This window comes from Indicator indicator, chromosome 21, assembly GCF_027791375.1.
Source record: "Indicator indicator isolate 239-I01 chromosome 21, UM_Iind_1.1, whole genome shotgun sequence".
In the NCBI taxonomy this organism is placed as follows: Eukaryota; Metazoa; Chordata; class Aves; order Piciformes; family Indicatoridae; genus Indicator; species Indicator indicator.
Genome location: NC_072030.1, coordinates 15866291 through 15936340, shown reverse-complemented (window position 1 = coordinate 15936340; position 70050 = coordinate 15866291). Strand labels below are relative to the sequence as shown.

Genomic DNA, 70050 nt, shown 5'->3' with positions numbered 1-70050 from the left:
CAAGATATCACTGTGGCCAAGGGGAGACCCCCCACGAACCTCTCCCTGCATAATCCAGCCCTGGATACACGCACCGGCAGCCACCTCCCGTGGTGGTGAGTTTGCTCCTGGTGAAGCTTGTGGGATGCAACCCCCTAATTCCTTGATCCATAGGACCTGAAGGTGGGTGCTCCATCCCTGGGAGGTTGCTTGTGTGCAGTTCAGGGGACTCCCTCAGGCTGCAGTGGATGCTCTGCCTTCATCTGAGCTAAGAGCGAGAACATCCTGCTCGTGCCAGGGCAGCCAGCGAGCAGTGAAAACACCTGCAGGGACAAATGGTCAACAAGACAACACAAAAATGAGTGGCAATAATGCTCTCAGCTTCAGCAGGCCCCAGTTTAGGTCACCTCTAGTGATGAGAGGTGGCTGTGGTGAGCCTCTGGAGCTATGCAAGTACCTGGACATGATTAATGACTAGCAAGTGTAATTACAGCAGTGGGAATTGCATCAACCCTAGCTCAACCCTGCCTGCCACTCTTCCCATTTGTTTTTCCAGGTGAGTCTCTTGCCGAGCCCTCTCAGTCCACCAGGTAGACCTTCAGACAGAGGAAGATATTCTGAACTTTATTTTTTTTTCTCCTGCCTGAAAGTCCCCTAAATTTCTGTTTAGATTTTTTTTCACATGAGGAGGGAACCATTTCAGCTATGTAGAGATCACCCGGGTGTTTTTTAGTCAAAACAAGCACAGTAACCACAAGAGGTGCCAGACTGGAACAACCTCTTCTCCACTAACCTAATCCAAAAGGGGAAAAAAAAAAAAAAAAAGGAAAAAAGATGTTTTCCAGAGATTTAGAATGAATTCCTTTGTCTCTGTGATATAAGGAGACAGAAAAATCTAGCAACAGATAGCAGGCAGCCCCTAAAAGGGATTTTTTAAGAGGAAAGTTGTTGTCCCTCCAGGAAATTGTGGAGCTGAAGAATGATTTCAGACCAGACCTGCTGGGTCCCACTCCATCATCAGGCTGTGAAAGGTGGGGCTGTTCAGTCTGCAGAAGGAGAAGGCTCCACCTTTGAGTACCTGAACAGGGCTACAAGAAAGCCAGGAAGGGACTGTTCTCAAGGGCTTGCAGTGATAGGATGAGGAGCAAGGGCTTTGAGCTGGAAGGGGAGAGATTTAGACTGGAGATTAGGAAGAAATTCCTTCCAGTGAGGGTGGGGAGACATTGGCACAGGTTGCCCAGGGAGGTTGTGGCTGCACCCTCCCTGGAGGCGTTCAAGGCCAGGTTGGATGAGACCTCGAGCAGCCTGGGCTGGTGGAAGGTGTCCCTGCCCACGGTGGGGGGGTTGTAATTGGATGATCTTTAAGGTCACTTCCAAGCCAAACCATTCTATGGTTCTCTGAGTACATGATCAGAGGTGAGGAGTCCCTGCAACTGCTGTTTCTCACCAAATGCTTCCATACCCCTTTCTGGGTGAACCTTGCTGCTTCCAGGGGCTCTGGGCTCGCTTGGGCAGGCTGAGTGCAGCCCTCACTCCTTAACTACCTACCTGCCACCAGCATCACCTCCTACTTGCCCTCATCACTGGGGCGTTTCAAGACCTCCCCACCCCAACACTTTGCAGAGACCCCACTCCTGCAGGGCAGCAAGTGTTGCCCTAAGCCAGAACCGTCTTGAGGAGGGAGATATTTCGGGGGAGAGGTAGGGGGTGGTGCCTCACTGGTCTTCCCCCCCGCCCCCGCCACACGCAGCAATGCAACGGGGGGCGCTAAGTCCCTGCGGTGACTGCTGCCTGCTTCCCGGCCGCTTTCTCCCACCCCCACCGCCGCCCTCGCCGTTCCCGGAGACCCACATGAAAGCAGTAATAGCACTGTCGGGGTAGACAACGTAAAAGATGACTCACTGCCAAGTCTTTGCTCCCACCTTCGGGATGCAACCAGATAGGGAGTGATCTCCCGGGGAAGGGGGGTGGAATTGAAGTCAGACTGATTTCTCTTCTCTTCTCTTCTCTTCTCTTCTCTTCTCTTCTCTTCTCTTCTCTTCTCTTCTCTTCTCTTCTCTTCTCTTCTCTTCTCTTCTCTTCTCTTCTCTTCTCTTCTCTTCTCTTCTCTTCTCTTCTCTTCTCTTCTCTTCTCTTCTCTTCTCTTCTCTTCTCTTCTCCTCCCCCCCCCGACCCCCTCTCCCAAAAAATCTTTTCTTTAGTCTAAACAACCAGCTCAGGATGTTGGCACTGGGCTTTTAAATGAAACGTGTTTTCTGGGTGTGATTCTGCCAGCATAGCAGTGCCCCGAGGAAGGTTCTGGTCCTGGGAGTTGAAAACAGACCCAGATCCCCACAATAAAATGGGAAATCAGCCCTTGAGCTTCTCTAATTGCTTTGGAATCATAGAATCATGGAATTGTTTGGGTTGGAAGAGACCTTTAAGATCATCTAGTCCATTTATCCAGCACTGCCAAGCCTACTGCTAAGCCATGTCCTTCAGCACCACATCTACACAGCTTTTAAATCCCTGCAGGGATGGGGACTCCACCACTGCCCTCAGCAGCCTGAAGGGTTTGCCCCAGCTGATGGGCAGCTCATGGGCAGGTGAGAGCCAGGGCATGGTGGTAGTTTGCAAGTGGGCTGCATGATTTGTGTGAGGCTGGGGCAGACAGAGTGATTCCCACCATGCTTGGAGGGTTTTGGTGGTGGTTCACACCTTCTGAGCTGCTGCTGGCACGTGGCTTCCCCAGCCCCTGTGACCTGCCCCTCTCTGCCCACCAGTCTCCAGCCCCACAACCCATCCTGTGATGCTTTTAAAAGACCACCTGCTGCGGGTGAGCTCCTGTGCAGGCAGCAGCATCCCTGCATCCCAAACCCACCTGCCCCAGGCACAGGGACCTCCCCAGCTGTGGGGTGGGAGGTGAAGGATACCTATGAGAGGGTGCAAGAGCCACCCAGACCAGAGACAACTGGCCAGGGGTGTGAGCATTTTTGCTCAGTATAAGCTGGCCATGCTCCAGCTGGCTTCAGTGCCTGGCACCACTGCCCCATGTCCATCCAAACAGCTTTAAAGCTGCCTGGACTGCTGGTGAGGTTCACTGCTACGTCTGAGGGGGTGTGGGCTGCACAGGAGGGTGGTTTTCTAGCAGAGATCTTTGCTGTCCATGGCTGATTTGCCTTGCACAGGAGTCCCTCACAGCAGCAGCATCACTCCCCAGTGGCTCCCACACCCCCTTTTTGTAGGGGTTAAACACTCACTGCCACCTCCACCTTCTTCTTAGCAGATGAAGCAGAAAGAGGGACAACAGGTCTGAGGCACCAGCAGCAGGCACATGAGAAGCTTCAAGCACAGGTTTTGAGTGAAGAAAGGGGAATTTTCTACATGTCATGGCCAGAAGATTGCACCCAGCTGTTCTGAGAGCAAGCACCTGATGCTGGGGTGAGCAACCAGGTGCCACTGATCTAGCTTCATCTTCCATTGAGTCAAGTGATGGAGATCTTTTGTGCTGACAGCTGAACCATGTCACTGAGTAGTGGTGTCTTGTCCACCAACCACTCCAGTCCAGACAGGCTTAACTTCACCTTCCAGACATTAAATCCCATGAGGTGTTTGGCTGCTGTGCTCCAGCAGGACCCTTCTCACACCCACTGTGTGGGTTGCAACCAGGAGTGGAGCCAACTTCCTTGCCCTCTAGCAGAAAGGCAGGTTTCAGGTGGGTCAGGTCATCCCAGGGGCTCCTTTCTGCCTCTTCCCCCAGCTCCCCTTTCATCCCTGATGCATTTAGTGGTGAAAATGTGGCCCATTGTCTTTTATCAGCCCTGCAACAAGCTTTTGCAAGGGGTGTTAATCAGTTGCTGGTTGTGCTCATCATAGTCATCATCTTCCTGACACTCAGCTCTGGCTTTCCCTCCCTAACCTCTCTCTGTTGGTGATTTAATGACATATTTATCTCATCCACATCAAGATCCCCTCACGGGCTTGTCCCAACTCAATCCCAGAAACACCTGACTTAGTTACTTAGCTCCTGATCTGCCTAGGGACAAATTGCAAAATTTGGCCACTTGTTAAAAACCTGGGGGATGCGGATGGTTAAGAGGGGACCAGGCACAAGCCTTTGCTGATGTGAATTTGAGCACCTAATTATGTTTCTATTATTGTATGTGGGTGGAGAGGTCCCCCCACCACTGAGGTGTTTCATAAAGGATAATTTAGGCCCTTTTCCTAAGACAAGAGGCTGTTACAGATGCTGCCAGGTGTTAAGTCTTTAATTCACTGAAGGAATTCAAATGAGCCTGCTGTTGTTCTCTTTGGCCTAAATTCAAATGAAGCCCAACCTAAAACCCGGAGCTGAGCCTGAGCTTCCCATAGCTCCCAGCCCCATCAAGTCCTTTGTAGCTCCAGCACCAACTTGAGGCACAAGGATGGAGCTGGACTTGGGATGGAGCTGGACTTGGGACCATAGAATCATAGAATCATAGAATCAGTCAGGTTTGGAAGGGACCACAAAGATCATCCATTTCCAACTCCCCTGCCATGCCCAGGGACACCTCACACTACATCAGGCTGGCCAGAGCCTCATCCAGCCTGGCTGCAAACACCTCCAGGGATGGGGCCTCAACCACCTCCCTGGACAACCCATTCCAGGCTCTCACCACTCTCATGGGGAAGAACTTCTTCCTCACATCCAGTCTGAATCTCCCCACTTCCAGCTTGTTCCATTCCCCCCAGTCCTGATAGCCTAAAAGTCCCTCCCCAGCATTGTAGCCCCCTTCAGATACTGGATGGAGCTATGAATTGCGTTGGAAATCAAACAGTTACAGGAGCAACTCTTTCATAATTGAGTGGCAGCAGTGACTCTGGTTGGAAAGCAACCACCAGAGCCCAAAGCCAGGGCTGAGTCAATGAGGGATTTTCACCTGCCAGCTTCACCAGGCTCTGCAAACTGACCTAAGCCTAAGAGGCTTGAGAGTCTCCCTTGCTGAGAATCCTCCTCTCTGCCTCACCTGGCACCCAAGGTCTCCAGAGGGGGTTGTGGCATATTCCTTTCCCTACTCTCTCACATCCGAGCAGCAGCAGGCTGGTGGCTGAGCCAGGCTCAATCCTCGTCTCAGCATCCTATGGCTGTGCTCAGGGTCTCACACATTTTCCGCGGTTCTTCCCAAGCCAGCCCGCGGCTGCAGCTCTGCGCGCTCCCTCTGCTGGCTTCAGCAGCAGCTCGTAACCCCTCCGCGGGGCCTCATTCCCACCGGGAAGAGATGCCAGCTGGGGTAACAGCTATCTCAACAACAGAACAGCTGATCAGAGCTGTGCCACAGCCAAGGAGAAGGACCATGGTGCCCTGAAATGCCTTGTGAGCCGGGTGGGAGTGAGGATGTGAGCAGCAGCCCGGTGCTGGTGCTGGGTGGGGAGGTGTCCCAGCTTTGTCTGAAACATCAATATTTATATTCAGGATGTGTGTCTGTGCTCTGGCAGTTCTTCAGTGCCACGGGAAGGAAGAAGAGCCCAGGATTTGTTGCTCTTTGGGGCAGGAGGTTATTTTGGACCCAGACCTAGGTGATTTTTGACTCAAAAGCATGTGCCCACCTGACCCAAAACATTCCATAGGTACCTGCATCAGAGGAAATATTGGGCAGGTGAAGTCTCCCCTGAACATGTGGCAGAGAGGTGCACTGTAAGGCTGGCAAGCAAACCAGTGGTGAGGGTGCCCTGGGGTGTGAGAGCCAGGCTGGTGGTACCACAGCCTGAGGGTTGAGGAGGGCAAGCAAAACCCTCCTAGGAGAAGTATCACCTTCAAACGAAGATCAGAGCAAGAGAATCATAGAATCACTGAATCATTTCAATTGGAAGAGACCTTTCAGATGATCAAGTCCAGCCACTAGCCCAGCCCTGCCATATCACCACTGAACCACAGCCCTCAGCACCACATCTGCACAGCTTTTAGAAGCAGCAACCCAGCTCAGCATCACTCCAGCTCCTTGGCCATGTCAGTGAGGTCTGGAATCACTGCCAGGCGCTGCTCCTGGATCAAGGGGCAGTTTGCTGCCATTGCTTCTCCAGCTGCCTCCCTGCTGCCCCAGCTCTGCTTGGTCCCACAGCCTTGGTCCAAAGCCTTAGTCCAGCATCACATCTCTAGAGAGTTTTACCCCAGCACTTTCCATGTTCTGTATTTATCTTTTCCCTCTATTTTGGGGGTCCCTGGTGCCCGTGCCACCCTGCCCTGCCCTGGATAGTTCTGCCAGACAAGGGTGCTGGATCCAGCTGTGGGCTACCCTGCACTCCACCCTGGCAGCAGCTGGGACTGCAGAAAGGAAAGCCATGGCAGGAACCCAGCTTTAGCAGATTCCCAGCATTTTTGTGGTGCCCTATTTTGGTGACAGGGCCCTGGATAACTGCTTTGCTCTGAAGAGATATGTGAAGCCTCAGAATCTTTTCCAGGTTGTGAGGACTGTGAAGCCCAACAGGAGAGGATGAATTCCTCAGGAAAGGTGCCAGAAACAAAAACTGCATAGAGGCTGAAGGAAGAGATCAGGATGCAAAAGACTTTATTTGGAGATGAGGAAGGCACAATGATGGGAGGTTAGCAGGGGCCAAGGTGCTTGAAAGCTGCTCCCAGACCTGTGTTCTTAGCTGGGATGTGCAGGGAAATGGGACAGTCAAAGCAACAGCTCCATGGGGTGAAGATGAAGAGCAAGCATCTCAAGAATGACATCAGGGCTCTGTAGTCAAAACTATAGAGGAGAACCAGGCCTGAGAGCAGTGCTCAGTGCTCTCCCCAGGGTGAGGTCAGTGATCTTGCAGGAGCAAAGGAGCTGCTGGAGGAGAGCTTTCCAAGAGGGGCTTCAGCCTTTGGTGATCCTCCTACCTCCTTGTTGTAAGCCAAGCTGAGCCAGGTGACCCTTCCCCACCTCAGATGCATGAGCCAAAGGGACCTGGTCTCCTCCCTGCCACCACTGCCTTGCTGGGCCAGCTAAAATGTGGGTGCACCACAGGGAGACATCTTGGACACCTGCACTGGGTCTAGGACTGAAAAAGAACCTGTCCTCTTTTCACCAGGATTTTGTAGGGGGAGTTTTTTGCCTCACTTGGGCTTGAAATTCATTCTTTCTGGACAAGCTGTGTCAGGACTGGGAAAAGCGTGGCCAGCTTTAGTTTGCAGACATTTTAAAAGTAACTAAAAAAAAAAAAAAAAAAGCTATTTCAGAGGCAGGAGAAAAACACACAGCAGTTTGCACCCTGGGTGTGCTCCTTCCAGACATGGATCAGGTCTCAAGCTGTTGCCCTGTGATTTTTTTTGAGTGCACCCTCAGCAAGTTTGCTGATGACAGCAAGCTGTGTGGTGCAGCAGACAGGCTGGAGGGAAGGGATCCATCCAGAGGGACCTTGACAGGCTGGAGAGGTGAGCCCATGACAACTTCATGAGGGTTCAACAAGACCAAATGTAAGGTCCTGCATCTGGGTGGAGGTAATCCCAAGCACAAATGCAGGCTGGGCAGGGACTGGCTGGAGAGCAGCCCTGAAGAAAGGGACTTGAGGGTGCTGGTGGATGAGAAGCTGAACATGAGCCAGCAGTGAGTACTTGCAGCCCAGAAAGCCAACCAGAGCCTGGGCTGCATCAAGAGAAGTGTGGCCAGCAGGGCAAGGGAGGTGATTCTCCCCCTCTGCTCAGCTCTGGTGAGACCCCACCTGGAGTACTACATCCAGTTCTATTACAAGAAGGATCTGGAGGTGCTGGAAGGTGTCCAGAGAAGGGCCACCAGGATGATCAGAGGGCTGGAGCACCTCTCCTATGAGGACAGACTGAGAGAGTTGGGGCTGTTCAGTCTGGAGAAGAGAAGGCTCCGAGATGACCTCATTGTGGCCTTCCAGGATCTGAAGAGGGCTCCAAGAAAGCTGGGGAGGGACTTTTTAGGGTGTCAGGGAGTGATAGGACTGGGGGGAATGGAGCAAAACGAGAAGTGGGTAGATTGAGATTGGATGTTAGCAAGAAATTCTTTACCATGAGGGTGATGAGACACTCAAACAGGTTGCCCAGGGAGGTGGTGGAAGCCTCATCCCTGGAGGTTTTTGCAGCCAGGCTGGATGTGGCTGTGAGCAACCTGATGTGGTGTGAGGTGTCCCTGCCCATGGCAGGGGGCTTGGAACTGGCTGATCCCTGAGGTCCCTTCCAACCCTAACAATTCTATGATTGATTCTCTCCCACCACTGAAACCAGCAGAAGCCCAGGGGGCCGAGACAGAGTTTACTGGGGATGATTTTTTTTTAAATACCCTAGAACATTCCCATATCAGGTAGGAAAAAGCTGGAAACTTGGGTGGGCAAGATCAGTAGAGCCAGGACCCTGCCAGGTCCCAGGGTCCAACATGGGGGAGGTTCCTGATAAGTGGAGTAAAGGGCAGAGATTTTTTTTTTCCATTGAAACTGAAGGGTTTATCGTGAGTGGAGGGTGGGTGGTGTCATTCCTATTGGATTTTCCGTTTTCTGATTAGAAAAGAGGAAGCTGTGTTATTTTCTGACAAAAAAAGGGGGGGAAAAAATTTACATTTCAGAAGTTGGCAACTCTGTAAAACATTCCTCCCACCCCCCCCCCCCCCCCCTCCAACCCAACCTTCCCCCCCAAAAAAAATAATCCAAACGACAACAGCCTGGAAATCAGAAGCCAAATTTATTTCTGCATTCCCTTTTCTCCCCAAATATGCAAAAAAAAAAAAATTCTTGGGGTATTTCAGAGTAAACAGCAATGTGCATCCTGGAAATCCTGCTATTTACCAGGCAGGAAAAAGAAAAAAAAAAATCAACAAAATAAAAGGCAAATTTTGGCTGAATCTTGGCAGTAAGAGAAGGAAGATTGAAGGAACCCAAATGGTTCATCCAGCACCTCCTGCTGCTGCTCCTGCAGCCGGCTGGGGATGGAGGGAAAGGATTGAGGCTCAGATCATTTCCTACAGGCTTGCCTTGCTTCCCGTTATTGTCCTGGATCTGCTCCTGCCTGCTTTGCCCAGAGGGATAGGGGGGATGCAAGGGCCAGCCTGGCATTTGGGTTGGAAAAACCTGACCTCCTTCCTCCCCACGGCATGCAGGGGTAATTCACCCCGAGACAATGCCCTGGCAGTGCTGGTCCAGATCAGTTTATAGCCTGACCTGGAGCTCTCTTCCTGCCCAGGGTGAAAGGAGAAGGAGGAAGGGCTGTTTCTTTTCTTCTTTTTTCTTTTTTTTTTTTTTTTTTTTGGCTTTGGTGAGGTCAGGCTAAATCAGAGGGAATTTGGGGTGTTAACACTCGGTCTGCTCACTCTCTGCTTTCCACTCTCTGTTGATGGCTTGGAGTGGGTCCAGAGGAGGACAACAAAGCTGGTGAAAGGTCTGGAAGGTCTTGTGAGGAGCAGCTGGGGAAACTGGGGTGGTTTAGTCTGGAGAAAAAGGAGGCTGAGGAGAGACCTCATTGCTCTCTACAAGACTCTGAAAGGAGGTTGGGGTGAGATGGGGTCAGTTTCTTCTCCCAAGAAACAAGTGATAGGATGAGAGGAAATGGCCTCAAGTTGCACCATGGGAGGTTTAGCTTGGATATTGGAAGAAGTTTCTTCCCTGAAAGGGTTCTCACAGACTGGAAAAGGCTGCCCAGGGAGGTAGTTGAATCCCCATCCCTGGAGATGTTTGGAAGAGGTTGCCCAGGGAGGTAGTTGAATCCCCATCCCTGGAGATGTTTGGAAGAGGCTGCCCAGGGAGGTGGTTGAATCCCCATCCCTGGAGGTATTTAAAAGAGGCAGAGATGTGGTGCTGAGGGACGTGGTTTAGCACCAGCCTTGGTGGAGTTAGAGAATGGTTGGACTGGATGACCTTAAAGACCTTTTCCAACCAACACAGTTCTAGGATTCTGTGGTTCATCACAGCAAGATCACACTGCAGGTAAAGAGATAGGCTTTAGGTTCAACATTTCTGAGAAAGTTGTTAAAATAGCTATAAATAAATAAATAAATAAATCAGTCAGTCTCAGGCTATACCCTGAGATTTCTTCTATCAAGTGAATCCACAAGTTCCCAGTGTGATAGAAAGGAAATCGTAAAGCTGGATTAGCTCTGGGAAAGTGGCAGCCTTCCCTTCTTCTCCAGATCAAATGGAGAAGCTCAGCCCACCCAGCCACCATGAGGACAGCCAGCCTGTCACTCAGTCACCCTGGGGGCCCCACTGGAATGAGCTGTGCAGGGCAGTTGTGGATGCCTTACCCCTGGAAGTGTTTAAGACCAGGTTGCTGGAGGCTTTGAGCAACCTGGGCTAGTGGAAGGTGTCCCTGCCCATGGCAGGGAGGTTGGAACTAGATGATCTTTAAGCTCCTTTCCAATCAAGACATTCTATGATTCTCTCTCCCCTCTGTTGCCATTTCCATGCCCATCAGTCCCCTTCCCACCAAACAAGAGTGGAGCTGGGAAGGGGACACATGGCAGACAGGGGCAACTTTGGTTCTTTCCTCTCTAGGCAGCGTTAACAACTCGGCAGCCCAAAGAATTTGTCTTGCAATCCCCTCTGTGGCTCAGCTTTCCATTCTCTATTCAAGCAGCATGAATGAACTGAAGCCTTTATTTGCATTCTCTTCAAATTGCCCTCCACCACTAGCAGGAGACCTTTGGAAGTTTGTTGGGAGAGCAGCAGAGCCAAGATATTTTAGCCGGGCATGATGCCCCACTGCTACCACAGAAATCACTTCAAAGCAGCTGCTGAGTCAGACTAAAGGGGGCTGAATGCATTTGCTTCCCAAAGATCACAATGCAAAGCCTGGCAGGAGGAGGAGTGGGGAGGGAGGTCGATGGATGCAGCATTCCCTGTCCCTGAGTCATTTCTCCTGCAGAGATTCATAAGATGAGACATCTCCCAAGAACATCTGAGAGCAGGGAGGGTGAGGGTATAGGAGTCTGAGGGCAGCTTTATAATGAAATCTCATCCTGGAGCACAGTAAAGGACACTTGGGGCTGTTGCCCACCCTCAGGTTTGGATGGGGCAGGGGTGCTGCAGCACAGGGTTGGTGAGGTGGCAGCATCCCATTGGCAAGACAAGGAGCCCTGTGCTCCAGTGTGAAATGTGCATAGTGTTGCCTTCAGGCTTCCTTTCCTGGAGTCCCAGGAAAAGTGGGGGAAGCACCTTTGTTCTCCTTTGGCCTTCCCCTTGCTGCAGCTTTGAGAAAGTGAAGAGCTGGCTCTTTGTGTTATTTCAGTTCTGGAAAGCAAGGTGTACCCATGAGGACTTCTTTATATTTGCTGCAGCTTTGAAACTTATGCAGCAGTTTCTCCTTCAGCTCCTGGGGAGTGATGGAGCTCAAGCTGTACCATACACCTCCAGGACAGCTCCTGCTTTGGGGAGGAAGGGAGTGACAGCAGCTGCATGTGCTCTGGAGAGAGCTCAGACTGCTTGGGTCCTCTGAGCAGACTTGGAGCATCCCTCCCTCCTCAGCCCTAGGTGGTCATCTTCCTCTTCACTTCTCCACCAAGGGACCTGCTGACTCCTTTTCCCACAAAGCACAATGTCAGAGGAATGGCAGAGAGGTCCTTCCACTCCATCATGGCCTCTTTCTGCTCTTCATCCTTCTGTCTTCTGCTCCAACCCCCAGAGAATCACCATCTGGACTCCTATCTCGCCTAACATCCAAACCCTCTGAGGAAATATTGGCCTGCATCTTGAGCTGAGGAAGAGGAGATGGTCCTGCCCCATCTGAACATTTCAAAACAATTCCCACTCTGTGTTTGATGAATTTTTCAGCAGAAGCAGTCAAGTCCACCCTGGGGTGGCCCAGAGCCTGACAGTGAGCATGTGGCCTTGGGCAATGGGGCACAAGAATGAAATCCCTGCTCTGATGCTTGCAGAGCTGGCACCTGAACCTCCTGTGTCCCCTTATCCTTTTGAATCCTGCCTTGTTAAAACCAGCCTGGTCCTGTGGGAAGTGCTGATTTTGATGAATCAACATTTTCCAGCAAGAAACGTGGCATCTGCAATTTCCCAACTAGTCCTAATTGAGAGCATTCAGAAAAGGGAAAAAAAAAAAGAGAAAAAAAAAAAAAGGCAAGCAAGCAAACAAACAAACCAGCAAACCAAACAATGGCAGAGAGCAGGAAACCAGCTGGGCAGCTCCAAAGAGCTGTCCTTGCCCAAGCATCACTGCCAGGGCAGGAGTGCCAGCAGATAAACTGCTCTGGGGTGGAGGCAGGAACCACCATGCTCCTTTGGAGGAATTCAGCCTAGATGAAGGTGGCTGCTGGTCTCTTTGGTGCTGAACACTTGCAGGCTCTAATCTGTCATGCAAGATGCAGCTCTGATGTTTTAGAATCACAGAATTGTGGAATTGTTGTGGTGGGAAAACACCTCCAAGATCATCCAGTCCAACCTTCAACCCACCACCACCATGGCCACTAAACCATGCCCCAAAGTGCCATGGTCATGTTTCTTGAACACCCCCAGGGATGGGGATTCCACCCCCTCCCTAGGCAGCCTGTGCCAATGCCTGACTACTCTTTTAGTAAAGAAATTGCTCCTGATTTCCAACCTAAACCTCCCCTGGCACAGCTTCAGGCCAATTCCTCTCATTCTGTCACCTGGATGTGAGGGAGAAGTGACCAACCCCCACCTCACTGCTACCTCCTGCCAGGGAGTTGTAGAGAGCAACATTATGAATGAGGGCTTTAGGCTGCTTCAGTCTGCCCCTGTCCCATCACTCATGGGGCCCACTCCTAGAGAAGCCAGAGGTATCTCCACAGCCTTTGTCATATCCCTCTTCCTTCCATCACCACCGTGCAGCACTCAGAGAAGTGGTAGTGCCAGGCTGGCAGTCAGGCACTCAAGGCTGCTCCATCACCAACTCTTTTCTCTCCCACTGTTCATACTTCCAACCTTTCCCATCATCAGACCTGTACAGATGGAAGCTTCAGATCAGCACTGGAAAGTCTTCTCTCAGCAGAGCCTCTCTGCTTGCTAGCTTTCCCTGGACCTCTGGTGCTGAGCACAGGATCTCCAGGACAAGGTGATCCAGGTGACTCCAACAAGTGTTGAGTTTTCAGCTGTGCAGTGATGTGAGCACAGAGCCACCCAAGATCACTTCTTTGGGATGTGCTTTTCCCTCCAGACCAGGCAAACAGAAGTAATGCTCTGCCTTTGGGATCAGGATGGCATTTTCTTGGGGTGGGTGGGTGGATGGATGGATGGATGGATGGATGGATGGATGGATGGATGGATGGATGGATGGAGGCATGGCATTGCTGGAACTCTGTTGCATGCTTGGACATGGTGATGTTCTTACCATGAACAACAGCTCTGCTATTTTTTTCTTCAGTAAGACCAGTCCTGATCTCCTGTGGTACCAGGGCAGGTAGAAGATTTGCTTTAGAAACCACCAGAGCTGTATGCTGTGAGGTTTGGTGGGAGCCTAGCAGCTCAGGAACAGCAAACCTCTTGCCATGCTTTCACAACCACAAGATTTTGGCCCAAGGCTGCCTGTCACAGGGCTCTGCTGCTGGGGATCTTCAGTGTGGCCCAAAGGAAGGGGTGGTGGAGAAGGATGGAAGGGTGGTTTAGGAGAGCAGCTCTAGCAGGGCAGTGGTGGCTTGGCAGCTGGAAAAGGAGCCCTGTCACAGGGTCTTGGATGCATCAAGGAAGAGGGTCACCATGGGCCATCCCTGCTGCTTTCTGATTTCCAGTTTTGTAGCTGTGTGTTCCTCTCAGAAGCTCCTCTGGCTGCTCTTGCAGCCCTGCAGTTTGCACTGGTTTTGCCCAGTTGTGCTCATGACAGGAGCAGGAGCAGGGAGCAGGAGCAGCACATCCTGGCAGGGAGAGGATGGCAGCTTCCAGCTGCACAGCTCTGATGGAGGCAGAAGGATCTGCTTTGGCAAGAGGCTGTTAAAGCCCCAACCTCCTTTCAGACCAGCCTTCAAAATGCCAAGTGTAGCCATCACTGCCCCCTCTGCCAGGCTGTGCCTATCCCACAGGGACCTCCTGCATGGCTTCCACTACACTGCCATGGGGATAAGCCCTGTGCCTGTGCTCTGTGACACCTTGGCCAGCTGGCATTGCCCTGGCAGCTTTTCCTCCCACAAAGTGGCAATTCTGGGGCCAGATACTTGAAAGAGCAGGAGCAGGGATGCTGCCCTGAGTGCCCAGATCTTGGCCAACAGACTCAAAACTCCTTTTGGATGAAACCCACATCCTGCATGTGACTTCTCAAATACTTGTGACCAACAAGCAAATCCCAGAGCAGGGAGTCTCCCTGGGCCTCCCACGAGCAGAAGGGGGAACTGAGCACACTTTCTAAATTGGTCATGGTGGTCATCCATTATGTTCTGGGTACAATTAATAGGTGACTTAATTCTGTACTTAATCTCAACTGTTTCCTTTATGCAGCTGAGGAAGTTCAGTCTCCCAGCTGCCTGGCTGTGTTTGGGCTGGGAACTGCAGGAAATTGGTCAGCATGGCATTGCCACATTTCCCTACAAAAAGGAATCTCATTCAAACCTCTCTGCCCTCTCCTTCTCCTCCCCCTGGCACCAGGCATACTGCCTGCTCTGTGTGCATGCTTTGGTGCTGTGTAATCCATCTCCTTCCCTCCCAGGGAGTTACTTTGGGTGGCAGGAGAGGAGGATGAGGTGATGGGTGGCTCCTGGACCTTCTAAAACTGACTTAGAATCACAGAATCCCAGCATGGGGGGGGTTGGAAGGGACCTTTGCAGATCATCTAGTCCAACTCCCCTGCTAAAGCAGGGCACCCACAGCAGCTTGCCCAGGATCACAATGTCCAGGTGGGTTTGGAATCCCTCCAGAGAAGGAGGCTTCACAACCTCTCTGGGCAGCCTGCTCCAGGCCTCCAGTGACCTTAAAGTAAAGAAGTTTCTCCTTAAGTTCAAGTGAAACCTCCTGTGTCCTATTTTGCCCTATCACTGGCCACCACTGAGAAGAGCCTTGCCCCAGCCTCATGACCTCCACCCTTTAGATATTGATATGCATTTGCAAGATTCCCTCTCAGTCTCCTCTTCTCCAGGCTAAACAGCCCCAGGTGTCTCAGCCTCTCCTCATGAGAGAGATGTTGCAGTCCCCTCAGCATCCTCATGGCCCTCTGCTGGGCCCTCTCCAGTAGTTCCTTGTCCCTCTTGAAACAGGGACACAAATTCCAGGTGTGGCCTCACCAGGGCAAAGCAGAGAGGATAGAGAACCTCCCTTGACCTGCTGGCCACACTCTTCCTCATGCTCCCCAGTGCTTGCCTTACCCAAGCACAGACACTGGCACCTCACAGCCAGCATCCCTCCCCAAGACACAGAGGCAGGAACCAGCACAGCCCTTCAAACAGATCCACAGCATTTATTCAGTTGCTTTTAAGGTGCAGTAGCATAAGTGCATGTTTCTCCCCATGGCCCATGAGCTGCCCACCTGGCTGCTAGTTGCAGTAGTTCTCCAGCTGGTAGAGGGAGCAGGTGTTGTGGCAGCACTGCTCCACGATCCCTCGCTTCACTTTCTCAAACTCTTCCTGCTGGAAGGGCAGCTCTCCTGCCTCCCCAGGCAAGGGACCACTCACTGCCAAGGAGGAAAAAGAACAGAATCAGAGAATTGTTAGGCTTGGAAGGGACCTCAAGGATCATCTAGTTCCAGCCACCCTGCCGTGGGCAGGGACACCTCACACTGGTTTGTTGGCGGGCACCCGAAAGCTTGTGGACAGAAGTGTTGAGGGTTTTAGTTGTCCAGGGGAAACACAGCAAATGGCAAACCAAACAGGGAGGGAAGGAGGGAGGGAAGGAGGGAGGGAAGGAGGGAGGGAAGGAGGGAGGGAAGGAGGGAGGGAAGGAGGGAGGGAAGGAGGGAGGGAGGGAAGGAGGGAAGGAGGGAGGGAAGAGAGAAGGGAAGGGGAGAAGGGAAGAGAGAAGGGAAGGGGAGAAAGGAAGGGGAGAAAGGAAGGGGAGAAAGGAAGGGGAGAAAGGAAGGGGAGAACGGAAGGGGAGAAGGGAAGGGGTGAAGGGAAGAGAGAAAGAGAGAAAGAAAGAAAGAGAGAAATAAGGAAAGAAAGAGAGAAAGAGGCAGGCCCCTAATAACAAAAAGAAAATGCCTGGAGATGTAGTTTCTAGGGCAATATCAAAGTACAGCACAAGATGCAAGATCCCCAAGCCCCCAAAGTGTGATGCAATGAATGAGGCACCAGAGTAACAAGAAATCATTATGCTGGTGTGCTAGGAGGAAAACTTAGGAGAGGTTTAGTCCAGCATTAAGTGGAAGAGGAAATAGCTAGTCAATGTTTGGTGATTTACTTGTCTTCATCCTGTGAGCCAGCTGTGAGCAGGCTGTAAACACAACCAGCTTGTTACACAAAGAGATGGTGGCTCAGGCAAAAGCCCCAGAAAAAAAAAATAAAGAGGTAGAAAGTCCTCAAATACTTTCCAAGTGCTTTGCCCTGATGAAATTTTCCACACAGGATTTAGGGAATTTGGTTAATGAAATATCCTGTCCAGTCATGGTGGTCTTTAGAGACAAATAGTCAGAGAAGGGAGCAGCTAGCAGCCCAGCTGGCCACTCCAAACAAGTCATGGCAAGCCCTCTGCTATCACATCACCTTGCTTCACCTTCTGAAGCCCTAGTCTAAGGCTATTTCACAGGATGGTTACATACAGAACCATCACAGAATCATAGAATTGTTAGGGTTGGAAGGGACCTCGAGGACCATCCAGTTCCAACCCCCCTGCCATGGGCAGGGACACCTCACACCACAGCAGGTTGCTCACAGCCACATCCAGCCTGGCTGCAAAAACCTCCAGGGATGAGGCTTCCACCACCTCCCTGGGCAACCTGCTGCAGTGTCTCACCACCCTCAGGGTGAACCATAGATCATTTCTGTGTCCACTATGGGACAAGGGAGGTTTAGGTTAGATATTGGGTAGAAATATTCAAGAAGAAGGTGAACTAAGCATGGGAACAGGCAGAGGACGTTTTCTCATTGGAGGTTTTTATGAACATACTAGACAAGCATGGGTCAGGGATAGGATGGGGACAACTGAGCCTCTCTTGGGGCAGAAGGAGGCTTCCTGGGCTCCTTCCACCTTTATTTCCTATGTACCTTCTCAGCCTGGTGTGAAGAAACAGACAAGTTGGAGCTTTCAGGCACAATTCCTTTTGCCTCATAAATCCTCTTCTCCTGCCAGCCCTCCCACCTGCCTATCTAACCTGAGGAGCTTCTCGTGGCCACTGTGATGCTGCTGGTGTGTCAAAGGTGTTCTTGGCATTGCCCACCAGGGCCACTCCAGGTGGCACTGTCAGCTATGGGTGGTGGTCCCCATCCTGCATCACACAGGGCTGCGTTCACGCTCAGCCCAACTCACCTAAAGGCTGCTCGATGTCCCGTCGGGCTTTGGGGTAGTAGAAGAACCCCCTCTCTCCACACACCAGGTAGAGAGCTTCCACCAAGTGGGAGCCACAGAGGTGCTGGTTGGCAGCTGCCTGGCTGGTCCTGGGGCTGGAAAGGGCGAGAAGGGCCAGGAGAGGCAGCGATCGGATCCAGAGAGCCATGGTGGGCAGGAGGAGGCCTTGAGTTAAGAGGCAGAGGAGACACAGGAAGGTCTAAGAAGGAGAAATAGGTTGGTTGTCATCAAGCATCTGATGTCATAGAATCATAGAATCAAGAAAGTTGGAAGAGACCTCAAAGATCATCGACTCCAACCTGTCACCCTACACCTCATGCCTATCTAAACCATGGCACCAAGTGCCACGTCCAATCCCCTCTTGAACACCTCCAGGGATGCTGACTCCACCACCTCCCTGGGCAGCCCATTCCAATGGCCAACCACTCTCTCTGTGAAGAACTTTCTCCTCACCTCCAGCCTAAACCTCCCCTGGCACAGCTTGAGACTGTGTCCTCTTGTTCTGGTCCTTCAGCTTATTTGGCATAGAAATGAGAGCAGAGTAGCAGGTGGACCTTCTAAAGATGCCCTAGCTTGAGAAGGAAGTAGACCTCTCTACATCAGGCATAGCAAACTACAGTAAATGACTAAAGTTTATAAACAGAAGTCCATTTCCATTTTCAAGCTCATTTCAGTCCTCCTCTCCCTGTTGTCTTCCCCCAAAGGGCCAAACTAGACTGGAAAAGTCATCCCACCGAGCTCTGCAGCATATATGCCCAGGAGAGCCAAGATCAGCAGACACCTTCAGAGGAGAAACTCTCTCTGCCAAGCCAGAAGGAGCAGTTATTTATGATGATGGCCCAAAACCAGCACAATGTGCTCAAGGACCTGAGAAGACCTCGTTTTCTTGGACTGGCAAGCCAGCCCTTGTCACCACCAGCTACATCAACTGAAGAAAGGAGCTCTGCAAAACAGGGAGAAGCTGAAAGAGCAGCAATCAGACTTACCCAAAGAAGTGGCAGCAAGAGGTGGTGAGAGGTTTGCTCTGAGAGGTGAAGACTGGTTGGTTGGCTGGTTGGAATATCCCCCTTCTCTCTCCCCCATATTTATATGCTTTACATGAGCCCAAGTGACACCAGAGCTAGCACAGACCCCACCTCCTCGATGACACTCTAGCCCAAATTTTTGCTGCTCATGCACATTAATTTCCCTCCGTGCAGCAGCCCTGGGGCCTTCTGCAGGTCAAGACAGGAGCAATAGTTTGCAGTTTCCATCTCATTTCATCCCACCTGTTTTTGCTTCCCCGAAGAAGCTCCTGGCCTGAGCCATCAGCGACCCTTTTAGCAGGAGATAATGAGGCTGTTACAGCTGCGATGACCGCTAATGACACTAATGGTGGCAATAGGCACTGGTGGCATTGAGGCGGCTCGGCAGCCGTTTCTGGAGTGTCAAATTAAAGGCAAACACCTTAATCTGTTTGATTAACATCACCTTGGAAAGTGTGCAGCCAGGGGGCCAACTTCTAGGTGAGACCATGCTACTGTCAGGTGCTCAAGGAAGGAAAACACATTACTGAGCTGAGGCTGTGACCCCACTCGCTGGCCACACGCAGCCCACGGCGAGGTACACGTGTCTGCAGCTTGGGCTGGGGGAGGAGTAACCTCTGCATCTCTCAGGAGACCTTGGGTGGTCGTTTTAGCTCAGCACAGGGCCAGAGTTAGAGCATCTGATGTTTTGTAGCGGAAAAATTCTTTGCTGGGCATTGGAGCAGTGTCCAGAGCAGTGGTGGAGTCCCCATCCCCAGAGGGATTTAAGAGTGGTGTAGATGTGCTTAAGGACGTGGGTTAGTCAAGGACTTGGCAGTGTTATGTTGATGATTGGGCTCAATGATCTTAAAGGTCTTTTGCAATCTCAGAAATTCTGTGATTCTGTAGGAAAAAAAAAACAAAAAACCCAACAAAAAAAGGCTTTGCCCACTGGAAGCAGGTCCTCTCCTTCATCTGCCAGGTGCCCCTTCAAAGTCCTCTTTGGGACCAAGCATAGCAGAGACTCAGACTCTGCCATTTGCAGGTCACAGCTCTGAGCACCTCAGTTCTTCTCTCTCTGCTGCTCTGCCTGAGGTTGTGTCTTTGACACCAAGAAACATTTCTGGTAAGCCCCAGTGAAAAGCAGGAGATGGCTGATAGCCAAACTCTTTTCAGTGGTGCCCAGGACAAGGGGCAATGGGCACAAAGTGGAACCCAGGAGGTCCTATCTGAACAGAAGGCACCTCTTTGGTGTGAGGATGCTGAAGGTCTGGAGCAGGCTGCCCAGAGAGGTTGTGGAGTCTTCTTCTCTGGAGATATTCCAAACCCACCAGGATATTGTGATCTTGGGCAAGCTGTTGTGAGTGTCCCTGCTTTAGCAGGAAGATTTGGACTGGATGATCTCCAGAGGTCTCTTCCAACCCCCACCATGCTGCAATTCTGTGATCATCTCCATTCTGGATGGTAAGTTTGCTTTTAATAGGAGATGATGGGCCAGGGCTGGTCCACTGGCCTTCCTGGGTCTGACTTTGGCAGCAGACCTAGTTCATTCTCTTTTTCACAACTTCACACCATTCTTTGGATATCTCTGTGCTCAACTTTTCTGCTTACACCTTTTTCTACTTAAAATAGACTTCTTTTCTTCTGCCTGAGAGGGCCCATTTGAAATGCTGAGGATGAAGTCATCCTCAAGCTTCCCATGGCTCTAAATCCTGAGAGTGCAAGTGCTCAGCAGCACTTGAAAGGAGGCATCTTTGTCTGTTTGAACTCTGCTTCTGGTTTGACTTAGGGCAAGCTTGATTCTCCATAGAGTGTAAATCAGAATGAAGTTCACCGAAATCAGCAGAATGCCTTGAGACTCAATCCAGACCCTCAATTTTTTCAGTATCCCAAGCAATTCCATCCATCAGCAGCATCTAGGAAGTCCCATGTGCCCCTGTCATGGCTTTGAGTGTGAAGTATCATATGCTTGCTAAATGACTGTGGTTGCAAAAAGGCTCCTGAGAAGTGCTAAATTTCTGATGAGCATCCAGGGAGGGGACTCAAAGGGATGTGAGACAAGGTTATCAGTGACATCCCCCCCCTCCACCTAGGTCTTTCAGCCTGCTGCTAATAAATCCAAGTTGTGATGCTCAAGTGGAGTTAACAGCATTTCTGCACAGTGTGTAACACTATCTCTGCTTCCCTTCCCCTCAAAAAAGAGATTGGATGTACTCAATGACCTCCTGATATCCCCACGGAGAGGGGCTCAGGTTTCAGCAAGATAGGAGTGCAGGGAATGCACTTACTCAGACCTTCTTTCCACCAGGAGAAGATGGGGAATTAGCAGCACCACAGGATAAAACCTGGCATTTTACCCCATTTGAAGTAGGTAGGCTGTCAAAGCCAGGGGCAGAAGCCCTGTGCCTCTCTTTCTCCAGAGCAGGGAGTTCCCTCCTGGTATCCCCCATGAAGAGGACAACCTGCAGAATTAGCCTACAGCTCCCCTTAGCAGTCGTTTTCCTGTGGTCACCACACAATGGGAGGGCTGATGGACCTCATTCCAGTGGTCCCCTTGGACAGGCCTCTGAGCAGGGTGTTCCCCAGGTTAATCACACACTGAGATTTGCCATTTGGGGATTTCCTCCCTTCAGAGGAAGGTTATCTGAGCTCACCTCAACTCCTGTTGTATTGACAATCCTCTGTCTGCTATCTCCTGCCTCTTGGGAAAACTCCTTGCTGGGCTTCCCCCAGTGATGTAGCTGAAAAAAACCCACAGCAAACAACAAACAAACAAAAAAAAAAAAGCTGTTTTATTTTGTGCTGGAAATGCCAGGTTATGAGGCTGTTGCTGCCTTTACTCTTAGCCAACCAGATCTTGGAGGTAGCTCCTACAAGCTTGTCTAGAGGGAGTTTTCACAAGGGCCTGTGGTGACAGGACAAGGGGCAATGGTTTGAAGCTAGAGCAGGGTAGATTTAGATTGGACATTAGGAAGAAGTTCTTCACTGTGAGGGTGGTGAGACACTGGAATGGCTGGCCCAGAGAAGCTGTGGATGCCTCATCCCTGGAAGTGTTTAAGGTAGAGCAACTTGGTCTAGTAGGAGGTGTCCCTGCCTGTGACAGGGGGATTGGAACTAGAGGATCTTTGAGGTCCCTTCTAACCCAAACCATTCTATGGTTCTAGGATTCTATGATCTCTGTCATGCGCCCCAGGAGGGGAAGGGCTGCCCATACCCAAGTGTTCAGGAATCCCTCTTGGCTCTCTGTAGCTTGGGTGCAGAAAAAATCCAGAAGATTTATGGGAAGGAAAGAAGATCTCACCCTGGCTCCAGTTCAGCACAGACCAATTTATTTTGCAGAACTTTCCTACTGTGATTTCTTTTTTTCCCCCTTCCAAAATATGATCACTTTGATTATTTATTGGAAACTGTATTTCCTTACCATAAATGGTCCTTTGGAGTATGAAAAATTCTAGCAGTGGCATAAATGGATATAATATGGATATAAACTGTGGAAAGTTTTGTCTTAGAGGGAAAACTCCCATGTCAGCAGAGAACTGAAAGAGGGGGCCAAGAGGGGAACCCATTTCCCGATGGAAAAGCTTTCTCCACAGAAAAATCTCAGCTCACTCCTTCCAGGTTGGGCTTCCTCATGATTTTTATGTGTCTAGGCAGCAATGGGCCAAGCATTCCCCCAGTATTTTGTGTGTCCCCTGTGACCTTCAGCTCACTTGGGGCTCACATGGCTGAAGGGTGGGAGTGGGCTGCTGCTGGTTTCTTCCTTTCAGGCTAAACCACCTCTGGACGTGACTGGGAGCCACCTCCCTCCCTCCCTCACATCCCTCTGACCTCGAGCAGTTGTGTCACTGGGAATGAGGTTTGGGCAATCCCTGATGTCCAGGGACAGGTTTTACAGTCCCCTGCCAGCACAATAAAACCTATACTGTTGGAGATGTTGGGCATTTTCCAACCCTCTCCTGAAAAAACATGGCAAGCCCACTATGGGAGTGCTGCTTAAAAACTACAACTATGTGCAAGTTTTACTGACAGCATAGGTCAGGCTTGCAGGTGAGTGAGTTCTCAGAGACCCCAAAGTGCCACCCACATCCCCACTGCTGCTGCCACACTCAGCAGCCACCACCAGGGATTCTCTGCCTGTCTCTGTGTTGCCCCAAAAGCTGAGCAGAGAGCGACAGGATGGAGACCTCGTGCCTCCTTTTCCCCAGAAGGGTGAGTGAATTTAGGGTCTTGTGAGACAAACAGCCTTGGAGGAGGTGTCCCCTTCCAACATGCCCCTGTGCTGCACCAACAGCCTGCTAAAATGCATGCCCAAGGCAGCCCAAGAGGTCTGCATCCCCAAAAGCAGCTTTTGGGGGTTGTGAGTCCCTGGGAGGTGGCCTGATATGGCCACTGGTAGCTGGAGATGTCTAGTTGGGGCAATACATTCAAGCACATGTGCTATTTGAGACACAGAGGTGAGGGGGTTGGACACAGAGGTGCAGCTTTTCTCTCAGCAGAGGGAAGTGGGGATCTCTGGGGGGGCAGTGCTTGTCCCCTCTGGGCTCTGCACCAGTCCAGGTGTGAGATGCAGCAGCAGGGAATCCAGCATCCTCAGTGCTCCCTGTCTCTTCCAGGAGCTCTGTTCCTGTTGGCATGTCCAAGAACCCATGGAGGAGGGAACTGAAGGGTGAGGTGAGCCTGGCATCAAGGAGGGTTCTTAATCATGGGAATGCTTGCAGCCAAATCCTGTGATGCCTGCAGAGATAGGTGGCAGCCACCGTGGGCTCAAGGGATGGAAGGGGCTGCTACAGGAAAGGGTGAGGCTCTGCAGTTTATCTGGAGCCACACAATGGGAGATGCCCTTGCTTCAAGAGGGGCATTGTGCAAGCAGAGAAGGGCTCACTCACTGGGATACAAATAATCTCAGATGCTTCCCTAGACTAATCTGGGCACAGGGCATGTGAGCTGGCCCCACCACCCCACCAAGCCCAAAAGGAGATGTTCCTGCTAGGCTGGAGATTTCACAACTTCCCAGGCTCTTCCAGGCCAGGGACACTATCTTGCTGCTTAGAGCACAAAGGTTTGGTTCATAAAACAGAGCCCAATGTAACCAACCAGGCCTGACCCATTGGTTTCTGTCCCCTTTGGGTTAGCTGCTAACAGAAGAGAAGGTGGTGAGCAGCTCTGCATCTCTGGAGGTGCAGCTCACTGATAGAAAGTGCTCCAGCAAGCAACTCTGAAGAGCCAGTAGCTTTCATTAGAGGAGAAGGGAGTTTCCCAGGCGTGCTGTGGCTCTGAGAATGGCCTCCTGTGACCTAAATCCTTTGGCCACCCCTCCTGAGCACATCTCACCTCTTGGTAGGGAAATCTTACATTCATAGACTGCTTGGGCTGGAAGGGACCTTTAAAGCTCATTTAGTCCAACCCCCTGCAGCCAGCAGGGACATCTGCAATGAGAGCAGGTTGCTCAGAGCCCCAAACAACCTGACCTGGGATGGTTGCAGGAATGGGACATCTACTCTCTTGTGTCTCACCACCCTCAGTGTCAGATATTTCTTCCTTCCCTCCAGTAAGAGTCTCCCTCTTTCTGTTTCAAACTGTCACCCCTTGTCCTGTCACAACAGCCCCTGCCCTAAAGTCTGTCCTCAGCTTTCTGATCAGCTCCTTGAAGTACACAAAGGTCACCAGAAGGTCTCCCTGGAGCCTTCCCTTCTCCAGGCTGAACAATCCCAGCTCTTACAGCCTGGCCTCACAGCAGAGGGCTTCCAGCCCTCCCAGCATTGCTGTGGCCTCCACTCCAACAGGTCTGTGTCTCTCCTGTGCTGAGGACTCCAGAGCTGGCCCCAGCACTGCAGGTGAGGTCTCAGCAGAGCAGAAGGGCAGAATTCCCTCCCTCCATCTGCTGCCCACACTGCTGGGGATGCAGCCCAGGACAGGGTTGGCTTCCTTTGGCCAGTCCAGTTCACTGGGGACCACAGAACCTATACACTGATTTGGCTGCATGTTGCTTGAGCCCCACTGGCCTGTGCAGGCTTAAACCCCTGCACTAATTCAGCTACCCAAGCAAATTAGACCAAATTGAATGATCTCTGGAGTAAAGCTCCCCAAGTCTTTCCCATCCACTTTGGGAAGAGCACATGGAAGGTTATAAATATAGATGGGGGAAAAAAACCCAAAACCAAACAAAACACAAAAATTAGGTCTGCTCCTTTTAACCCCATTAAAATATGACTGGTCACAGATTTTGTGAGAAAGCTGAGGAGAAAATAGCACCTAAGAGCTGCTAATAGTTCCTAGACAACAGCTATTAGCAGATGCAGCAGAACAAATTAGTTTGTTTATCTATGAGAAGATGAAATCTGTGGCTATTAATGGCCCAAAAGTAACCTTTGGTGTAGATAGAAAAACATTAGAGGAGGTGATGACACCCTGCTAGAGGACAAGTAATGAACAATAAAAGCAGCAAATAACTCCCAGAGGGAAGCAATGGGAAAGGAGCCTGTTCAGCACCACTCCAAAAAGATACCCTCTCAGCACTGGTGCCACATCTGTCCTGCTTCAGATCATGGAAGTCCAGAAGAACAACCAAACAGGAGCTTGGCTTCTGCCCTGGTGAGACCACAGCTGGAGTACTGTGGCCCATTTTGGGCTCCTCAATTCAAGAGAGACAGGGATCTGCTGGAGAGAGTCCAATGGGGAACCACGAGGATGATGAGGGGACTTGAGCATCTCCCCTATGAAGAGAGACTGAGAGCCCTGGAGAAGAGAGGATTGAGAGGGGATCTGATCAATGTCTATCAATATCTGAGGGGTGGGTGTCAAGTGGAGGGGGCCAGGCTCTTTTGGGTGGTGCACAGCAATAAGCCAAGGAACAATGGATGCAAACTTGAACGTAGAAGGTTTCAGCTCAACATGAGGAGAAACTTCTTTCTGGCGAGGGTGACAGAGCCCTGGAGCAGGCTGCCCAGAGAGGTTGTGGAGTTTCCTTCTCTGGAGACTTTTAAAACCCACCTGGATGCATTCCTGTGTGGACTACCCTAGGTAAGCCACCTAGGTAAGTGTGGACTAACCTAGGTGGCAGGGGGGTTGGACTGGATGATCTCTGGAGGTCCCTTCCAACCTCCAAGATTCTGTGATTCAGGGAACATCCATGAGAGGGGCCACTGAGTCCATCAGAGAGTTTTCTCCAGTGTCCACAATTGCAGGCACTCAAATCTGGTGACACCACCATGGCTTGCACAGCAGGAGGCATCACAGGCTCCACTTCAAAAGCAAAAGAATGGATGACCTGGAGAAGCCTTTGGTGAAACAGAGAAGATGTGATCTTTGGCCACGATGCTGGAAAGCATGGGCAAGCCACCAGGGAGCATCAGGCATGGCAGAAGGTGGTGGGTGTTATAACCAGGCAAGGCAGCAAGGGGGTAAAGAGACAAATGCCAAGAGGTGAAGGAATAAAACCATTCCATTGGCTTGGACTGGATTTGTCTTCTGCTGTGAAGTGGCTTTGTGGATGGAAAATCAATGATCATGTCACATAGCTGTGTGCTCTCTGCCACTGCTCATCTCTGCAGCTGTTGGGGCACCATGGACCTCTGCCACACTTCACATGATGGCAAAACTTTGGGTTACAAGTGGCACTTAGAGGGGACATTGAGGAACACCACAGTCATTCTCCCACTATACTTTCTGCTGAGTTTCAATATGAAGCTTTGAGACCCCATTTGCTAGAATAAACCCTACTTTGAGAGCCCCTGCTTTGCTTCCAGGGTGCTCTTGGAGACTTTGGCCACTGTCGCCCTGATGCCACAGCCTTGGGGCCCTGCTTTTCTCCAGAAGATGTGGCTTGCCATCTGGATGTGCTGCTTGCTCCTTCAGCTTCACAGGGTGCTCCCAGCTTTAGCAATTCAAGATGCTTCCAGCTGGGTTGGAACCCAAGACAGGAGCTGTAATTTCTTGTTTCTTCCTCCTCTCTCCCACAGCACCATCCCTGTGGGAACTAGTGTTGCAGTGATGACCTGGACAGGCTGGATTGATGAGCTGAGGCCAGTTGTAGGAGTTCAACAAGGCCAAGTGCCAGGTCCCACATGAAGGCTCCAGACTTGGGGCAGAGTGGCTGTAAAGTTGCTTGGCAGAGAGGGATCTGGGGGTGCTGGTCAACAGCCAGCTGAAGATGAGCCAGTACTGTGCTCAGGAGGCCAAGAAGGCCAGCAGCATCCTGACCTAGATCAGGAGTAGTGTGACCAGCAGGAGGAGGAAAGTAATCTTACTCCTGTACTCAGCACTGGTGAGGCCACTCCTAGAGTACTGGGTTCAGTTTTGGGCTCTTCACTACAAGGAGGGCATTGAGATGGTGGAGTGTGTCCAGAGAAGGGACACAAAGCTGGTGAGAGGTCTTGAACACAAGTCCTGTGAGGAGAGGCTGAGGCAGCTGGGGTTGCTCAGCATGGAGAAGAGGAGGCTGAGGGGAGACTTCATTGCTCTCTACAGCTACCTGAGAGGATGTTGTAGCAAGGTGGGAGCCAACCTCTTCTCCCATGCAACAAGTGATAGGACAACAGCAAATGGCCTCAAGTTATACCAAGAGAGGTTTAGGTTGGAAAAAAATCAGGCACTGCCACAGGCTGCCCAGGGAAGTGGTAGAGTCACCATCCCTGGAGGTGTTTAAAAGACATTTGGATAAGGAGCAACACAGTCTGACAGCTGTGTAGAGGGAGATGTTAGGTTATGGTTGGACTTGATCATCTTAAGGTCTTTTCCAACCAGGCAACTCTGTGAGTCTAGGATGGGCAGAGCCTTGTGCCAAACGACCTTTCCTAGCCCAGGCCACCACTGCTCTCATGAATGGTGCTGCTCCCAGGCATCCATCTCCCTGGTGATGCTTATTCCTCACTCCCAGGATGCTCTGTCAGGGCTGGGAGGTGCTGAGGACTTGCAGAAGGGCTGAACTGTTGCTGCTCACGGTCAGCTGGACCCCACCGTGGAGTGCTGCGATCTCCCCAGCCAGGGTGGGGGCCACTCCCGGGGTCCATATCATTAATTATCACTGGTAAGTGGATTGTTTTGAGCACTTAAAGCTTCTTGAAGGATTTGGATGCACCCCGGTAACCGGTCCCTAGGCTTCCTACAGGTTCCTAGACAAGGAGGTGTAAATCCTGCCGATAAGGCTTGTTAGTGTTAAGGGGCTGAGGAGGGGGAGCCGGGGGGGGGGGGGGGGTGTTTGGAGCCAGGCACGAGTTTCTCCAGGGGCAGGGAGGGGGGAGCCCATCGCTGCTGCAGCCCCCCGGGCCTGCCGTGGGCGGGGGGAGGCAGTGGGGTGCTGCGGGCAGCCGGGGTCAGGCTGATTTACAGCGGCGATGGGGACCGGGGCCGTTGATTCAAAGTTGCCGCTTATCGGTGTTTGGAGAGGCAGCTCCGAGCTGCTGCTTAACGATTTGCCCTTTGCTGTAAATAGAGGGGCCCCGTGCTTTGCTCTGACATTTTTGTCCTTATTATCTTGTCTCAGCCTCCGAGGGAGGTGGGAGAGTTATTTAAGGCTGACCTTAGTGGAAGGAAAATGAACAACTCCCTTACCCCACCCTGTTTTTCTCCCCGCTGTCCCGGGTAACAACTGTTGCATTGAACTATTCTGTGTGAGACACTTAATCCTCCACCAGCCCTGCAGATATTTGGTAGATCAATTCACCCTGCTGTGCCCAGAGAAAATAATCACCAAAAGAACAAGTAGAACTAATGTCAGGAGTGGGGAGAAAAAAAAAAAAGATTTTACATCATTATCCCTCCAGGAAAATCACTGAGGATGGGCCTTGATCCTATCTGAGCCTGGAGCTGAGCCTGGCATAGCTGTGGTTCAGGTCTAACTCAAACTTGTGCTTCACAGGAGTTTCAAAACCAGTTGCTCCATCCCAAGCTCAGCTTCTGAGTATCACATCCAGAGACACAGGATTGTGGCTGGCAGTTGGAGGGAGGATTTGGGGAAATGTAGATGGAGAGCCAGACTCTGTTCTGGAGGAGAGGCTGGTGTGTTGCCAGAGAAGGGGAACAAAGCTGGTGAAGGGTCTGGAGAACAGGGCTGGGGAGGAGCAGCTGAGGAAACTGTTTAGTCTGAGAAAAGGAGGCTGAGGGGAGACCTCATTGCTTTCTAGAACTCCCTGAAAGGAGGTTGAAGTAAGGTGGGAGTTGGTTTCTTCTCCCTAGTATCAGGTGATAGAAGGAAAGGAAATGGCCTGAAATTGTGCCAGGGGAGATTTATGTGGGGTATTAGGAAAAATTTCTTTGCTGCAAGAGCATTCAGGGATTGGAACAGGCTGCCCAGGGAGGTGGTGCAGTCCCCATCCCTGGAGGTGATCAAGAAATGTGTGGACATAGCACTTTGGGGCATGGTTTAATGGCCACAATGGCCTTAGGTTGATTGTTGGACTTGATAACCTTCAAAGGTCTTTTCCAATCAAAACAGTTCTATGCTTCTATGATTTTGGGTATGCACAAGGAGCCTGGAAGGGTTTCATCCCTGGTGGGATGTGTGTGGCTTTGGGAAGCTTGCTCAGAAGTCAATGCATACATGTGCTCCAGCTGCTCCTGGGTGATGGACATCATGTACTAGATAGTTGAAGTTAACAGATTAACAGAGCCATGGGGAAACCCTCATCCATGGGAAGCACAGCATGGGAAGGCAAGTCTGAAAAGTGCCTGACCTCCAAACACTCATTTTATTGACTACTGCCAACCCAACACAGTGAGAGAGGGTAGCACATCTAGGGAGCACTCCCATGGGGTTTGAAATCCCTCACTTAATCTTTGCAAACCTCTGCATTCAGTTAAAAACACACACAGAAAAAACCCCAACAACAAAACCCCCACACCCAAAACAAAAACCCAACCAAACAAAAATAACCAACAAAAAAACTCCAAAGCAAAACAAAAAACCCAAAGCAAAGCAAAACAAACAAACAAAAAAAAACCCCAAAAATCCCAAACACACAAAAAACCCAAACAAATCAAACCAAACACAAAAAAGCAAACAAACAAAACAACCCAAACAAAACCTCCTGATCAAATTTCAAGACATTTCTGTTACTTTCTGCTTCCAGCTAAGCCAGAAGAAAAAAAAAAAACAAAAAACAAGCCAAAAGATCATCTTTCCCCTAGAAAATTCCACACTTTCCCAAACATTGTAATGAGCAAGTGCAGGAAAACTGTAAACAAGCTGTGCAGAGGAAAGTGCAGTACCTTTTCAGGTCCCTGGGGTGCCCCCAAGCCTGGTTTGGGGCTGGGTTAGTGGTACAAATGACAGCTCAGATCAGCTGCAGCCTTACCCCAATGGTCTCCAGGGGTGGGGGGAGGTCTGTGAGGGGTGTGAACACATACCTGGGGCTACAGGATTTGTAAATAATTGAGTCCTTCTGATCCATACCATGGCACACAAGAAGAAAGATTTGGTCCTGAGGGGGCTGACAGAGGTTCAAGCCCCAGATCTGCCACTTAGAGGCTTCTTCCCAAAGCTCTTTAGCCATGTAATTACTTTTCCGGCTCTGCGCCTGGTCTGGGTCTCGCTGATTCTCTGCCTCCTTTTATCTGTCAGCTTTTGCCAGGGACAAGAGCACTCCTCTGCCTCCCAAGCATGTAATGAAGATGAATTCATTACAGCTGTAACACTTTAACGAGCACTCTGAAGATCCAGGGTATCCTTACAAGTCCTAAATGAGGAAACTCCCTCTCAGAGAGTGCTGGGGTGCCTGGATGCACGGTCCAGACCAGTGCCAGCAATGCATTAATCCACCTCCAGCCCTGCTTTTGGAAGGGATTTAACCAGAGGAAGAGTCTGACTTTCACCTAAAAAGCAAAGCTTGCAGCAGTGGCTGGAATTAGTTTCCTTAAGCACAGGAATAACTCGACTAGGAAAATCCTATGTGGCCTTAGGCATCTCTTCTGGTTTCCAGAGGTACATTCCAGGTTCTAGACATCCTCCATCCCATCCACCACTCCCACATGGATGCAGCAGACACTTAAGGCCACCTAAAACAGTCCTTATGCATAAGCAAGCAGGATCCACCCCTAATTACTCCTAGGAGGGTGTTCAACACCTTAAGGATTGGGATTGCAGAACCTGGTTGCACACAAACCAGACCACGTTAGCAGGCATGGTGCACACTCTGGTGTTCCTACATGGCCAGCATTCCTGGAACTGGCCAGGAGGAGTGGGAAATGCTGGGAGAGGAAGCACTGAGCAGAGGCAACCCCCCTGGGGTGTTGCTATTTAAAAGAGACCTCCCAGCTACTGCTGCACGCATAATTGTGCAATTGGTAATACCCTGGCAAAGGAAGGCTTAGATCAGCTGGTCTATAAACAAGGGAAGGTTTGCCACCTCCAACTGAACGTTTTCCACCTATAGAATCATAGAGCTGTAGGGCCTGGGCAACAGGTCTTAGGAGGAGTGGCTGAGGGAGCTAGGATTGTTCAGCCTGGAGAAGAGGAGGCCAAGCGGAGACCTTTGCACTCACTACAACTCCCTGAAAGGAGGTTGGAGCCAGGTGGGTGTTGGTCTCCTCCCTCTAGTATCAATTGATAGAACAAAAGGTAATGGTCTGAAATTGCACCAGGGAAGGTTCAGGTTGGATAACAGGAAAAATTTATGTACTGAAAGAGTGGTCAGGCAGTGGAAGAGGCTGCCCAGGCTGATGGAGGTGTTCAAAATCTGTGTGGACACGGCACTCTGGGACATGGTTTAACTGCCATGGTGGTGTTAGGCTGACAGCTGGACTCCATGATGATTTTAGAGGTCTTTTCTAACCACACCAATTCAATGATTCTTTAAGTTGTAGACCTCCTGCTGTCATGGGCCCCAGGCTGGGTTTTGCTTGCAGGGAAGTTGATCAACATGAACCTGGACAGCAGAAAGATGCAAGAGCCAGACTCAGAGTGCTAGACCAGAAATATAGTTGGGTTCTTCTTTTTCTTTTTTTTATTCTTGGTAAGTCAGCAGCAGCATGATTCCCAAATGAAAAATAATTCTGCTTTGTGTTTCTTTACACAGACAGACAGACAGACAGACAGATCCACCCACAGCAGCAGCAGTGACGACAGGGAGATACCGCTCAGCGAGGCACTGGGACATGCAGATACCAGAGGGTATGGTGGGACCTGGCTCCAAGGAAGGCTTTTCTCCTTTCTTCCTCCCTCACAAGCCCATGCTCCATCCTCAGGAAGGTCCAACCGGGGCTGACCTCGGCTTTCTCCAGGTTGCTTCTTCCCTCACAAGCCACACTGGGTGTGGGAAAGGGTGCGGACCCCCCCACCCCCCACCCCACTCCAAGCAGCCACATAATCCTACAGCTCTGCTCTGCTGCCAGGAAAAGGGAATTTATAGCATCTTCTGGTGGAGGGTGGGACTAGGTAGATCCCAAAAGAAAATCTCTTCTGAGTGATCTCGCTTAAGGCAGCTCTGCAAATCTGACCAGCCTTGTACACAGTACTTCAGGGATAGCTTAAGACAAAGTTGAAAGCATGGGGGAAAAAAAATCGAAGGCAACTCAGGCAAAAGCCTAAACCCAGGAATACTGGAGGGCTCCAGGAAATCCCAACAACATCAGAGATTAGAGCGGGGGCTGCGGGCGCCGCTCCAGCCCGCAGGAAGCCAATGGGTGATAGAGACCAAATGTTCCCTGATATGGGAGAGAGGATGAAGGGAGACTCCAGGACTGCCAGTGGGACTGGTATGGGAAGCAGCAATAATCCATGCTGACCAAGCCAAGGCAACAGGAGAGCATCAGCAGCTCCAAGGGGGAAACTGTGGTTTAAAGGAGTCTGTCAACTGACTGGAAATCGTTCTGTCTCTAGAAAAGGAATACCATCTAGTGGCCCAAAAGGGCAATGAGGAGGGGTGGTGGCAATTAGAGAATCAGAGGATTTAGGGGAAAAAGGTAGGGAAAACTGCAGAAGTGAGGAGATTCACATCCACAGTGCAGTGATTCACCCTGGAGCAAGGGAGAGCTCAAAAGGGAGCTGATCAGAGCAAAGGCAAGGCTAAAATTAGAGGCTTGCAAAAGCAGATTGGGATACAAAAATTAAAAATAACTGTGGTAGCTGCAGGATGTTCTGGAGAGAAGTGGATCAGGAGCCATCAGAGGGAGACAACCCCAAGGATTATATGGGAAATGGGAAGAGAAAGTGAGAAAAGCAGCATATCCCACAAAAGCTACAAGTGCTGCCCAGGGCAGACAGGTATGGCACAGCAAACTGCTGTAGCTGTTAACACAGAACCATGGAATGACTTAGGTTGGAAGGGACCTCAGAGATTATCTACTCCAATCCCCCTGCCATGGGCAGAGATGCTTCTCAAGTACACCCAAGGCCTAATCCAATGTGTCCTTGAAGACCTCCAGGGAGGGGCCATCCACAACCACTCTGGGCAACGTGAAGCAAAAGTGTCCCCAAGGCTGGGAGCTGCAGGTGTGGAGCCACTGACCAAGCATGACAGGAGAGTGAAGCACAGGACTGAGAGAAACTGCTTCAAGTTTTGAATGGAATGGGAATTAAGCAGGAAGTTGATCAGAGCATGTGCTCCACCAGCTTTTATTCACTGCATGTTGGGCACCTGCCTGATGAACATTTCATCACACTCTCATGGGCATTTCATCAATTTGCCCAGCAGAATGCCAAGACAGGGATGCAATTGGCAGCACTGACATCAGTCCATAAGCTTGAGGAAGTTGGAAAGTCTTTCATGAGCTCCTCCAGTGCCATCAGGACATGACACCACATCCCACCTACCTGCTCCCAAAAGAGCACAGGTGCCCCCAGTGCCCCTGGCAGCCCCAAGGCTGAGTCAGGCTCCTTGGAGAGCGGAGAGCAAGCAGCACAAACACACCCCCACCATTCACAGCAAAGTTCCATCTGGCAGGCTGGAGGGGAAGAGGCAGTTCAGAGAGTTGCTTTCACATTAAGAGATAAACAATATACTTTAACTCACATCCCACAGGGCTGAGCACCTGCCCAGCTGCACACGCTTGAGCTCAGAAAGTGTTTGCATGATGGGGTCCAGGGGACAAAGAAAAGAAAGTGCCTTGTGTGGATGATAGTTGGGGGACCACAGCTAGAGAAGAAGAGGTACAAGAGAGAAGTAGCTGAGTTTTAGTAAACCAAAAGGGATTTACAGTCAATTTGAACACAGCACAATTAACACAACCCCAGGTTAACTGCTGGGGAATTGGTGAAAGAGGATGGTGGAGAGATGCTGGGAAGATTAAGCTTCCTATGAAATGAAGACTCTCACTAATCAGTCCCAACTCTGAAGAGTGCTGGGAGGATTTAATTTCTTATGGCAGGATATCTATAGCTGTGCTAGTATCTCATGGCAGCATATCCATCTTTGCTATTACCAGTGGAGCAGTATGGAAATGAGAGGAGTCAGGAAGGGAGCTGGACCGAGAGGCAAGACAATGCCTTAGCTATGGTGAAAGAAGCTGTTTGAAAAGCTCCTGCACCAAAATTCCCAGCCAAAGGAAAATTATTTGTAAGGAGAATTTCAACATGAGCTGGTTCTGTGGGAGCAGCACTGTTACAGAAAAACAGTGAAGGAAAAGGGACACCAGTGGCAGGAGTTCTCCCATCTCCAGGGGCTGGTCCAGAATTTCCCTGGCCATGAGAAAGCCTGGTTAGAAGCAGTCTGACCTCTGATGGCTTTTGAAGCTTTCCCCCCCTCAGTAGCCCAGTTGTACCCCAGTTTGCTCACAAGCACAAAGAGAAGCCATGGCTATTAACTGTGGATCTCCTTTTAGAGGAAGCTGGTAATAAACCAAAGGCATTTCGCACTGCTCATGGGAGTGCTAAACCTGGAGGAGGAGGAGAAAAAAAAATCCAAGATCCTGCTCTTAGTGGAAAAAGGGAACAAACAGTGGGGAAACTCAGGAAAGCATCATGCCAAGGAGCTTCCAGGCAGTCAGTAAAAGACCAAGCCCTCTGCACAGATAGCTGCTGTACTGATAATAAAATCAAATCCTGGCTACAGGATAGGGAAAAAGGCAACAGCAAGCACACAGTGGGACACCCAGGAAGCAAACAGGAGGTTTATTTTACAAGCCTAGAGGGAGAGTGGGAATGAAATATGTGTAGAGGATGTTAAAGTACTTGGGAAGACTGAAAGCAAAACTGAGAAACAACTTAGTGAGCAAGCAGATAAACTGACTCAGAGTTTGTTTACTGCAGCCCTGACCAGGAATTAGCTGAAGGAGAAGATGGGATGAATACTGTGGCCAGCTGAATGAGAGCAAGTTATCTCAGACTGTTGCAATAACTTACAGAAACAAGTACAGGGTGCTCTGAAATAGAGTGCAAAGAATTTCTACTTGGCCCCAAATGAGGGGAAAAAAAATGACAATAAATAAATCAAAGATGTACAAACTGCGTAAGGTGTGTGGTGATGTGGCCTAGGAAAAGCAGGCCGCCAGCTCTGCTGCATTGACAAAACCAAGGACCTTGGCAAACAGAGGAAAGGGATCATCCAGAGAAACTGACACAAATTACAGAAGGGTAGCAGCCCAGAAGGCTAAACACATCCTGGGCTGCATCCAAAGCAGGGTTGCCATCAGATCCAGAGAGGTGATTCTGCCACTTTGCTCTGGTGAGGAGACATCACCTGCAGTGCTGTGTGCAGCTCTGGAGCCCTCAGTATAGGGAGGACATGGACCTGGTGGAGAAAGTCCAGAAGAGGGCCACAAAAATGGTCAAGGGGTTGGAGCAGCTCTGCTACAGGGACAGGCTGAGGGAGCTAGGGGAGTTCAGCCTGGAGAAGAGAAGGCTCTGGGGAGACCTAATAACAGCCTGCCAGTACCTGAAGGGAGCTACAGGAAGGATGAGGAGAGACTGTTTGCAAAGGTCTGCAGTGACAGGACAAGGAACAATGGCTTCAAACTGGAGAAGGGCAGATTTACATTGGGTAGCAGGAAGAAGTTCTTCACTATGAGGGTGGTGGAACACTGGAACAGGTTGCCCAGGGAGGGGTTGAGGCTCCTTCCCTGGAGATATTCAAGGTGAGGCTCAATGAGGCCCTGGGCAGCCTGATCTAGCTGGGGATGTCCCTGCTGACCGCAGGGAGGTCAGACTGGATGAGCTTTGGAGGTCCCTTCCTGCCTGGACCATTCTATGGTTCTATCAGCATCTCTTTGTAACAACAACCTTCTTTCGAGGATGAGCTGAGGCTCCTCCATCTAAATGCAGTGCAGCTGCTGGAACTGTAACAGTGCTGTAAAAGAAAATTGTCCACAGGTATGGAAGAGCAGCTGAGAGAGGATGAGACTAACAGCAGGAGTGGCATGGTGGTATAAGCGAAGTAACTCCAGCCTTAATGAGCAACCTGGGGATTAAGCAAGGGCTGCATGTACCCTGCCACCTCCAATCCTCTAGACTGGTAGAAAGAGATGAGTCAGGCTATCAAAAATACTCCAGAGACTATTGTAGGACAATATAAAAAATGACAGGCTGAAAAAGATAACCTTGGTATCAGTAGCTTTAAGAGCAGTGACAGATTTACAGGTAGGGAATGGTTTACAACCCTACCAAGAGTTTCTTTGGATAGGCTGTTCCTTGGTGGCCCTCTGTCCAAAACCCTAAAATATTATGGCAGGATAAAGAAGAAAGGAGCAACAGGAGAGAAAGAGGTAAAATGAGAAAGGAAGTATCCAATTCATCCATGGCCTATGAAATAAGGGGCCAAGTAATGTATTTGAAATCAAATAAAAAGGAGCAAGCCTTAGAGACATAATGGAAGGGGGCCTATTCTCTTACTAATAGGATAAGGCCTCCAAGATATTAAATAGATGAGGGCAACAGTAAATGCAAATGGGGTCATGCTTCTCAGATGTCCCCCTAAGGGCCAAAAAAATTCCAGAATCTGTCATGAATTTGTCAAGAAGACAGAAAATGCCCCGAAGAGGAACCTCCAGCACTGGTTCAGGCTGAGCCCCCATACTCACCCCATACCCCAGCACAACCCCATCTCAGGGGGTCACAGGGGTGCAGCCCATGGGGTGCTAGCTCCCACCAGGCTGCAGCAGATCCGTTTCTACCCTTGCATACTAACAGGGCTGCTTTGTGCTCTGAGTTTCGCTTGTTTTCTGTTTGTGTTAGGCAATAGATTTTACTACAGCTCCTCAAATAAGCCACAGCTGCCACAGAGCAGTGAGGCAAACTCCAGGGCAAGGCAGAGGAGTGTAGGATCGTGCAGTTGTAAGGATTTTTCACTTCTTTTCACTCCCTATTAATGGCTTTGGGGTTTTTATACATTGCATTGATTATAGAATAAACTTTGGATGAGGAAGATAATGACTGTGAAGTGCTTTGGAGAGCTGGAGGTGACCACCTTTAGACTTTTAAGGGCAGACCAGAAAACAAGTGACACTGTGGAGCCTCCCTGCTTGGTCCTGATCAGCAGCCTGGCATCACTGCAGGGTTTGTAGCATCCTTGCTACACTCAAGGGCAGTAACCCAGGAGCTGGAGGCTATCAAAGGAGAGGTGAACCAGCATCCTGCAGGCCAGTAACAGGGCATTGCTATTGCATTAGCTCCGCAGGCTTGATTGTAACATCTTGCCTGTTTGGAGCTTTGTTTTCTTTATTTTAGTCTGTTTTGCTGGAGTCAACAGTAAGATTTTCATGGCTAGATAGCTAACCTATGACTTAACCTGCCTTAGCCTTGCACAGCTTGCTCCAGCTACTTAATCTAATAGTAATAACTTAAGACTCCAAATTAAAAATTGTTACAGCTCTTAAGGGAGCCTTGAGAGTTACAGCTCGAGATCTGGATCCACCCAGATTGGGAAATCATAGCTGGAGCTTTGGAAAAAGTGCTCTAAAGTTACAACAACTGAATGAACTCAGTAGTTGTATTCACTTACAGGACAATCCTCCAAGGAGGAACAACTTGAGGAGAGGCAGCTAGCCCTAGTGTAGAACTCTGATTCCAGCAACAGCCTTTGAAGCAGTTTAGGAGGAATTTAGGAGTCAAATAAGAAAGGAAACAGAAAGGAGGGATCTAAGCAGGTGGGAGACTAAGTGCTGTCAGGAGCTAAGTGGTTAAAGGTTGAGAGGACTGGGGGTGAAGAATGTGTGTGTGAAGGTCTAAAATGGGGTAAACTGCAGTGGATTTTAAACTGTTGTGGCTGAGGCACTGAAAAGTGAGGGTGTATCCAAGTATTGGAGGATCTTTACACTTTGGCATCTTGGCCAAAGCCTGATTGCTAAGCCTTACATTTCATTCAAGAGGAAACACTAAAAATCCTATATCGTGGCTCAGGCTGGTAAGAGGCTGTACAGCAGTGTTGCAACTGGTCATGCAAACAGCTCTCTGTAGCTCTCCCCTTTGCTGTCCCCCACAGCTGTTCAGCTGCCTCCACATATCCCAAGCCCAGCTCTGATACTGCACAGCTGCATAACCTTGGGCCAAACTTCTGAGCACACCGCTCAGTTATGAGACAGCCTGCGAGTAGATAAGAGGGGCAAGAGCAAGGGGAGGAAAACACAGAGCTTTGGGTCAGATCAAGCCATTCATATCGACAGAGAAAGCTGGGTGGAACTGGGTTTGAGCATCTCAAGCATGTGTCACCTTCCCCAGGACTGGCCAGCATTGGTCACACCTGAGCTACCCCGGGGTGACAGTGATACTGGGACAGCTAAGGACAAGATGCTGCACCTATATAAGAGACTGGAAAAGTGAAGGCATGTGAAATCCTCCCAAGGACTGGCAAACTCAGGACACCAGTGGCCCCACTCAGTCTGCAATAACCAACAAACTCAGGACACCAGTGGCCCCACTCAGTCTGCAATAACCAACAAACTCAGGACACCAGTGGCACCACTCAGTCTGCAATAACCAACAAACTCAGGACACCAGTGGCACCACTCAGTCTGTAATAATCAGTAAACTCAGGATACCAAGAGGCTACCAAAGCTGCCCAGGGCCACCAGCATGCAGGAATATCAATAGCTGTGAGTGCTGTCTGCTGTGAAGGATGGCAGAGGGGCTCCTGAGCACTCCCTGCTGTGGGACACTTTAAAAGAGGGCTTGAAGGTGCCCACGCTCTGGTCTGGGGTGGCCAGGGCTTGCTCTGTGGTGCTTGTGCTGGGGAGGATGCAGGTAGATCACAGCTGCCAGATAGGCAGCTCCTAGTTGTAGGTCAGGTTGCAGGTTCAGGAGCTCTGATATTTATTGCAGCCTCATGGGATGGTGCAGCTCAAGGGGTTGTGCCAAAGCATCCCCCCAATGCAACAAGCTGAGGGGAGGCTGGGAGCTGAAATTTCAAACCTCAGGAGGGTTGGTTCAGGTAGAAAAGCTTCTAGAACAGCTCTGCATTTCCCAAGTGTGCAAGGCTGTGAGAGGCAAGGAGGTGGTGGGGCCTGAGAGTCCTCATGAAGTTGCTGTAGGAGTTGCTTTGGTGGGGGCTAAAAAAGCAGATCAATTTATTCTCTCAAACTGCAAAAAAATAGACTTTCCCTCTTTTTTATAGTAAAGAAGCTTTTCCCTTCTTCCTTGCCCCCAGGAGCCTAGCAAGCAGGTCAGAGCTCAGCTTTGCAGCTTGCCCATGCTTTTGGTCTGTGCTAAGCCTCTTCCAGCAGTCAATTCAGAAGCTACCCAAGAAGCCAGCAGGCCCTGGGTCCATCCCTCTGCCCTCCTCTGAGCTGGCCCTGCATACAGAAGTGGAAAGCTGGTGGGGTCAGGAGGTGACAGGCAGAGGTGCAAATGTTTGGAGAGGACAGGTAGGAGCTGTCAGCTGGGAAGCAGGAGAGGGCAGAGGGGGTGGGCTCAGGGCTGCCAGGGGAGGGGGGAGGGGGAGAGCCCAGTTCTGCTATTAGCTGATGAGGTTGAGCGCGTTAAGCAGCGAGTGAAGCTCATCCCTTACGCCCTCCAGGGAGCGGCAGATGGTCTGAGGGCTGTCCAGGAGCTCGATGCTGTGGGTGTAGGGCTCGTATTTCACCGAGAAGGGCCTCTTGATGTGTGCTGCGTAGCTCCTGCAAGGAAAGGGTGCAGAGGTGGGTCCTGAGCCTCCCTCAGACCCCTCACCGTTTCACCCAGCTCATGAGTCACCGCCTCCTTTAGGCAGGGTTTCTAGGCTGGCACAAAAAGCTCTGATTCCCCACCTGTCCTGGGCTACAGCAGGAGTTGAGAGCCTGCCTGTTCGTCACGCAAGACCACAGGTTTGACTGAGGTCCCATGGGCTCACCTCAAACCCAAGGGCATGCTGAAATGGTCACTTCCATGGCCATCATTAGGTCTCCTCTGCTTCAATTTCATTTCTCCAATATGCCAAGGAGAGTAAGATGCTAATTGCAGGGAAAATCCATCCTATTACACTACTGCATTCCTAATTCCTGTCTGATATTCATTTCTTAGGACATTCTTAGGAGGAAGTTCTTCACAGAAAGGGTGATTGCCCATTGGAATGGGCTGTCCAGGGAGGTGGTGGAGTCACCATCACTGGAGACGTTCAAGAGAAGCCTGCATGAGGCACTTAGTGCCATGGTCTAGTTGATTGCTTAGGGCTGGGTGATAGGTTGGGCTGGATGATCTTGGAGGTCTCTTCCAACCTGGTTGATTCTATGATTCTATGATTCTTGACTAATCTCTGCTTGGGGAAGGGGGGAACAAGCTACAAGATGTATTAATGGGTAGATTTGAAAGCCAATGGCTCAGGTCTGGGTGAGAGGATAGGAATGGCAGCACCAGATTCAGCAGTTTGAGAAAAGTTGTACTATTGTACCCCAAGCAAGCTGTGGTCTAGACCTCAGTGATGAGCCTGACTTTATCTGATACCTCTCAAGAGCAAGTCTTTGTTGCTCCCTTCCCTTCCTAATGGAGAAGTACATGGCCAAGTGGAAGCAAGACATAAAAAGCCAAGGATAAGGTTTCCCCAAAGTTGCCCATGTTCACTTCCAACATTGAGGTCTGCACACTTAGAATCGTGGAATTGTTCTGGTTGGAAGAGACCTTTAAGATCATCAAGTCCAACCGTTAATCCAGCACTGCCAAGTCACCACTAAACCACATCCCTCAGCACAACATTTAAACACTTTTAAACCCCCTCCAGCACCACCCTGGGTAGCCTGTTCCAGGGCTTGACAAACCTTTTGGGGAAGGCATTTTTCTTGATATTTAAACCTAAGCAACTGGTGCAACTTACAGCTGCTTCCTCTTGTCCTGTTGATGCATTTGCCAAGGTACAGGTTTGGGTTTTTTCCTAGTGATTGTGTAAATATGGAGCTGGGAATCCATATTGAGGTACTCGTGGCTACAATCTCACGCTGGAAAAACCTGGGAAGACGAGGGGAGAAACGGGACTAGCAACAGGCATGCGCCTGTCCTCTCCTGAGGCTTCACCCTTTCGCTCCTGAATTGCTGAGCTTAGGGTACCCTCTTGTGGCTGCTGCGGCTCTGCTCTAGCACAGGGCTGGGGAAGGAGAACTTCCCTTTCTCAGGCAGAGATGCTTTTCTGGCTGGAGGTGCATGCCAGGGTCTAGACCTGAATTCTCGGGGTTTGGGGAACTCAAGTGTAATGATAGAATCGTTTCAGTTGGAAAAGACCTTTAGGATCATCGAGTCCAACCCTTCTCTAACTCTGCCAAGGTTGGTGCTAAACCACATCCCTTAGCACCACACCTGAGTCTTTTAAAACCCCTCCAGGGATGGGGTTCCAGCCACCTCTCTGGGGAACCTGTTCCAGTCTTTGAGAGCCCTTTCGGTGGAGCAGTTTCTTCTAAGGTCCAATACAAACAAATAAGGCCAAGGGACCACAGACAAAGCCACAGACTGGAGCTGTAAGAGACTCAGAGAATCATTTAAATTGGAAGACACCTCTGGGATTATCAAATCCAGCCATTAACCCAGTATTACAGAATCACAGAATCAATAAGGTTGGAAAAGACCTCAAGGATCATCAAAGTCCAACCTGTCACCCAAGACCTCATCACTACTAAACCATGGCACCAAGTGCCACATCCAATCCCCTCTTGAACACCTCCAGGGATGGTGACTCCACCACCTCCCTGGGCAGCACATCCCATGGCCAATTACTCTTTCTGGGAAGAACTTTCTCCTCACCTCGAGCCTAAACCTCCCCTGGCACAACTTGAGACTGTGTCCTCTTGTTCTGGTGCTGGCTGTCTGGGAGAAGAGACCAAACCCCTCCTGGCTACAACCTCCCTTCAGGTAGTTGTAGACAGCAATGAGGTCACCCTGAGCCTCCTCTTCCCCAGGCTAAACAATCCCAGCTCCTTCAGCCTCTCCTCGTAGGGTTTGTGTTCAAGGACTCTCACCAGCCTCGTTGCCCTTCTCTGGACACATTCTAGGATCTCAATATCCTTCTTAAATCGAGGGGCCCAGAACTGGATTGCCACATCCATCACCAAACCAAGTGCCACACTTGCAGGGTAACAAAACTGAATGCAAACAACAACAACAAAAAGTTTCTGCACGCTTCCCCCTGCCCACCTCCCAAAGAGCATAACCCACCTCAATTCCCCCAGGCAAGACCCAGCTCCCTTCCCTTATCAGTGCAATCAGCCACAGGGATGACTCATTACACAGCTGCTAATAGTTAGAAACTTGCCCTCCAACACGGGAGCATTCACTTGACACCTTTTTGAAGCATTTAAGTAGCAACACCAGAGCCTGAAAGTGCACTGAGGGCATTGTGTCCAGCCTAGAAAACTGGTGGGGAGTTTTCTTTCTGGGAAAAGAGGCTTTTCCTGAAGAAGAACGCTGATAATTAGGCATCTGCCAGTAATGCAAAAGATACAGATGTTTGAATGTTTTCATCTCCTTCAGGAACATCTGTGTGGTCTCTGAGCTCTACAAAGAGGAGCATTTGCAGTGCTTGTCACTGTCAAGACTCTCCAGCCTACACTTGGCTGTGGATATGGTGTATTTTTCCTTCATAAATGCAAGGAAATGACTCATTAGGCAACAGTTTGGTGGTGTTTTTTGGTGGGGTTTTTTTTTTTCTTTTTTTCTCCAAGCAGCCCAGTGTGTGTGAGAGGATGGGCTCCCCAGGTGCTTGCTGTTGAGCAGCTGGACCCCAGGCTGCATGAAGGGTGCAAGTGAGGGTGACAAAAGCAGCAGATGAAATCCAGCAGTGCTTGCTCCATGGTTTATAGGAAATCCTCCACTTGCAGGAACTGCAAACTCATGTGCACTGTGCAGCACTTCACCTCATCCTGTCCCCTTCCTGAGCTAAGATAAAATGGTACAGGCAAAGTGTTCCTCTGTCAGCCAGGTGTTAAAGGACTGAGCTTTCCTCCAATGGGCAGTTCTGGATTTGGCCATTTCTTTTGACCAGATGTCCATGGCTAGAGATGCCCCTCTCTATCCTGTTTGCATGGGGAAGCAGAGTTACACTGGTGGGCTGCTGGCTGGGGCCTGTTAACCCATGTTAAGCAGCCTAAGAGGAAAAAAGCTTTCTTTTTCTTTTATTTTCTTCTTCCCCCCCCCGCCCCCCTGGCTAAATCTATCCACATCAAGCAAATATGTTTTGTTTATGTATGAGCTACAAATGATGCCTGGGGTTTGGGGTTTTTTTTTGCTGGTTGAATGACAAATAGGTAAGTTCCCCAGCAGCTGCTCAGAAAGACAAACATCTTCCTGCATCCTGCATTCAGAGAATGCCACCTTTTGGAGCAACTTCTCTCTCCTCTCCTGAAACTTTCACCCACAGAGCAAACTGCTACATGATGCAGAAGCCCACGTTTGAGGAAGACACACTGGAGAGATGCTCCCCTGAAGGACAGCTGGTACCTGACCTGTATCACTTGGCCCTTCAGCAGCAAGGAGGCAGGAGGGGTTCTGGTGGGTGGTTTGTGGACCACCAGCCCTCTGCTGTGTTGCTTGGCCTCCCCTGGGAACTGGAGGTAGGCTGTAACTCCTCCCTATGAGAACCAGACAGATGGGCTAGATTTGCCCCTTCTCACTTCTTCAGTCCTGTCTTCAAGAATGCCTCCCACACCATCCCACCCAGGGGCTGGACCCATGCCCTTGAGCCCAGCATATTTTTGGGAGGCTCTTGGGTGAATCTAAGGGACTGAAGCTGAACCCTGTAGGAACTGGAGAACTGTTTGACTTCAAAAGACCTGACAACAGTTTCCAGAGTACTTCTGAGCCCTTGAACTGAAAGCAGATATGGTGTCAAGCCCTGCTCCAATATATTATAGCTTCTTTTCCTTTCATTTGGGTCTCTCTCACTGCCCAGTCCTACCTCAGTTTATTTTTGGCATCACTGAAGCTCTCAGACACAAAATATACAGGCTGGTAGTTCTGGTCCTGGTAGGGCTGGACAGCAGCAGCATCAGGGTCGAAGTCCCTCACCTCTGGTTCATCTGACAAGGAGTGCTGTGGGCACAGCAATAAAATGCTGGTGTGAAACTGAGGGGATCAGAAAGCACACGTGATAGAGGTGGAGGAGAGGTTGGGTTAAGTCATTTTGCTGTCTAGGGTGTAGAGGAGAGGGGCAGGTTATGCTGGGACTTACTATGAGCTCCCCATAGGAAGACAGAAGCCCAGCTCCGTAGGCTTTGACTATTCCATTCTGCCTGCAGAGCCCAAACTCCACTGTAAACCAGTAAAGCTGTGAAAGGGAGAAGAAAAAAGGCTTAGGGGACATGGCTCATCTTCATCTCCCTGTCACTTCTGAGCCCTTGCATTGTGGCTGGGCTCTGGGGTTGGTTAAATGAACTGATGTCTGGCACTTTGTCCCACCTCCTTACCCTACACCCACTGCTGCCAGAGCAAAGTGCTAAGGTAAGCTGCTGCCACACCAGGACAGGAGGAAATGGTGTGCCTGGGCTGGCCTCCTGTGCCCAGCTGCTATGTGGAGCTGCCATTTGATGCCCTTGGATCAGGACAAGGTCACCTTGGCAAGGGAAAGCCAAGGGAAGCAGATGTCATTTAATCCCATCCCAAAGAGTCCCAGCAGTGCTGCTGTTAGAAATACGATGCTTGATGATACTCTGGTGCCTGAGAAAATTGGGTTAATGTGGAAGCAAGAGCTGCTGTTTAACTGATCCCTGCTCTGCATACTCATTGTGGAAGAGTAGGGCTGGGGCAGCTCAGGTGAGGGCTGTGAGCCTGCAAATCTGGGGCAACCAGGCTGGACCAGTCCCTTCAATACCACAGAAGTGCTACTGGTGAGTTCAAGGCCCCCATCCAGCAAGGAGGAAAACTTACTGTGGCAAGTTTCTCAATTTCTTCATCAGTTGCTCCCAGAGATGCCAGCCCAATGTCCTGGGAAGAGAAGGGAAGGGGCTAACATCAGGACAGATTGGATATGAGGGCTTTACATGTGGATTGCTCTAGTTTATTGCCTTGGGACAACAAACATTCAAACAACAAACTACCATGCATCTGCTGGGGCTTCATTGTGCTCAGAATAAAGGACTGGAAGCCCTCTGCTGTGAGGCCAGGCTGAGAGAGTTGGGCTTGTTCAGCCTGAAGAAGAGAAGGCTCCAGGGAGACCTTCTGGTGGCCTTTCAGTGCTTAAAGGGACTGATAAGAAAGCTGGGGACAGATTTTTGGGCAACCTGCCCTAGTTGCAGATGTCCCTGCTGACTGCAGAGGGGTTGGCTGACTGCTTTAAAAGTCCCTTCTAACCCAAACCATTCTACAATTCCATGACAAAAATGTTTTGCTGCAGAGTGATTTTTTTCACTCTGTGTGAGGGTTCTCAGTCTAGTGCTGCTGGACATTATGTTCAATGTAAATAAATCCTAGAACAAGAAACACTTAGGTGATGAGACTGGGGTCCCTTTGAGCTCCCACCTCGTGGGAACTAATAGACATCCACCTTACCTGAGAGAACTGGGCAAAGGTCTTGTCGGCCAGCATGGGGACGTGCCCCAGCAGCTCGTGACAGCAATCCCTGCCAACACCCGGGGGGGAAAGAGGAAAATGCAGTCAGCAGCAGGCAGAGTTTGCCCATCCTGGAGGGAGGTTCATTGCTGGGTAGGAGGGGTGCCCAGGCAGGGGATACTCACGGCTCGGGGGAGTGCATGGGCGAGGAGGCGTGGCGGATGTACTGCGTGCACTGGAAGACGCGGAAGGCCAGGCTGGCCAGGAAGTCCCTCGCCGACAGCAGGCCAGCCACCGGCCGCAGCTGGAAGCCAGTCCTCTCTGAAACAGTGCAGACCACCTCGGTGGGGTGCAAGGCCCATGGGCTGTGCTGCTGCCCCATGCTCCCAGGAAGGACAGCAAAGGCATCAGTGCTGGGAACCAAAAGGTTTCTGCTGTGCCAAGCCTAAGCTTTTCGTTCTTATTAGGGGGCAACATCTATTTTTTAGGTGCTCACTGGGATCATCTGACTGCAGGCTTGGCCTTCAGTTGCAGTCCTCTCTGAAACAGTGCAGACCATCTTGGTGGTGTGCATGGCCCATGAGCTGTGCTGCTGCCCCTTGCTCTCAGGATGGACAGCAAAGGCATCAGTGCTGGGAACCAAAAGGTTTCTGCTGTGCCAAGCCTACACTTTTCATTCTTATTAGGGGGCAACATCTATTCTTTAGGTGCTCACTGGGATCACCTGACTGCAGACTTGGCCTTCAGTTGCAGTCCATTGTGTTTAGCTGCAGTCCCTACCACCTCAGGTCCCCCCTGTCCTCTCCAGGCTCTACCAACTCTTCTCCCAAACCTCAGCTCACGTGCTCCTCCCTTTTGGTTCAGGTTTCCCAGCTGTAGCTGCCACCCCCATGCTGGAGGGCTGGCAGACTCTGGAATGGGTGCCCCAGGCTTGCACCCACCTTTCAGGAAGCGGGAGACCTCCTCCAGCTGAGGGATGTTGTTCTCATTGTAGCCACAGAATTTCTCCAGTAGACTGAAAGCTTCGAGGTACTCCTTGCAGGCATGGGTGGGGTAGAGGCTCTTCAGAGTGCTGTACACCTCCTTCCTTCAAGACAAGAGGTGGCAGAAGTTCAGTGCCTTGATGTGTCTAGACCTCTCCTGTCTTCTGGCTCAATGCTATCCCTCTAAGCTTCTTGTCCTTTTTCCTTTCATTTCCTTTTGCCACCACTAAGTCTATGTGCACCTTGCTAGGAGTATGTAACATATTGACACATGTTCCAGTGAGCCTGCAAAGTCAGCAGTTGTATCTACACAACCTTATTTCTGACCTTGAAGGTCAGAAGATTGTATTAAAGCTGTTAACTGGAATGAAAATATTCCCTGCCAGTTAGCTCCTGAAGTTGCACCATGAAGACAGTTAATATAACCAGGAGATGACCTCGTTTAGGAGACTCTGTAGTCAGCTCATATAAGCTGGCCTTGTTTTCAGAGGCACTCCTGCAGCAACTCTCCTGCAAATACTCATGTTCAAAGGAAGCATTTTCCTGTGAGGCCAGTGAGGTACCATGCAGATGCTCAACACAGGCCTCATGCTTCTATAACTGCCCTTTGATTGGAGGCTGTTTCTAAACCAGGACCCCTTAGAGAAGTAGGAGTCTGAATTATCTACCTCACCTTCTGGGGAGACTCCTTAAGAGGAAACTCTTGGGGGCTGCAGCATGAGTATAATTACTCTTGGTGCAGCCCCATGAGAGGAACAGATGGAGCATCGCTGGTTTGGAGGCAGCCTGCTCTGCCAAATGCAGTCCCTACCATCAAACACCATGCAGTGGCTTTGGTAACAAGCTATTGAGTAGGTTGCTTACACTCCTGACAGTTTCCAAGAGGTCACACCCTGTGATGGCTTTAAGACTGTCTTTTTAATTTTTCTTCACAAAGTTTGAGCAGAGAAAGTGCAAGAATGTAAATAAATCACTCTTGGGTGTAAGAAAGCAAAATAATGATTGTTCTAAACACTTCCATTGGAGAGAGCAAAATGATTAAGAATCTCTGCTCAAAACAAGGTTGGGGAGTTGGGCAGCCTCAGCTTGCTTGGCCTCTGTCTGCCTGCTTCTTCTTTTCTGGCTGAAGATAACACACTGACCTTGACAAACTAAGTCTAACAGCTTCTCTGCTTGACTCTCTGCCTTCTGCCAGGGGAGCCTGGGGGGAGTCCTTCTGGCTGGGGTGGGAGGCCCCTTGGGGGAAGCAAAGGGGGCTTTGGTTGTGCTTTTTCTGTTGGTTGTCCATATTTGTGAATGTTGTGAACAGTGTCTATTTGTACACATTCATTGCATTGCCTCATAGAGTGTAGTTTTGCTTGTAAATACAGCTTTGATTTGCTTCCAGACTGAGCTAGCCTGGTCATAGAATCAGGGCACAAAGCAGTGACCCTGGATGTTAAACTGGGAAGGGAAATGGGGAGGGGGGATGCTTTCCAGAAGAAAACTCTTGGCTTTAAAATGGAAGAGCTGTGGCCTGTTGTGGAAGGAAAAGCAGAGCCAAAGATGTGGAAAGCAAAGCGGATCTGTGCTGTGAGAGGAAGACACATGGGAGATGTCCAACCCCCTCTGGGAGCCTTTGCTACACAAATGGAACTGTTTTCCCCTAATAACAAGGCACACACCTCCAGTTTTAGTTTGATTTCTGTGTTTAATGGCATAAGTGTGGTGAGGAGAAAGCACTCTCTAATTCTCTGGAGCATTCACTAGTGGCTGGGGAGTAGTCTCAGGGTGGCACAGAAGAAGAGCATCTTGCTAAGGTGTTGGTGTGGGACAGGGATTTCAGCTCTCACACTGTTACACACCCTAACCACCTGGGTTTTGACTCCCAACTTCTAGCAGTGAAGGCAGAAAAGGGCACAGACTAAAGGAGGGCTCACCAGGTCGCAATCTCCTCCGCTGTGTACTCCACACGTGGGATTGGGTCCCCACTGCAAGGCAAACACAGTTACTGGCAGCAGCAGAGCACAAGCCAGGCTCCTCTCCCCTTTGCAGAGGGAAGCACTCTGGAGAAGCTCAGCAGGCTGGTGCCCAACCTCCTTTAAACCAAGCACAGGGGTGGTAGGACCCAGTCTCAGTATTGGGTCATTCGTACAGACACCACAAATACATAGAGAGGGAGAAGCACTGCCTCAGCCAGAGGTTATAAATGAACAAGCAAATGAGCAAAAGCTTAGCAGGCATAACTTTTTCCAGACAAAAAAAAAAAAAAGGAGAAAAAAAGGTTTTCACTGGAAAAAAAAAAAAAAAAAGAAACTTTGTGTGAAAACAAATTAATTTAATGTGCCTGAACTTCAGGGGGGCTGCTGGCTCCAAGAATGAATCAGCTGTTGGGAAATAGAAGCAGCCAATAAAGAAAAACTAAATGCATTTGGACTGCAGAAAAAGATTGTCAGTGAGATTAAGGATGGCAAGAAAAGAAAACCTTAACGTTGACATAAGTAGGAGCTAAAGCAAACTGACACTTTTGTCTTTTCTGCATCATAATTGGCAATTGTATTTCCCAAATCCTTCTGTTCTGTGGTGGAACAAATGAGATATTCACTTATCACAGCAATAAAGCACAGCTCCTTTCCATTAACAGCCTGGAGGGATGCTGCACTGTGGCTCATAAAAGCCAACCTGCAGATGAGATGTGAGAGAAGACATCTCAAATGGGGGCAGCAGCTCAGGACAGTGCTTCTTCCCATGTCCCTCATGACTCTCTTGCTGGCACAGTGACTTTCTGTGCACTCAGTGTTAGGATGAAACAGCAATGTCTATATTCTGGGCTTCAAATCTGCACAGAAGATGGAACCTAACAGAGCAGAAAGCCGTGCTGGGATCACACCAGTTGCAGGGGTAGCTTGAGAAGGTGACCCATACAATTTCCCTAGCCACAGCTGAAATCCACATTTCAAGTCCTGCTCAGAGAGAGACAGGCTAGAGTTTTCCTGAATAGGATCTAGGGATTATATTACAACCCCAGCTGAATATTAGAGCTCTGTCTGATGTTGTAGTGAAAGGGCTGAGAGCTATCACTGCACGCTTCAGAAAAGAAATATTAAGTAGGAGTACAAGAGATAATCTTAAATCTCTATAAGACAATGATAAGACCATTACTGGAATCTATTTAATTTACCAGAGAGAGTAAAGAGGTGAACCTTTTAATCTAGAAATACCCTCATAGCCAAAAGAAACATAAAAAATCTGATAGCAGAATTCAATCTAGCAGATGAAAGGTAAGTATGATCCAGTAGGTGAAAGCTAAAGCTACCAAAGTTCACTTTAAAACTAAACTCCACTCTATTTTTATTTTTTTTTTCCTTACAGCCAGGATAATGAATCATTGGAATAGATTTTCTGGGCAGCTTTTTCAAGTAGTTGGAAGACACTTAAGTTGAAAGGAAATATCATTCTAAAAGAGATGCCACATTTCAGAATGAAATTCAACAGCCTGATGGAATTCTGCACGGGTTTTGTCATGCAGAAGGGTTTCTTCTGGCTTTATCAATTCATATTCATGACCACAGACAGTCTTTAATTAAGAAGAGGCTGGAATACAGAGAGTGAAGAGGGACACAAAACAGGCTGAATGGGGAGACAAAGTATAAAATCACAATCCTCACTCTCAATACAGACTGGGGGATGAGGTGTTGGAAAGCAGCTCTGTGGAAAAAGGATTTGGGGGTGATGATGGACAAGAAGCTGGACATGAGCAGGCAGTGTGAGCTTGCAGCCCAGAAGGCCAATCACATCCTGGGCTGCATTCAAAGCAGCATTGCCAGCAGAGCCAGAGAGGTGAGACCTTACCTGGAGTGCTGTGTGCAGCTCTGGAGCCCTCAATATAGGAAGGACATGGACCTGATGGAGAAGGTCCAGAGGAGGGCCACAAGAACGATCAGGGGCTTGGGGCACCTCTGCTACAAGGACAGGCTGACAGAGCTGGGAGTGTTCAGCCTGGAGAAGAGAAGGCTCCAGGGACACCTAATAGCAGCCTGCCAGTACCTGAGGAGGGCTAGAGGAAGGATGGGGAGAGACTGTTTGCAAAGGTCTGCAGTGACAGGGTGAGGGGCAATGAGTTCAAACTGGAGAAGGGCAGATTTAGATTGGATATCAGGAAGAAGTTCTTCACTATGAGGGTGGTGGAACACTGGAACAGGTTCCCCAGGGAGATGGTTAGATGGCTGAGACTCTTTCCCTGGAAATATTCAAGGTGAGGCTCAACAAGGCCCTCGGCAGCCTGATCCAGTTTGGGGATGTCCCTGCTGACTGTGGGAAGGTCAGACTGGATGAGCTTCTATTCTATGATTCTATGAAAAGAAGTCTCATGCAGGTGGCACAGTGACTTTCCATCAGCTTGCATCAGTGTGGCAAGGATGTCAGGAAAGAGACTTACTGCTTATAGTGAAAAGCAATTTCTGCTATCGATTTCCTCCTCTGGCGATACACTTGGTCAGAGTAGCCCTGTGGTGACAAAAAGCAGCAGAGATAGGATTTTTAACCAGCTGCTACAATTTCTTACCCAACAAAGTCCATCACTGCCTAGAGAAACTTCTCTCATGGTGGTCATTGCATCACAGCTCCCTGCCCAGCTGCACTGAGGTGTACTGCACCTCCTTCCTTCTGAGGGAAGGATCAGGGCTGCAGCACAAGGACATGCCCACCCAGACCAACTCACCGGGTGATCCAGATCTAAGTCGGGGTCAAACTTGGTGACCAAGTGGTGGCACTTGTCCAGCTCACAGATTTTTCTAGGAAACCAGTGAACTGTGAGGAGAGAGAAAGTCACTGTGGGAGTGAAGATGGAACATTCCCTGCTGGGGAGGAGCTGTGGAAGCGAAGAGCATCTTTGGCTAAGATGGGGTTGTGAGATTACAGGAGATACATACAACAAACAGCACAAGACACATCTGTGCCTCCTGGGCAGCAGTCCCACACTCTCTTGTCCTAGACTCAGCTCTAATTCCATGGTCAGCATCCCGTGACGTCCCTACCCACCTCTCAGCAGAGTATTTTGTGATAAAAGTCAAGGAGAAGATGAAAATTGGCTTTTGTTCAAGGTTCGTGATTCTGGACTTCACATTAAAAGAAGACCCAGAGTTTTCAACTGGCTGCAGAGTGATTGCTGCAGATCTCTAGGGATATTTCACAGTAAGATTCACTCTGCCTTCAGAGCAAAATGGCATGGGGAGTGCCTTGTAGTTTAGTGAGTGAAGCTGCACAGAATTCCAGGCACATAGTTAGGAAAGGACTTTATAATCCAAAACACTGGAGTAAGGCTGGAGAACTTTGTAGGAGAGGTGTGAACAAAGCATGACATTTCATCTCCTATTTCTGTCTTTTCCATTCAGCACCAGAAGAATTGGCTACAGACTCTGCAGCCTGCTGAGAAATAGACAAGGAGGGAAGTGGCTTTCAGGATTCAGGTGTCCCAGGGGCAGTCTTTTCTGTTTTGCTCGAACTCAGCACTTAGAAGCCCTTTTTTCTGGGAATAACAAAGTGTTCAAACAGCTCAGCCTCCCTCCCAAAGCGAAACAGTTTGTAAGTTGCTTACATTTGTCTTCCTTAGTGGTCCTGACGTCTTCTGCTACCCTCTTGATGGAGCTAATGAAAGTATTGAGATCAGAGCTGTGGACTTCACAGCGCACAAAGTACTCCAGTTCAGCAGTCCCTTCACGGGGCTTTCGGCTAAGCCTGGTCTCCAGGTGGTGGATTTTAGCTTCAAATGTCTTTGGGGCATGGAAAAGGAGAACAAAAACCATTAAACAACACTAGAAACATCTGGGACTTCCCAAAGAGGCCCAAATGGATCCATTGGAGAGGGATTCCCTCTTAATTTGTTGGGTTTGTTTTGGGGTTTTTGTTGTTGTTGGTTGGTTGTTTTTTGTTGTGGTGGTGCTGGTGGGTTTTTTAGATACTATTTCTTCCTCCCCTCCCCCCCCACTAGGAAAAACACACTTATCCATCAGTTCCACAGATTTTCCTTTGGGACAACCAGTGGGGCTGGTCAACAACTGTCAGCAGAAGCCTTCCACAGTGCTAAAGAAGATCATAGCAAGAGAGGAAATTGCTGTGGGAAAATGACACCTGCTATGAGTCCTTTTCCTTTGATGTCCCACTTAGGGCTGGTTTTGTGCTGGTTGGGCTGGAAGGGGTTGGGCATGACGTAGGAGGGGCAGGCACTGGGGCACGGCGCTGTCCCTGGTGCTGCCCTACGGGGCTGAGCTGCTCTCAGTGGCTGTGACATCAGTTTGGGGCTCATCATCATCAAGTGACATCATCTGCATTCACTAGCAGAACTGGCACCATCTAGGATCACTAGCAGAACTGGCACCATCTAGGATCACTAGCAGAACTGGCACCATCTAGGATCACTAGCAGAACTGGCATCATCTAGGATCACTAGCAGAACTGGCACCATCTAGGATCACTGGCAGAACTGGCACCATCTAGGATCACTAGCAGAACTGGCACCATCTAGGATCACTAGCAGAACTGGCACCACCTAGGATCACTGGCAGAACTGGCACCATCTAGGATCACTGGCAGAACTGGCACCATCTAGGATCACTAGCAGAACTGGCATCATCTAGGATCACTAGCAGAACTGGCACCACCTAGGATCACTGGCAGAACTGGCACCATCTAGGATCACTAGCAGAACTGGCACTATCTAGGATTGCTATCTGCCCCTCTGCTCGGACCCCACCTGCAGTGCTGGGGCCAGCTCTGGAGCCCTCAGCACAGCACAGACAGGGACCTGTTGGAGTGGGGCCAGCGGAGACCACAGCAATGCTGGGAGGGTGGAAAGCCCTCTGCTGTGAGGCCAGTCAGAGACAGTTGGGCTTGTTCAACCTGGAGAAGAGAAGGCTCCACGGGGGACCTTCTGGTGGCTTCTCAGTGCTTAAAGGGACCAGTAAGAAAAATAAGGAGGGCAGTGTAGTGATAGGCCAGAGTAACGGTTTCAGAGTGAAAGAGGGTAAATTTAGATTAGAATAAGGAAGAAATTCTTCATTGTGAGGGTGGTGAGGCACTGGAACAGGTTGCCCAGAGAAGTTGTGGATGCCTTCTCCCTGGCAGTGTTGAAGGCCAGGCTGGATGAGATTGTTGTGGAAGATGTCCCTGTCCACAGCAGGAGGGTTGGAACTAGATGATCTTTATGATCCCTTCCAACTCAAACTGTTCTATGGTTCTATGATTCTTTAACTGTCAGTACAAGCCCAAGTCCTTGGGCAACGACCCAATCTTTCCGAAGTCTCTTCAGGACCTTTGGTAGAGGGAGGGACATGACTTCTTTTGTTAATCAGAGGCAGAAAGATGAGAAGGAACAGACACAATGGCACAGGTAAATTCAATTTAGGGCTGTGGGGTTTTTTAATGTACCTACCAACCTCACTATTACATTGTCCCCTCAGCAATCAATACCTTTGCATTAAGCTGACAGCCCTGATTGCATTACCTATGCTTTGGCTGCATGTAACACATACAGAAGAGTGAAACCAGCTTCCCTGCAGCCTAGTTCATGATGAGGCAAATGTCATTATGCCCATCTGCTTTCATATCTTGTACCTGCATTGCCAGAGGGATCTGGGAAATGAATCTTCCTCTGGTGTGCCTTGACATGCTTGTCTTTTTATTATATTTAAAGCTCTCTCTGTGACAAGCTCAAAGAGCTTTTCTTTTCTTTTTTTTTTTTTTCTTTTACTAGGACAGCTCTTGATGCAGCAAGTAAATTGCTCCAGGGGAAAAAAAAAAACAACCAAATAATATTTGAACATAAACTGCTCCCACTTCTTCCTTGGTGTTTTAGAAGTTTATTGACTTTAAATGTAGTGCAACTTAAAATCTACCAAGCACAAGAGCCTGCACTTCCATGTTTCATACCTGCTACACATTTGGAATGTTACACTGATGGATTTTCCATGCCTGATCTGGCAGCTGTGCACTTTTAGGAAGGAGACCCCAGCCATGGCAACACCGAAGCTTTCATCTGAGGAGCCTGTCTGAGAGATTCTTTCAGTCTTGAGACAACAACCATATATGGCCCAGAAAATAACTTTTCTTGCCACAGTCCTGTTAGAGGAGATGCAAGATGGTTTGTCATTGCTGAAGGTCTTAAACATCTGTCCTAAAATTATCAGAGAACTGCAGAAGCAAGCCTGTAGGCAACAGGACAAAGGAAGTGATTCCTCCTCCCTATCTGGGATAAGGGAGACTTCATCTGGAGTGCCGTGTCCTGTGGAAGAAAGGCATTGATGTGCTGTTGCAGGCCTTGTGGAAAGCTGCCAAGATTTATGTGAAGGAGTGAGAGAACAGGATTTGTTCAGCCTTAAGCAATGGGACCAGGGACATTGGTTCACTGACTACCTAGTGGGAGGGTGTAAAGAAGACCAAGCCAGGCTCAGCTGAGAAATGCACACAAGAGGCAATGGGCACAAGCTGGAAGCAAGGACATTAAGAAGAAAAAAGCCTTTGGCCATGAAGGCAGCCAAACATTGCTCAAGGGTTCCAGGGAGACTGTGGCATCTCTACCTTGGTGATATTCAAAAAGCAACAAGCACAGCCTCGAGCGACCTGCTGTGACTGGACCTGCTCTGAGCAGGAGGCTGGACTGGAGACATCCAGAGGCCCCTTACAACTCACATCACTGATTAACAGGAACAAATTGTCCTCTCCTCTCACTGCTGAAGTCAATGAAATTAAACTACTGTAGATAAAATATATCTCAGAACGCCACTTTTGAATCCTGACTGAAATTTTGAATTCTGGATGAAAATGTCCTACATAAATGCAGATGGTCATGTTTTAATCACTCTTTAAACAGGCAGCACTTATCTCTGTCCTTCCATTCATGGTACTGAGATCCTAGATAATGCAAAATTATATTGTTAGCTAGGGGGGGAAAGCTCAATTAGTTACCAGTTTTCCCTTGTATGACAGCTATATACAGGGCACATCTCTGCAGGCAACCAACAGAACCTTTAACACATGAATCAAATTCATCCCTGAAGGAGGGAGGTCATTTTGAAATCAATATACCAGGGTGGAGTTGTTCCTGTAACTCTTTGCCCAAGGGCCAGCATGGCAATGCCATTTACAGACTGCCAAAAGCTTGACCAACAAGTAAGGTGGGTTTGGTCTGCAGCCATGCAGGGCACACATCTTGCTTTGAGAGTGGGATCACAGCCTGGCCATGAGATTGGAATGCTGAGCAGTGGAATGAAGCTGTCAGACTACACTACAAACCACAAGGGTGTGGCTTGTAGGTGTGAAACTATGTGATAGTAATTAAGTAAAACTAAGGCCAGATTTTAACAGCACTACCAGACTGAGGTAAGGCTCATCCTTAGTGATGGAAAGTAAGTCCATGACTGTGGGGACACCAGACAAGTAACTGATCATTTGCAGCAGGCAGACATGGTCTGAGTTTTCTTTAGTAGACTCAAGTGATATTTCTCACAGAAGAGCCATGAATCATAGAATCAGTCAGAGTTGGAAGGGACCTCAAGGATCATCTAGTTCCAACCCCCTTGCCATGGGCAGGGACACCTCACACTACATCAGGCTGGCCAGAGCCTAGAAGTGTTTAAAACCTAGAAGTGTTTAAAATAAGACTGGATGAGGCACTTAGTGCCATGGTTCAGTTGATTAGATGGTGTTGGGTGATAGATTGGACTTGATGATCTTGAAGGTCTTTCCCAACCTGGTTAATTCTGTGCCTCTGTGATTCTGTGTGTTCCCTGGGTCCCATACAACAGGTTAGGTACTCACCTCAAATACCTTAAGTGCACGGGACAGTGGTGAAGTCTTGGTTCCCTTGAGCATGAAGAAGAGGTTCAGCATGGCTCTCCCATCCTTCTCCTCAAAGACAATGGTCTCTGTAGACTCTGCAGCATCCGTGGCTGCAGCAGCAGCAGCAGCAGCAGCAGCAGCTTCTCTTTCCTTCCTGGCATCTTCGATGAGGCTTTGACGTCTTCCGATGAACCGTGGAGACTGAAGGTAGAACAGAAATAAATAATAGGTAGGTAGCTGCATGAGGTATGGCCAGTGTGTCTCAGCACAGGAAGGAGGGGAAGGTTGCACTGACGTGCCTGGGTTTGTAGTGGATCATCTCCTCAAGAGGGCTGGAGCTTTAGCACTGAACTTTAGGAAATGTGGAGCTTTAGGGAAAAAAAAATCTGTGTAAAAGATCCTGGAGAGTGGGCTTCTACCCTCACCTCTCCCACCAAGAGTTTTCAATATCCTTCAAAAAACAAAACCCAACCCCAATCTTATGCAGATTTCAGGCATCTGATGAACTCAAGTGAAGAGGTGTTGGATAAATATGAAGTAGTCTGAGAAAATATAGGCTCTGAGGGACAGCTGAAACCCAGAGCTGCAGCCTGGCCAGAAGACATGGACTGTCTGCAGGTGTGTGAGTAGAGCACCTTAGCTAAACCATTCCCAGGATCCCACACTATATTTTCTTCTGACATGAAGTGGATGCTCACCCACTGAAGTGTAACTGGAACCACATCCTTACAGCCCAGGGAACAAACTCCTCCCACTGAGCTGGAAATGTACTCAGTCCCAACAAGCTCCTGCAGATTCCTGTTCCTTGGAACTGCACCTAAAATGCTGTAACTGCATGCCTGGGATCATGTTAAGTCACTCAGATTCATAGTGAGCTACCAATTAACTTCAGTCACTGCTGTTTCTTTTCATAGATTCATAGAATGGGTTGAGGTGGAGAGGACCTTCAAGACCATCACAAACAGCTCAAATAGCCATCTATTTGGTGTGGGTCTTTTTATGATCAGTTTTCCATTTAGAGGCAGCTTGGCTGGTTCAAATTTTCAGTGTTCAATACCCAGACCCTCAGAACTTGCTAAAAGAAACCTGGAGCAGCACTGTAGAAGGAGCAGCACATAAAGCCATCCAGTCCCTGCATGTAGAGTGGGACTGGCTGCAGTTCTCCCTTTTGATTTCATCAAAAATATCTGGAAAGGACACAGATGTTAAACAAACAGCACCTTCCCTACCTTGTGTGAAAACCTGAGGAATGTTTGGCAGCCTGCTCAGCTACCAAATCCATTTGCTCTTTGATTTTTCAAAGCCCACCTAGTATTTCCTAGGAAAATCCTCAAGGATGCTGTAGCAGTGTAAAAGTGACATTTGAAATGCAGCCTGGGCAACCTGTGCCAGTGCCTCACCACTCTCATGGTGAAAAACTTCTTCCAGACCATTTTTTTAATCAAAACACCCCTCTGAAATGACATTTGCTCATCCTCAACCCCTTTATTCCTTTTTGAAAACCCCTTCTAAGAAGTAAGCCCTCACTGCTGCTTGCCTACATCAGGGGTTTTCATGCCCAAAGAGAGAAGACAGCTAATAAATACCCTCAGCCATAAATTTCAAGCCTTGTGAGCATGTGTCTGCCTTTCAGTGTGTTTTATATCACTGCTGTGTTTAAAGCTGAGCCCATGTTTGCTTTAAAGCACCTGCAATAAGCAGAGCAAACAGCCTGGTGCCAGCCACAGCAACCAGGCTCTGCAGCAGTCCCAAGCCAGGCAGTGTGTTGGCTAAAAATGTTTTATCACACTGTGCCCCAAGGTGCAGGATGTCCCCTCCCTCTTGGTGCTCAAGGCCAGGATGAATGAGGGTCTGAGCAACCTAATTCTAGTAGAAGGTGTCCCTGACCATGGCATGCTAGGAATTAGATGATCTTTAAGGTTCCTTCCCCTCAAACCATCCTAGGAATCTATGACTTTACTTCTGGGGTAGAGTGGAAGAGAGGAAGGAAGTTAGACCCCCATGTTGGGGCTTTAAATCAGGTTAAGGTCTGGCTGGCAGGAGTTCAAATAGTGAGAATTGGGTGAGTGGAGAGCCACACCAGGACAGGCATCCTTGACCACTCAGACCTGTGTGCTGGGATTGGGTGGACCCTGGCAGGCAGGAATGGAGGAGTTTGGTCCCTATCAAAGGATCCTGGAAGGCACCATTGGGTTCAGATCTATCTACAGTGAGAGCTTTAATTTGATTTTGCAAAGTATTTATTTGCCTACCTGGGGCCTCATACATTCATTGACTTCTTAGAAAGGGCTAGCTTGCACCTCCTAGGAAGGATTAATTCATTTTTCCTCCTTTGAATTAGTTTTAACCCAGAGTGCCATTAAAAATCCTGTGTTCTGAGTTAAAGTGCTTTGCCTTTTTCCTCCTAGCTCATTATTTGCAGCAAGCAAGAATGTTTGTAAAGCCTATCTCCCTCTCTGCAGCCTGGGGACAGTAAGGTCCCACCCCTGCATCCCTGCCTGTCTTGCCTCCAGCTGCTGTCTCCTGCCCAGCTCTGCTTGTGTGCTCTGTCACCAGCTACATTCCTGGCCTGTCTCATAAAAATGGTTAACAGCAGAAAAGGTAAACAGGTAAGAGAAGATTTTCGCACAGCGTGAGCTGGATGTTTGGCTGGCTCAGCTGCCACGTGAAATACTTGTGATTGTAGATGTGTTCTGGGCTGTAAAAGCCTTTGCCCACCCCATTTTGCACATTTTTCCCCTGCAGCAAGGTGTTGGACCACCTCAGACCTGCCAGAGGTGATGAGTAGGGGCTGGGTGGCTGATCCTCCCTGGCCACACTGACACCATACAAATGCAGAGTCATGCCTCTTGCCTGGTAGAAGCCAATAAAATACATGGCAGGGTTGTGGAGGTCTCCTGTGCTAGGTGAGATTTTGTTTTATCCATCCTTTTTTTTCTGAGAACTTCCATCCAAAGAAGGGATGCAAAGATGAGCTGAGGTTTTATTTCTGCCCCAGGCTGCAGAAGCCTCCAACCCCAAGCAGGTTGCCCAAGCTCCTGGCCAGCACACACAGTGAGCCTTTTTGCTCAGAGGCTCATTTCCCACCAAACACAAAGCAGCACCTCAGAGTGTGCAATAACCAAACACTCCTCTTCTTCAGACAGTTCAAATACTGATTTGAGGAGCAGCCTGGAAAATACCAGGTTTTCAAGAACCACTTAAGTGTTCATTATTTTGCCAGAGTGAAAATGGTTGTGTGTGAGAGAAAGATTCCTTGATTCCTTCATTTATTAGAGAGCAAACTAACCTCCTTGTTTCCTAACAAACACATTCCACTCTCCAAGACACCTCTCCCTGCCTATGTGCTGGCTGCTTTTACTGAGTCAGAGCATCACACAGCATCCAAAGGAGAGGGGGTTGAAAAAGGCAGTGGGTGCAGGGGAAGGAAAGGGGAAGCTCCATAATTGACCTGCTGGAATCACCCTGCAGATGCCTGCCAAATGCATTTGCTCCCTAACTCAGCACAATTCCCAGCTTTCCTCCTGCTGAGCACCCCAAGCAGGGTGGCCTCTCAATGCACCCACTGTCACCAGCTGCCCTGGCTCCTCCAGTGTCACCTACAGCCTGGTCACATTTCTGACCCACAGGGCTGTCCCGTGCCAGGAGTCTGCAGGCTCCTTCTGCCTGCCCTGGCATTTTGGGTTAGGAAGTGAAATACCCTACAGCCAGTCCAACAGGTTGCCCAGACTTGGCTTTTTAAAGGCATTTGGCAGCTCAGCAGGAAGTTTTCCTCTCTGTTCCCTGACACACACAGATCTGTGTGCAGAAGCATTTCTCAGCCTAAACCCAGGGCTGAGACCACATCGAAGAGGGCTGGGAACAGAAACGGGGAAGGATATGCTGGGTGAGATTGAAACTGTGGCTGCAGCAGCAGGGAATCAACTGATTAATTTGCCTGTGCCTCATGTGTTGCCTGAGATAACAGCCACACTTTTTCACCATGCTGGAACAGCTGAAATCTCTGCAGGTTATTGCCTTGAGTCCAGGAGAGCATTAAGATTTTCAAATCACCTTTCACTCTAGGGATTCCTTGTTACTCCTGCCTTAGGTCTGTGGGTTATTCACCTTGATTTTGGTTGGGGAGGGTGGAGGTTGCATTAGTTCAAGGGTTTACCCCTCTAAATGTTTGCATTTCACATGTACCAGTATGTAGAGAGAACTGTTCAGGTCATTTGCCTTTGCCAGCCAGCAGCCCAGCAGTGCCCATGTGGGGAACTCCCGCAAAGGCATTGTTGGTCCCATCTATCCCTGCCTGCCTCTGCAGCTACAGGAGAGGCTGCAGTTTTCAGAGGGGAAGGGAAAGAATTGGGGTAGGGTTGTCTTACCATGATGGCCTCAGCTTGCTTGGAGTCCAGCTCCGACACCGCCCTGCGGAAGCCTTTGGCTGCAGAGGTGGAGATGTTCGGGGTTGGCATCTTTGCTCTTCCACAAGGCTCTGCTCTCTGCTTTCCAGCTCCTTGCCAGCTTTTTATAGGGCAGGGCTGACGTCAAATCTTTCAAATCTTCTCTCTCCCCCCACCACCTCTCCATCACCACCTCCCTCCTTTCTCCCCCTCAGGCTGAGAGGAGGAGGGGACTTGGAGGAGAGAAACGTTTGTGTCCCATTAAATCTAATCGCCACAAAGATTGCAGACACCCTGCCTTCCCAGACCAGACACTCCCCCCACCTGTTTGCCTGAACCCAAAAGATTTCTGCTGTGGGATTCCACACCTCCCCCCGCCCCCCCTTCTTCTTGTTGGAGTTTATTCTCGTAGCTTGTTTCAGTCCAACACATTTGCTTTCCCAGTTTGGGAGTTTCATGAAAGGATTTTGATCAGTAAACAGATGAAATAAAAAGAAGGAAGAGATTCAGCCCCCTCTAGCCCTTTTCCCCCTTGTTTGCCTTGTCATTGAGGCAGTAAAGGAAGAGGAAAACACCACGGATTCCCCCAAGGCAGCCACGGGACTGGATGCTGTTCTCACCCAGTTCCTGCAAACACTGTGCTCTCCCTGTGCCCAGGTTTGGCCACCTAAAGCTGACAGCAGGATGGCAGGATCGGGCCCCTTGATGCCTCATAGGGGAAATACCCTTTAGAGAAAACAACCTGGGAAAACCTTCTCCATCCTGCCTTCCCGAGGGCTTTCCTCTTGCAGTAATTCCTCAGAGACCAAACACCCGAGGACAGCTGGGGCTGTGACAGAGACAGGCAGCTCAGGACCCGTCCCAGGACTCTGCTTTGCTCTAACAGTACCAGACTTGGTAGAGTTAGCTAATGGTTGGACCTGATGAGCTTAAAGTCTTTTTCTAGCCAAAAGGAGGAGGATTTGCAGCAGCAATCCCAGCCCAAACAAGCACTGTGGGAATGCTTGGTCCTGCTTTCCATGAGCCACCACTGCGCTAGGGACAGGCCACCAGCTGGCACAAACACCTGTGGCAGGGAAGCTACTGGTGGTTCACTGTCCAGCTGATGGAGAGCTCACAGCTGTGCCTACCACAGCATTGCTTTGGAAGATGTCACCAGGTGTCTTCAGGTGGTGGCTTGTCCTTCCTGCAGTGGGACAGCTGCAGTCGTGTCAGGGTGCTGATGATTTTGACAGTGCCAAAAGCCCTTGGAGGGTCGACATCCCATTGGCACCCTCAAGGCTGCAGAGCTCTTGATGAACAGACAGCAGGAGCAAGGATGCCAGCTCCACCAAGGCGGCTTGGGCAGTCCCAGCTGGCGAGAGGTTGGTAGAAGTCGAAGCTGAAGTAAGTAGTTGGCAGCAGCAGGTTCAGTAATGAGTCCAAGTTAATTTGAAGTCAGGCAGAGTAGCTGCAGGTGCTGAGGACACCCTGGTGTTTGGTACAGTGAAAAACACTTTCTTTTCCTTTCTCTTTTTCCTTTCCTCTTTTTATTTTTGTTTTTATTTTTTCTTTTCCCTTTCCTTTTTTTTTGTTTTTCTCTTTTTCTTTTTTATTTTTCCTTTCCTCTTTCTTTTTCTTTTTCTTTTCTTTTTTATTTTTTATTTTTCCTTTCCTTTTTCTTTCTTTCTAATTTTCTTTCTCTCTCATTTTCTTTCTTCCTCTCTCATTTTCTTTCTCTCTCATTTTCTTTCTTTCTCTCTCATTTTCTTTCTTCCTCTCTCATTTTCTTTCTTCCTCTCTCATTTTCTTTCTTCCTCTCTCATTTTCTTTCTTCCTCTCTCATTTTCTTTCTCTCTCATTTTCTTTCTTTCTCTCTTATTTTCTTTCTTCCTCTCTCATTTTCTTTCTTCCTCTCTCATTTTCTTTCTTCCTCTCTCATTTTCTTCCTCTCTCATTTTCTTTCTCTCTCATTTTCTTTCTCTCTCATTTTCTTTATCTCTCATTTTCTTTCTTTCTTTCTCATTTTCTTTTTTTCTCTTTTTCTTTCTCTCTCATTTTCTTTCTCATTATTTTCTTTATCTCTCATTTTCTTTCTTTCTTTCTCATTTTCTTTTTTTCTCTTTTTCTTTCTCATTTTCTTTCTCATTATTTTCTTTCTCTCTCATTTTCTTTCTCTCTCATTATTTTCTTTCTCATTATTTTCTTTCTCTCTCATTTTCTTTCTCTCTCATTTTCTTTATTTCTCATTATTTTCTTTCTCTCTCATTTTCTTTCTCATTTTCTTTCTTTCTTTCTCATTTTCTTTCTTTCTCAATTTCTTTCTCTCTCATTTCCTTTCTTTCTCATTTTCTTTCTCTCTTTCTTTCTCAATTTCTCTCTCATTTTCTTTCTTTCTTTCTCATTTTCTTTCTTTCTTTCTCAATTTCTTTCTTTCTCATTTTCTTTCTCATTTTCTTTCTCTCTCATTTTCTTTCTTTCTCTCTCGTTTTCTTTCTCTCTCATTTTCTTTCTCTCTCTCTCGTTTTCTTTCTCTCTCATTTTCTCTCTCATTTTCTTTCTTTCTCGTTTTCTTTCTTTCTCTCTCATTTTCTTTCTCTCTCATTTTCTTTCTCATTTTCTTTCTTTCTCGTTTTCTTTCTCTCTCATTTTCTTTCTCTCTCATTTTCTTTCTCATTTTCTTTCTTTCTCGTTTTCTTTCTCTCTCATTTTCTTTCTTTCTCTCTCATTTTCTTTCTCTCTCATTTTCTTTCTCTCTCATTTTCTTTCTCTCTCATTTTCTTTCTCTCTCATTTTCTTTCTCATTTTCTTTCTCTCTCATTTTCTTTCTTTCTTTCTCATTTTCTTTCTCTCTCATTTTCTTTCTCTCTCATTTTCTTTCTTTCTTTCTCATTTTCTTTCTCTCTCATTTTCTTTCTTTCTTTCTCATTTTCTTTCTCTCTTTCTTTCTCACTTTTTCTCTCTCATTTTCTTTCTTTCTTTCTCATTTTCTTTCTCTCTTTCTTTCTCACTTTCTTTCTCTCTCATTTTATTTCTTTCTTTCTCATTTTCTTTCTCTCTTTCTTTCTCACTTTTTCTCTCTCATTTTCTTTCTTTCTTTCTCGTTTTCTTTCTCTCTTTCTTTCTCACTTTCTTTCTCTCTCATTTTCTTTCTTTCTTTCTCATTTTCTTTCTCTCTTTCTTTCTCACTTTCTTTCTCTCTCATTTTCTTTCTTTCTTTCTCATTTTCTTTCTCTCTTTCTTTCTCACTTTCTTTCTCTCTCATTTTCTTTCTTTCTCGTTTTCTTTCTCTCTTTCTTTCTCACTTTCTTTCTCTCTCATTTTCTTTCTTTCTCTTTCCCTTTAGTTTTCAGTCTAATTTTAGGTCAAAGGCAAGTTTCATTTTGTTTAATTAATTTGATCTCTTTTTCTTCATACTATTTGCTCACCTTAAAAATCAGAAACTATTCTGCTAGGCCTTGCATTGTTTGGTAAACTGACTTAAAAGCCTCCTTAGAACAGCATTTGCCAGGGATGATAAACCAAAAATCAGCCATCCAAGCAAGATCCATGGGTCCAAATTTGTAACCAAATTGTTGAAACGATGGCCTTCAAATGCCAGTTCATGGAAAGAATTGAGAGAACTGGCAAAGTACTTCAACAAAGATGGGAAGAGGAGGAGTCACTCAGCCTCCCTGCAGGGGATCACACACAAAGGCTCTTCTGACAAACAGTGGCTTTAAAAGGTGCTGATAACATCAAACATGTTTTCAAGACTGTTGGATAAACAGAATTTCTTTTGACTGTATTTTCTCCTTTCCTTTTGTCTCATTAAGTGGCTTTTCTCTCCTTGTGAAATCTAGCCCTTTATTTAAGCAGTTCCTCCATGTAGTTCTCTTCTCCCAAAGCCCCCGATTTTTTTCATCCCTCTTCTTCATATGAATGACAAATTAGGTGCAGAACACTTTGATTCTTTAAGCCCTGCTTATCTGTCACCTCCCCATCCCCAGCTGGTGATGAGAGTCCTGCACTGTACTGAAAGCCTCTCCATGTAGCCAAAGGGAAGTCCTGATCTTCATGCAACCAAGGCCAAACCTTCCAGATTGATAGAAGTGGAAAAATCAGGTTGGTTCTCCTGTCCTAGAGGAGCTGACCAGGGAGGTGAACCAGGAGAAAGCACTTGGCAGCAGGTTCTCCTTTTGGGCAGGAAGGTGGGCAGCAGGTGGATGTCCTTCAGAGCAGTTTTATCAACACAGCTGCAGGAGGTCAGGCATTGATTTTTCCCAGCTCAAACAAAACTCCTCACCTGTGTTTTTCCTAGGCAAAGTGCCCCCTTTTTGGAGACCACCCACAGCTTGAACATTTCCATCTCTGTGTGTCTACATCTCTATAAAACCACCTGTTTGGGTCCAAGCTATCAGACATGATTTCCAGGGGCTGTGAACCTCTTTGGTTAAATCAAACCAGGCTTGTCTCAGCCTTTGTCATGTCTGACTAACTACCAGATTTGTTAAGGAGGAAGAGGAGCCTTCAGGAAGCTTTATGAAGGAAATACAGCAGATGGATGGGTCTCCATCTCTGCTTTGTTTCTCCCACTCCAACCACACCACAGTCCTTGAATGTGTGTGGGTGGCATGTGTATCCAGCTGTGTGATCCAAGGGATCAATCTGACATAAAGCAGAAAGAGCAAACACTGTTGGACACTGCTTGGCTGCACTTGTCCCCAGAGTAGAAAAGCTCATAGCCTGGGCAGCTCTCACTGTGCTTCCTTCAAGAGTAAGGCAGACCTAGAAAGAATCCAGAAATGGCATAAAGGTGCAAAGTGCTGTTGGGCCTCAGGAGGCTCCTGTCACCTGCCAGTGGGTGCAGGATTGGTGGTGCAGGGGTAAGGACAAGATAACACAGAACCATAGACTCACAGGACCATTTCAGTTGGAAAAGCCCTTTAAGGTCATCCAGCCCAACCATTCTCTGACTCCACCATGTCCCTCAGCACCACATCTCTGCCTCTTTTAAACATGACCTTCTTTGGCTGGATCCATGTGGTCATTTTGTGCACCCTCCAGCGTTGTTTGCAATAGTCACCCCTCCTGAGCATGTTGGGTATGAGGAGCAAGAGGAAAACTCCATCTGCCTGTGGGCTTGATACAAGTCCCAGAGTGAAAGGCACTTACAGACTGGTCTGGTGATGGTGGACATCTCTCTGATGGCCCAGGGAGCTGCAGGGACAGGGTTTGCACTGGGAGAGTGCCCCATGAAGAGCTAAGGAAAGGGACAGGTAAGCTCCTGTGAGGGTGAGCTGCCATCTCCCATAATAACCCAGGCAACCCTGATGGCCATATGTGGTGTCCAGGCCTCCTTGTTGCTCTTTCTTCCCCCCACCCTCTCTCTCCCTCTTTCCTTCCACAGCCTGAATAATTGCAGTCTGTCACACAAAGCAATTACAGGGGGGTGAGCCAGCTCCATCAAGAGATGTCATTTTCTCTTCTCCCTTTGCAGCTCCATTCAACATCCCCAAGTGCCACAAAGGAGTTTAATAACCCATAATGACAACTCAGTCTCTTTAGGAGTGGGACAACATCAGGAGGGAAAAAAGAGAAAGAAAAAAAAAGATAATTAAAATCTTCATCTGCCTCTTAACTTTGCATCCTCCCATTATCCAGAAAACACTGACTTTCCTGCTTGTGCTCCCTCAAAACTGAGGGGCTCAGAGGGTGGGGGACTGCAAGCAGCAGAGATGTGGAAGCCCTTCAGTAAGGGCAGCAAGATGTTTTCTGCCACCCTAGGAAAAAAGCTCTGTGGATCAGATCACAGAATCACAGCATCCCAGCTTGGTGGGGGGTGGAAGGGAACTCTGGAGAGCATTGAGTCCAGCCCCCCCTGCTAAAGCAGGGTCACCCACAGCAGTTTGCCCAGGATCACAATGTCCAGGTGGGTTTGGAATCTCCCTGGAGAAGAAGACTTAGCAACCTCTCTGTGCAGCCTGCTCCAGGGCTCCAGCACCCTCACACCAAAGAAGTTTCTCCTGCACAGATGGAAACTCCTGGGCTCCACTTTGTGCCCATTGCCCCTTGTCGGGTGGCTGGGCACCACTGAAAAGAGTCTGGCCCCATTCTCTTGGCCCCCCACCCTTTACCTACTGATCAGCATTGAGAAGATCCCTCCTCAGTCTGCTCTTCTCCAGGATAAACAGCCTCAGGTCTCCCAGATTCTCTTGGAAGAGAGATACTCCAGTTCCCTCAGCACCTGCAGGTCAGATGGTCCTGGTCCTTCCTTCACCCCACTGCAGAGCTGACCACTGGAACATGAAGAGCTCCAGTTCAGGGAGTGTCCTCCAGCCAGTGGGTGATCTCAAAGCAAAAAAACCAACCAACCAAACAAACAAACAAAAAAAGCCCAACAACAAGGAAAAAGAAAAAGCACACAAAAACTCCAACACACAAAAAACCCAACACACAACCCCCCCAACAAAACAAAACAAACAAAAAACAACGATGTTCAAAGAAAGAAAAGAAAAAGGCAGAAAATACACTCTCCTCAAGAAGATGGAGCAAGGCTGTGCAGCCTCCTCCAGTGCCTTTTTGCCTCAGTATGTGCCAGAACCTTTCCACAGTGTACAGGACAGATCTGCTCTGCAGACAGAAACCAAGGACTTAAGGATCAAGGCCAATACCCTGGGCAGCTAAATGCAAACTTCTGTGTCTGATATTTCACACTTCAGAAGGCCAGACTAGCCTTTAGCTAAACCTGAGACTATTCCCACTACCCACAACCCATGCCCTCCCATCTTTGGTTTTGAAGTATGGAGCCAGCTGCTCTCCCAGCTCTGTTTCCTCCTCCACGTTGACATCCAAAATGTTGTGCTCATGCTGCTCAAATTCTGCCTCCCAATCTACTGCACCTCCTTTTGAGGGTCAACAGTCAAAATGCAGTTCTGGGAAGCTTTACAGCAATCAGCTTTTCAATGGACTACCCTAAGTGATCCTGCTTTGGCAGGGAGGTTGGATCCCATGATCTCTTGAGGTCCCTTCCAACCTCTAACACACTGTGATACTGTGATACTCTGCAAAGAATCTGATTTCCAGCAAAATAGTGAATGGTTTGGGGAAAGGGAGGGAAGGAATCTTGCTTGGATGGAGGAAAAAAATTCAGCATGGGATCCTGGGATGTATCAAGAAAGTTGTGTCCAGCAGGTCTAGGGAAGTTCTTCTACCTCTCTACTCTGCCCTGCTGAGACCACAGCTGCAATCCTGTGTCCAGTTTGGGGCTCCCCAGTTCAAGAGAGACAGAGACCTGCTGGAGAGAATCCAACAGAGAGCCACAAGGATGCTTAGGGGATTTGAGCATCTCCCCTGTGAAGAGAGCCTGAGAGCCCTGGGGCTGTTTAGTCTGGAGAAGAGAAGACTGAGAGGGGATCTGATCAATGTCTATCAATATCTGAGGGGTGGGTGTCAAGCGGAGGGGGCCAGGCTCTGTTGGGTGGTTCACAGTGACAAGACAAGGAACAATGGGTTCAAATTTGAACATAGAAGATTTCACCTCAACATGAGGATAAACTTCTTTCCAGTGAGGGTGACAGAGCCCCAGAACAGGCTGCCCAGGGGGGTTGTGGATTTACTTCTCTGGAGACTTTCCAAACCCACCTGGATGCATTCCTGTGCAGACTACCCTCAGTGCTCCTGCTCTGGCAGGGGGGTTGGACCTGATGATCTCTGGAGGTCCCTTCCAACCTCTGATATACTGTGAGACTGTGATTATGTGATCTCCCAAGGAACTAAAGGTTGAACCCTGAGTTTTTGGAATTAAAAGCAGGAGCAATCTCTTTCTCTTTTTTTTTCAGGAAAAGGACCTGGAATAGGTGAGTTATAATTCAGCAATATTGTATTGATGATTCACCTGCTCCTGCAGAATCCAAACCAACCATCTTGCTTGGATCAATGGGGAAGCACTTAGGAGCAATTTTCTCTTTGGAAGTGTGGGCAGCAAACAGACACTCAGGAGAGGGTGGTGGGATATAATTGACCATCACTTGGCATGTGTCAACTTCTGGGGTTGTAAAAGCAATGTCACCTTCATGGGGAAGGGAGCCTGTGTGTATAGCAACAGGTCTCCTCCTTGTGATCCCCAATATTTCACTCCCAGCTCCTGGAGTCAGCTTTCTCTAAAAGAAAAACAATTAAATGCAGCCCTTTAGAGAAGGGAGGGAAGACTGAAGAAGAGGGAAGATTGAAGAGGAGTCTAGGAGCTCCCAGAGAGGTGGAGAAACCCTTCAGAAGCAGGAATCATCACATGGAAATTTGGCACAGAAGTTTTAAACACTGAGTTCAACAGGGAGTTTGCTTTTCTGGGGGAAAAGGGAAAAAAAAATCAAAAATCAGGTTGTGCAGGTAAAGAACTGCCTGGAAACACCAGAAACATTATGACAGGAAAAATCAACCATCTGACACTAATCCCATTGCCAATAACCAGCTCAGAATCACAGGGCTGCCTTTCTGACTGCTCACCCCATGGCCCTGGGCAAGTCACTGAAATCACTGCCTTCCTTTCTTGCCTTCTGCCTCCAGGCTGCTCATTGCTGCAACCTTCAGCTGCCAAGAACCAGTTAATAGTGGGCAGCAGAGGCAGAAATCAATGGAAATATTTGTCTCTCACTTCCTTTCAGTCCTCTTGCCTGCAGTCTGATTGCCTATCAGGCCTTTGCATTGCAGAGTAGATAAGGAAGAGGGACTCATGCTTGTTTATTCTCCAGACCAGTGGAAGTCCCAGCACTGAGAGGTTTGCCATGACCTAGATCCTCCAACCCTTTGTCTGAATGAAAAGAGAAAGTTGAGGGCATGTCCCCATTTTATTGCCCAGTTCATTAAGTCCCAGTCCTACTATATGAAGTCATTCCTGAAAGTGGACTTGGAGCTGCCTTGGCTCTTCACTGCCAGTGACCATGAGCCTAGCCTGATGTCTTTAATTCACTTATCCACTCACAGCATGGAGTAAGACATAATTCATCTGTGTCATGAAGGCATCAGAACAGAGAAGGACAGGCCATGGGGAGGGACCCAAAACAAGTTCCCATTACCCTTTCAGAAGGTCTGCAAACACTTCACCACGTGGTGGTGTGCTCAGCACAGCCAAAGCTGATGGTGTGGGGCCAGAAGGGACTCTGACCCATTGCCAGTCCCCTGTGACTGTTAGGACCTGCACTGCCAAGCTGTACAGTGCAACTGGGATGGGTCTGGGCCCCACAGCTGACCTTGAGCCATTCCCCTGGGTCTTGTTTTCCCTTTGGTTTTCTGATCTCCCAAGCCAAGTGCTTTGTCAGTGTTTACCCAACACTCTCCTTTCTCATGGACATGTCACTTCTTTGATGTAGATACGTCTCCTTCCCCCTCCTCTATCCCCTTTCCCATCTTCTGCAGCAGCAGCTCTAGGTCAGCAAGGTGGACAAGTGAAGGGCAGCTCAGAGCTACTTCTGCATGGGCAGAAAACTTCTGACTTCTCACCCACCTGGTTCCCTCTCTCCTCAGGCACTGGAAGGTATAAACCATCCACCTGTCAAACAAAAGGTTTTAGCATTAGGAGTCACACAAAGGGTCTCAGACCTATGAAAATGTCACCCTGTTGACTTCATACAAATGTTTATTCATCGTTCTGTTTGCAGGCAGGAAGGCATTTTGCATTGAGCAGCAACTGGAGGAGATCTGCTATGGAGACACAACCAGTTCTGAACTGGAAATTGCCACCAACATCTCATACAAAGTTGATGCTTTTCCTACTGAGTCACATC

The 70050-nt window shown here is 49.0% G+C and overlaps 2 protein-coding genes across 2 annotated transcripts; both read right to left on the bottom strand.

The window, feature by feature from the left end:
* Positions 1 to 15359: 15359 nt before the first annotated feature.
* On the bottom strand, positions 15360 to 18369 carry INS (insulin). The gene is made up of 3 exons (XM_054390624.1): positions 18312 to 18369; positions 17287 to 17490; positions 15360 to 15496 (listed from the first exon to the last, which is right to left on the bottom strand). The coding sequence occupies exons 2-3, from the start codon at positions 17471 to 17473 to the stop codon at positions 15360 to 15362; spliced, it is 324 nt and encodes a 107-aa protein (XP_054246599.1). The 5' UTR covers positions 17474 to 17490; positions 18312 to 18369.
* A 20776-nt stretch (positions 18370 to 39145) lies between these two features.
* On the bottom strand, positions 39146 to 60382 carry TH (tyrosine hydroxylase). Its single transcript, XM_054390469.1, has 13 exons — positions 60293 to 60382; positions 55905 to 56126; positions 51688 to 51862; positions 50812 to 50900; positions 50530 to 50597; positions 48032 to 48082; positions 46071 to 46216; positions 45315 to 45450; positions 45130 to 45199; positions 44509 to 44565; positions 43814 to 43909; positions 43541 to 43674; positions 39146 to 39305 (listed from the first exon to the last, which is right to left on the bottom strand). The coding sequence occupies exons 1-13, from the start codon at positions 60380 to 60382 to the stop codon at positions 39146 to 39148; spliced, it is 1494 nt and encodes a 497-aa protein (XP_054246444.1).
* Positions 60383 to 70050: the final 9668 nt, after the last annotated feature.

Excerpts from the sequence above, each read along its gene's own strand:
- INS (XM_054390624.1), bottom strand. The coding sequence starts at position 17,473 with ATGGCTCTCTGGATCCGATCGCTGCCTCTCCTGGCCCTTCTCGCCCTT. Across the intron at positions 15,497-17,286 it reads GGACATCGAGCAGCCTTTAG|TGAGTGGTCCCTTGCCTGGG; the intron begins GTGAGTTGGGCT and ends CCTCCTTGGCAG.
- TH (XM_054390469.1), bottom strand. The coding sequence starts at position 60,382 with ATGCCAACCCCGAACATCTCCACCTCTGCAGCCAAAGGCTTCCGCAGG. Across the intron at positions 44,566-45,129 it reads CCTTTGCCCAGTTCTCTCAG|GACATTGGGCTGGCATCTCT; the intron begins GTAAGGTGGATG and ends TTCTCTTCCCAG. Across the intron at positions 39,306-43,540 it reads GATGCCAAAAATAAACTGAG|GAGCTACGCAGCACACATCA; the intron begins GTAGGACTGGGC and ends CTTTCCTTGCAG.